The sequence below is a fragment of the Trachurus trachurus genome (assembly GCF_905171665.1).
Source record: "Trachurus trachurus genome assembly, chromosome: 11".
Lineage (NCBI taxonomy): Eukaryota > Metazoa > Chordata > Actinopteri > Carangiformes > Carangidae > Trachurus > Trachurus trachurus.
This window is the reverse complement of record NC_139904.1, coordinates 13,204,439-13,276,527: the sequence shown is the minus strand read 5'-3', so window position 1 is coordinate 13,276,527 and position 72,089 is coordinate 13,204,439. Positions and strand designations below refer to the sequence as shown.

Sequence of the window (72,089 nt, the reverse complement as noted above, 5' to 3'; positions counted from 1 at the left end):
CAATTTATTTTAACCACAAATTGCCCCTGATGATGCGTGTAAAGTGCTTTCCGTGGTCATTAAAACTAGAAAACCATTGCATAAGTGAAGTCCACTTATTATTAACTCAAAATACCAAATGTTATTGTAAATATTGAAATAGTTTTGTGCTTTTACAAAGCAACAAACTGTCAAAAACAACACCACTCTGACCTGTCATCACCTTTTGAATTGATACGCCATCATTATCATGCACTTGGAGACATGTTTGCGGCCACAGGACAAACACACTGACCCTTGAGGAGAATGTTTTCCTCATTAGCTGCAAAATGCCAAACTCAGCCTCGCCGTGGTGGGTTTTTTGAACTTGCGATCGACAAGAGTGAAACAAACCAGTACATTTAGAGGGCCACGAAAAAGAAGGTCAGATCACGAACATAACATTTTAGGTCCATTTACAAAAAGGACAAATAATAATTGTGAGATTTCACCCTTTCTGTTCTGTTGCACATTTAGAAAAACATTATACATTTTTGTAATTAACAAACTTTTATTAAGGAGAGAGAAAGTAGCCTATTTAACATAACAAACAAGGAGTCTACACAGTAAGAGCCTGTAGGACTTTAAAATACTTTTTCTATGAACATTTAATGCAAAACATAATCCTTAGTATGTCCAGTAATGTTTTGTGATGCTATATTGAGGATAGGAGAGAAGGTTGCACTGTTTGCATTGAGGGGAAAATGAATGCAGTGTGTCACATCTGGTGGTTCCATCATGGGCGCAGGTTAACAGCTGGGTGATAACAGGGGTGAGGGGGGCAGGGGGCAGCAGTTTATCAAGGTTGGAGGGGTGGGACAGCAGCGGCGATACAGAGGTGGTGGTGAGATGTGGAGCATGGAGGAAAAAAAATGCAGCATGGAGGCGAAGAAGGAAGGTGAGGGAGCGTGTTGAGATAACGGCGGTGATGGTGGTATACGGTGGGAAGCGGGAGCTGAGCTTATCTGAGCCGCTGAATGTCCTCCATTGTTGGCATCCCAGCCTGCCCGGCCGGTCTCCACGCAGATGTGCTTCAGAGGACAGAGGGGGTTGAGGGGAGGAATTTGACAATCTGCAATGCTATCTCTCAATCTTCACCCGCAGCTGCCATCAACCAACATCCCCCCGCCCCCCCCTCCCTCCACTTCTCCTCCTTTCACCTCCCTCCCTCACTCACTCACTCACTCACTTGCTTGGAGTCTGTGAAGCCATTTGAAGTGTCACTCAGTGGAGGTGGTTAGAACAAAACGCACACAACCATGCAAAGTAAGCAGCAGTACGGGTGCTCAGAGAGGTCAACATCTGTATTTTTTTGGCAGAAAGATTATACAAAGGGTTCACATCTTCAAGACATAGTGATAAATCGGCCTCCTGAAGAGTCATTAATAAAGTGTGTAGTTGTGAATGTTAAAGAAGCGATATGTGGCCAAAACTATTGCTGCAATCAAATTCAAAATACTGCAGCACGTCGTTACCCCTCTATCTCCCCCCCTGACTCAAGGTTGCCAGATAGCCACATAATAACCTCTGCCCTGCTCCAGCTTTGTGGCTATGGTACCCCAAGACTGACTCACACAGTCTCTACGCCACAGGAACCTCAACAATGTAGTGATACTGTAGAAGAAAATTAACAGGATAAAGCTGTACACATGCCAGGAGAAAATGAGCCACTCCGGCATCTGTCCTCAAATTCCTCTCCATCTTTCAAACGCATCTCCTATGCAATTCCTGTTTTTTTTTTCTTCTTTTGCTTTTGTTAATATGTTTTTGAGAGTCATAGCGAGGTCTTTTAATGTTAGTAATGTCAGACATAATCCACAATGCTTGCAGCTGCAGCTCAGTGGTAACTGGCAACCTGGATGCCGAAATGCTAAAAGAGATAGCGGTGGGTGGAGCAACAGGCCAAAACACAACATAAACATGATTTGCGTACTGCAAATAAAATGTTTAAATGTGAATATCCTGTATCCATCCATACATCCATCCATCCATCCATCCTGTACTATTGTTGTCAGTTAGATCAGTATTTCAAATTATTGTTTATTTGATTGAGGACAGTGCACATTCATGAACAGTTAGCGCCGTGGCATCCTGTAAGTGTGCCGGATTTAGCTCAAAGCTAATTTCCATCCGCAGTAACATGATTGGTGGTGGTGATGGTCTCTGGTGACATATTGGGTGATTTTATGACTACTTGCTTTACATTTCTTACATATAGTATAAACTGCTTAACCCAGAGGTTGTTCTATTAGTTCAGAACTAAAACATACAGACAGATCCATTAGTTACAACATAATGAATCTTATCACAATGATGAGCAATTAGTTTAGCATTAGGGAGCAGGAAAACAGTTGAACTGGTTAACTCCAGCGTTCAGTTAGAGCTCAAGATGTCAGGTGTTTAATGAGAAAGCTGAGGTGTTGGTAGCCACGCTTCATGCTAAATTTAGGCCATCACTTATGGGCACATACTATAGACTATGACACATAACAGCAATTAAAACAAGTGGAGAAAAAATAGGAAAGCTATAGCTCAACTACTGTATTTTCATCTAAATACAATTTTACTGCTGCATCATTTGCTTTGTATCAGGGAAGTGATCTGGACGAGGACTTGAGAACAAACACGTGACTCATCCTGTTGAATTTGTGTCAACTCTGTCCATGTTTGTTTACAGTGCGTCAACAAGATTTGGGTTTCTGACACTGTAGCATGTTGAAAACACGACAGTTTGTCAGCTAGGAGCCACCAGTAAACTTGTGGCTTTATACTGTATGAGCTTCATTACCACACAGCTGTACTGATGCAAAGTAGGCCCACGCTCATTGATCATATCTGAAACATCCTGGTTCTGTCACTGTGACTGTGTGTGACTGGTAGAAATAGCTCGTCAGCTGGGAACGAGCGTTTGAGGCCAAAACAATAGTGAAACAGAACAAAAGACAACTTCCTCTCCCTGAAACTGACAACAGGCTTCAACCCACTGACTTCCTTCATGTGCCCGTTTGAAACAGAATATGACAAACCTCATTGTAAACCACCTGCCAGCTGAGCCCGTGTCCTATAATAAGTAACTTATTTTGTCCAGTTGCTATGGACACAGATGGCACCGAGCTAGGCAAGGGCAATGGTAATAGACAGAGGGGAGGCTGGGGTGAACGTGGATCTGTATGTGTGGATAAAGGGCAGCCACTGTGACACTGTGGTCACTGCTCTGATTATAGGCTGGCGGACTGGCAGGTAACAAACAAACACACACAACACATTGTCTGTCAAATGTGTTTTTCCATTTAAATTCCTTATGCAAAATGACAACTACAGCTGCCAGGTGATGTATTTATCTCAGAAACCATGTAGAGTATAAGTCTGAAGCATGAGTGAATCATTCAAATGATCCATTAAAATACAAGGGAGACTGGGGATGGCTGTAACAAAGGGTCAGTTATAACACTTCCAATTTCTGTCATTAGGACTAAATCTCATACCACCTACCTAGATAATTTAGTCATTATTCCACATGTAGCACCATGTGGCAGGAAAAAGAATCATTTTGAGTTAGGAAAGTTTTTTTTTTTTCAATTCTTAATTCATGTCTGAACATACAGTAACTACCTGCTTTGTAGTTAAAGGGATAGTTCACCCTAGAATGATATTTCGCTCATTATCTACTCACCCTCATGTTGACTAAGGGCTGGAAGAATTATCAGAGTCCACCGTCCCTTCTCTGAGTTACAGGGGGTCTCGGCGTAGCAGTGAATTTCAATGCAACGGTTGCAAAGGGACACCGGAGCTCTTCGTAAAAAAACACACACAAAAAAACATCCAAATACCTCCATGATGCTCGTATGTAATGTCCGTCTTGTGCTGAAGCCCCAAATTGCGTAATTGTCCCGAAAAAAATTAAATAAGTCTATATTTTAAGCTTGTTTGTAGCGGAAGCTTCTCGTCTTCTTCTTCTTCTCCTCTTCCTGGTCCGTCCAAATATCGCGTGATTTGCGCCGGCGTCAGTGCGGTTACTGCGAATCACGCGATATTTGGACGGACCAGGAAGAGGAGAAGAAGAAGAAGACGAGAAGCTTCCGCTACAAACAAGCTTAAAATATAGACTTATTTAATTTTTTTCGGGACAATTACGCAATTTGGGGCTTCAGCACAAGACGGACATTACATACGAGCATCATGGAGGTATTTGGATGTTTTTTTGTGTGTGTTTTTTTACGAAGAGCTCCGGTGTCCCTTTGCAACCGTTGCATTGAAATTCACTGCTACGCCGAGACCCCCTGTAACTAAGAGAAGGGACGGTGGACTCTGATAATTCTTCCAGCCCTTAGTCAACATGAGGGTGAGTAGATAATGAGCGAAATATCATTCTAGGGTGAACTATCCCTTTAAAGGGAAATTATCCTTTATACTTGTCAAACTTAATGCTGCTAACTGTGATGGTCAAATTGCTTGTTACAGGGAGAATAGAGGCTCTCTGCCTTCCACCTGTCTCTTGGCTGAAAACCAGCCTGCGTTACAGTGCACCCGCTAATCTGTAATCTCTTGTTAACGTTACCCACCTCAGCAGACATCGATTCACAGATTGCCTTCTCGCCGGCTTTGTTGAAATCAAATGCACATGGGAGGGAGGAGGGTTAGCAGTGAGTTTTTACAACAGTGAAAATATTCACTCAGGAACTGTTGAGGGAGCTGTGTAGAGGAAAACACCCCATCATTTTTAACCTTTTTACACACACCATTTACCCACATATTTATTTACTGTATTGTGTTCATGTATTGCGGCAGTGGCTCAGCTGGTAGAGCGGGTCGTCCAATGATCAGAGGGTTGGCGGTTCGAATCCCGCTCTGTCCCGGTTGCTGCCGTAGTGTCCTTGGGCAAGACACCTTACCCACCTTGCTCCTGATGGGTCGTGGTTCGCGCCTTGCATGGCAGCTTCCGCCGTCAGTGTGTGAATGTGTGTGTGAATGGGTGAATGTGATGTACTGTAAAGCGCTTTGGGTATCGTTACAGGTATAGTAAAGCGCTATATAAATACAGGCCATTTACCATTTTTACCATATTGTGTTCATGTATTTTAGATACTTCTGTGTTTTGTGTTGTTTTTCTCCTTATTGTCATGTATTTTCCCTTCGCTGCTGCCTGTGGCATTTTAAATTTCCCCTTGGGATGGATATAATGTTTTTAACATACTGTCTTCCTATGCTATATAGTAGAGAGTTTATTTGTCACATACAATAATACAAAATCATTGCAGTGAAATGATGTGTGCATACACTCCAATGACTGCAGGTTAAAAAAAAAACATGACAACATTAACTTGACTGAAAAAAAAGCTAAAAACTAAGACACACTGATATATTCTAAACTAAGCAACATACACTTAACAACAAACATTCAACAATTCTTAAAAGGCATAGTGCCAAAGTGACGGTTCTGTGGATGATAATACTGTATGTATGTATATATATATACACAGTACATACAGATATATATATATATTTCCACTGGTGTTTGTGAAGTGAGACCGAAGGAGACAGTTTCCCCTTTGTGCTGAAAATGGAGACAAACTATGGGCTGTAATTTAAAAGTAAAGCAGGAAGCTTCCCTGGTGCTGTGAGCCTGTCACATGGTGAGCACAGTTGTTCCGTTTACATGCTGTGGCCTCAGAACAGGATTAGCTGTACAATAGCAGACCCTGTGTTACATACACATCAACACACACACACGCACACACCGACACATGGACATAGACATATCCCATAATGAGAGGAAAGGACAGATGAATTGTTGCCACCTGTTCCATTCCCCAACCACAGCCTCACTCTCCCATCAGCCCCCTCTTCCTCTCTCTCTTCCTCTCGCTCTCTGTCTCTCTCTTTTCATGGAGCAGGACCAACCATTACTAACTCAGCCTGAGCTCTGACACTTTACCTTGGCTCCCAGCGCTCTGACCTCAGCAGCGCCGCCACCGGCAACCAAACCATGGGCGTGTTTTTGCTGTGGACATACGCTGACAATTGGATAACATCCCCAGCTGTCCCGTCACTTTCACCTTCACAGCTGCTAAGCCCCGGTGTGTACATTACATTAGGCTAAGCCATGTGAAGTGTGCATGAACACATATGCACCAACCACGTGTGTGTGTGTGTGTGTGTGTGTGTGTGTGTGTGTGTGTGTGTGTGTGTGTGTGTTTCACCAGTGGCACATGTTTGTAGTCTTGTCGCCACAGCTATCAAAAGCAGATTTAGCGCTCGCCTTTGACTCCTGCAGTCAGGGGGAAGCTTGTGAGGGGAGATCACTTGCAACACACACACACACACATATGCACGCACAGGCACACACATAGAGTGATAGACTCTGGCCACACACACTAACAGTCCAAACAGAGAAGAAAATAGATGGAAGATATGCAACAAAGAGAGGAGAAGAGCAGATTGGATGCGAGAGCAGAGAGGAGCGGGGCTCGCTAAGCCACGACGCTCGGCTCTTTAAGGGATGTGGAAATGAATATGAGTCTGCCACGTAATCAGCTTATCCCGGGACCTCGCTCGGTGCCTCGCTTACGCAACGCTCACACCATCTGAGAGCCTTTCATTTAGTTTTCATTTAGCAGGGCTGAGAGACTGATACACCACATCCACTGGCTGGCTGGCTGGCTCACCACAGCTGGGCTCAGCCACATACATCCTGCTCTAATCACGCCTGCTGCTGTTAGAACTGTTTGTGTGTGTGAGTGTGTATATGTGGGTGGGTGGGTGGAACTGAACGAGGCAAGAGGTTACAAAAGGTTGTGTGTGTGTGTGAATTTTCGCTCGAGTGTTTTATATTGTTCATCTGCAGATTGTGTGTGTGTGGGATGCATCAGCTGCATGCGACTGCTACACCGAGTACATCTTTCCATCTTCTGGTAATGACAGAAATACACATTCCTTTGACTCCTTGGATGCACGGCTGCCTCTCAGTTTAAATAAGTAAAGAATCGCTCGTGTCCTGATTGTCCCCGCCTCCTGCATTCATGAATGTGTTTACTTTAAAACAATGACATCATCTGCAACAGCTTTTTAAAAAACAGAAAAATTAATTTCCAAACCAAAAAGAAGTGTAAAAAAAAAAAAAAAAAAAAGGCTCATTAGTTGATATGCACAGCAGTAGTCAGAGTTTCCCAGTGGTTTTTTTTAATGTTTTTATAGAACTGCATGAAAGTCACAAGACAGTATAATTCTGGATTTACTGTGTTGTTCCACCTTAATTAGAAGTGGTTAGTTCTTACTTAGTGACTGTCTACCGTCGCTTCCTTTTTGGCAGCAGCACGGGTAAGAGTCAGTCTCTCGGGAGACGATTTATTCTTGGCTCTAACTCCAACTCCCTTTTTTCGCTTTATTTTTTAATGAATTTAACATCACAGATACACGCTTTGCTCCTTAACCCACTGTGCAGCCACGGCGCTTCGCCTTGTGCTGCAGCTGCTCTTTGAAACGACTTAAAACCCTTCTCTCTTTTTTTTTTCCTTCTTCATCTCTCACACACGCATCCAGTGCAGCGTTGTCAACATTGTCAATTCTTGAAGCAAACAGCAGCAGAAGTAAAAAAATCAGCAGAGCTAAAGTTGCTGCCTCGACACCACTGGCTCCTTTTGCTATTTATGTTTAGATTGGCAAAGGAGCCGCAGTACTGAGCGTACTGAAGTCTGAAAGGTTAACGGTAAACATTTTGACTTCGCAGGAACATGTGTGACATTTTAAAAACAGATTTTTTAATTGTCCGCTGCAGCACACATGAGCACATATGCATCTGTGATACAGAAGGAAGAACTAACAGTGAAACGAATCTTGAACTTCTGTGGTGAAGGCTGGAATGGATTGGCAGCGTGCTGACAGGGGGAAAAAAGAACCTCTAACCTGTATTTATCCAGTTAAAATGTCTGAGGACACATGCTCCCTCTTAGCAGTGCCCTGCTGCATCACCGAACGACTGCCTCCTAAAACCACTGTCTTCTCAAGAGATGTAAGTCAAGGTCAGCGTCAAGCTTGGTGGTATTAAAGAACAGCGAGTTTTCTCATGAAAGAGGCAGTAACATCTCATGAAAGTGAAAGATTTGATTGATGACCAATAATTGATGTGTGTACGATCCTTTAAAACAGACTCCAAATGCAAGAAATTGTCAAATTTTAAGGCCTAATACATAACAGTAAGGTCCCAAAGCAACCAAAATTCATCTAAGAATCAACTTATTCTGTCATCTTATGCTCCTACTTGTATCTATTGTGCGTGATTTGGCTTCAGAGCAGCGAAACCTCAACGCCTCCTGACAGAGCTTTCAGTTCCGCAGCCTCTCTGTTGTCACATTAACAGCCTGTCACAGCGGTTGCTTTTCCTCTAAATAATAAAATTAATTAGTTATGTAACTAGAAACTGTCCTAATACTCTCACTACTCAATCTAAGCTTTTGCTTTTCTTCTTTTTATGTTTTTTTTTTTTGTACTGGGCTGTTTTTTTTCTGACAGGTATGTGCAACAGCTGTATATCGCCTCAACTCAACTGAACTCTGATCTGAACATGGAACAATATTTAATACAAAAGTGCTCTCAGCGATATGTCATCAGTTTGTGTGTGTTGCTGAATGTTAAGATACTTTATTTGTAGTTTTAAAGTAATAGATTGTATTGAAAGCTGAATTGACCCTTCCAAAAAACTAATTTGATGCTAATCTGAAAGAAAATAACACATAACAGTGAAGACATTCAAACCTGCAGCCTCTTGGCAACAAGTGTGGGTCTGTGCTGCTGCATCAGCCTCCTGTTAGAGCAACACTCTTTTCTGGTTCACCATTTTTCCCTCAAACTATTTTATCTACATTTACATCAAAGCTGCATTTCCTAGAATGACTGAGTGTGAACCGACTCCATTCAGTCAAACATGAGCATACGAACATTCAGCTTCACTTCCTTCCTCACAATACGAGACCCGTATAGCTGCCCTGTATTGTCTCCTGTGGTCTTGGCTGCTTCTATAGTGTGCATTCTTAAGGATTGGTGGTAAACCGTGGGGCGTGTGTTGTGTTGTGTTGTGTTGTGCTGTCAGGAACTGAAGATATTGCAGTATTTAGTGCAGTATATAGTGCTATAGTAACTTACAATGCAGAGGATGCAGGAGATTTGTCAGCCAAAGAAAAACACAACAGACACACTAAAATGTATTGACAGCAATGATTAAATCACTCAAAGTGCTTTTTTTGTTGTTGTTGTTTTTCCTTCTTCAAAATCAGCTGGACTTAACAAAGATATGTTGAAAAAAAAAAAGGACTTGTATGGACATCCAGTTCGGAAACGTGTGAAGTACAAAAATAACCACACAGATCTGATTTTGCTGATGTCAGACTTCATTAGTCTGTCTCTATTTCCATTTGATCCAAAGCGTCATCACATCCATCCTCATTAGAAAGCGACTCTGTGTGACATAACACACGTCACAAATCTGCCGCCCTCGCCCAGCCTGTCGCACAGCAGTGATTAAAAAAAAAAAAAAAACTGAGAGTCCACACAAATCTGTGTGACTTTCTAAATCAGCATGTACTGTAATTGTGTGTGTGTGTGTGTACTGTGTATGTTTATCTTGATTAATGTGTATCCCTTCCTGGCAAACAGTCATGAATACCAGCGATTTCTCAATTACACACTCGGAGTCTTCCCTTATTAATCGTTTTTGAAGGCACAGCTGTACTTTACACAGACGGATCACACAAACTGGTGTACTGTACCGTCTGACACCCTCACTACCACAAACTAACACCATGCCCCTCTTCCAGGAAATGCAGCTGCAGCACTTACTGTCAGAGGTGTACTGCATGTGCATGTAGCCTACGTACCTCAGCACTTTCCCCCAAACGTGGTGATTTCACACAGGAAGCTTTGATGCAAAGACAGAAGAAAGGAGATTCATTTGAGTGGAATCTCCCTTTCTTAAAATTAGAAACAGAAACTCAGACTCATCCTATACTCTCAGACTCGCACGAGTGTGTCTGAAGCACACCCTCATGGTATGTTGATTGGGTGTAATACAAAACCTGAGAGCTTTATTAGGGTCTGTTGGGTGTGCAGCCCAGACAAGGAGTGTTTCAAGTGATGGCGCACCCACCTCTCTTGTCTAGAGGAGAAACAAAGGAGCCTTTCTGCTTCCTGGGCAGTTTACCCACTCTGGTAACAATAGAACCACGCTCCTCATCTTGTATGTGTGTGTGTGTGTCTATATATGAGGCCTGTTTCTCAGCAGAGAGCCTCAGATAGGTGGTCTGGATCAGAGAAGTAGAGAACTAAATCCTACATACTAATAAATATGCAGTCACATGTTTGATTTGTTATAAAAACCAACATGATCCTGCTGTTTTGTTGGTGCATTAATGCGCGATTGAAGGTTAAAGAGCAGTCACTGGTTTGCTAACAGCAGGGGTCTCTTTGAAAGCAAACACCTGTGAAGGTGGTGTTTGTTTGAGAGATCAAAGTGCTGGAATTTTCTATACCAAAAGAAGACAGGGAAAGAAATATGCATGTCTATGTTTTGGTTCTCCTTGGGTTGCCTTTCATATCAAACATTTCTTTAATTGGCCTGTGTCCACCTGTGAACACTAGCAGTGCTTTGAGCGTAATGCTAATTCAAACCATCATCATTAAACATGTCAGCATCATTCATTCATCTTCTGTGCCGCCTATCCTTACAAGAGTAGGGGAAGGGGAACGGGGAAGCTGGAGCCTATCTCAGCTGACTTAGGGCAAGGGGTCGGCAGTCAACTACAGGGCTAACATATACAGACAGACAACCATTCACACCTATGGACAATTTAGAGTCACCAATTAACCTAACCTGCATCTCTTTGGTGGGGAGAACATACAAACTCCTCACAAATTCACAAAATAAAAATTTGACCTTGCAAAAGTCAAGTTATTGTAGGTCATCTGGAAATTACATGGCAATTTGGCAAACGCTTTTATCCGGACATCATGATACTTCATTAAAAAACACTATTGTCAACCTGATGGAGGCACTGCATGAGTCATTAGGATTCGTCCCCAGGGCACCAGGAATGTGTATTTAAATTACTACTGTACAATAGTTGTAGAGACTCTTAAGTTTGGACCAAATAATAAATGAAAATGACATGTGCCACAATCCAAATAAAAAGACAAATGATAATAAACATCCTGTGGATTTAGCCCACCACACTGTACTGTATGAATAGCTGTGGGCACAGTGCGACCTGCGTAAGCTGGACTGGTGGAGGGTGGACGTCAAGAGACACAGCAGGCTGTAGATGGAGATGAATATCAATTATTCAAAACCAACGGAGATGCTGACAAAAGAGCAAGGAGGATAAAAATAAACAAATATCAGTATAAACAGCACACTGTTCCATTTCAGACATGTATCTGTCTGTAAAGTTTAGTTTGTCTTACTGAAACTAAATTAACACTGGGTAAACGCCTAATTTAGTGCTAATAGGCCACTGTCTGTTTTTATAGGCAGTCGCATGCAACCACGAGAATTTTACAAGGGAGTGGTTTCTTGCCTTTGCAAGAAATGCAATTTTCTCTAAGAAGGGTATAGTTAGATGGGTGTGAGGGCGGTGGGGGTGAGAGGGGTGATTTGGTGCTACAGCTCAGGGTGGAGTCAAGGTCCAAACATAACCACTTTAGCAATTCTTGACTAAAAACAAACTGTAATCTGCGACACGTAGGCCCAAACATAACATTTTGTGAATAAACAGAGAGGTGGAGCTCCAGAGTTTGTCGGAGTGACGTGAACTCAGCACCATGAAATTCTTTGTCTGGGACACAAACACTGGAAAACACTGCATGGCTTGTCCTGTGACCCGTGCGTTACCGCGGCAATAACTGAGCAAATAATGACACAAGAACTGTCGTGCCTCTTGCTCAACCCTGCAATCATAGGGTGGCCATTTTTGGTCATGAGGGCCAGCGGAGACAAGCTAAAGAGCAACATTATGATTCATCTCATTCAGTTGTGTTTTTAAAGTCACGACTGAATGAGATGAGTTCACTGCTCTTTTAGTTTTGTTTGGTCCCAATGGAGCCAGCAACATGTCTTCCTTTACATATCATTTCATCTATTGTTGGAGTAAAATATTTACGAGAGAAGCTGAATTAAAGAAGATGATGGTAGGAAGCAATACTGGAAGATGGATACAGTATGTTACATAGTTCCTTTTGCCCTGACAGCTCAGGATGCCGCTGAAGGATTATGGTAAACCAGTCAGTCAACCATCTGTATTGAACATGGTATCAAAGCCTACTGAGACATGTTTGGTATTTCAATAGGGAAATGCAGCGTTATTGCATTCCTTTACCTGCTAATGGAGGTTGTTCCACAAACATGAGAACTGTATATAACTCATGACAAAATGGGATTCTTGGATTTGTTTCTCTAGTCTACAGTATGATGAGCTGTGCTGCGCAGTAACAGGCTGCCATCACAAGTGAGAGATTCTCTACAGCGGTGACCTTTTCTGACACCTTTGAACAACCCCGCATCCTGATATAGATTCATGTGATGAGTATTAGACTCTGATCTTCTGCCTTGATTTTTACAAGTAGAGAGGGAAGGGACACAGGGAGCAGAGGGGGGAGAGGTGGGATGAGGTGGGGTGGGGAAGGGAAGGGGATGAGCAGAGGGAGTCAGAGCGATAGAAGATTATCTGATGTTCCCGTGGAATGAAAGAAAAATATATTCATATTTTCACGCAAGTAGGGAAATAAAAGATTATTCACATTCACGAACACCCACTCTTTCCAACACTACAAAAGTGATTTACAGTCAGTCATAACCACTAGCTTCGGGTAATCAGAGAACTGGGGGGAACTCAGAAATGCATTATCATAAATGGAGGAGCGCTCTGTACCTGAAAACACAGGGAAGTGCCATTAAAGAGCATGTGAACTCTATCACATATCTGAATAACTAGCGATAGTGAAGCCAGGAGCACATTCGACTCTCATTCCTCTTCTTTATTAAACGTGTCATTGTGCTGCAACTGCTGCTCGTCAAAGTAATTGTGGGGGGGAAAAAAAGAAAAAGTAATACACTCCGATGAGAGGAGAAATGTACAGAGCCCATCTTCAGCTCTCTGGATTATTAGCAGTCTGAGTCTTGCGTAAGAGGTGGACATATTTATTTTTCATGATGTTTTGCAGGTGAAAAGTGCAGAGTAAAGCAATAAGTCAAAACAGGAAAACAGCAGTGCCTGTGAGTGTGTGGATATGTGTGTGTGTCTTTTAAGGTGACGTTGCTCAGTTCCCTGCTCTGCATCAGTGTCATCATTTCCTTCCTTTTCTTCGCGCTGCTTTTCTGAAAGAGAGCGCCTGTTCCCTAAAAGGCGTCTTATGGCCATATGACGATCGGCTTCCCTGAAGGCATCGTAACGTAAAAAATGGCGCTCTTAAAAATGATCACAGAATAATAAGTGCCTCCTTCTCCCTCGTAGGAGGTGAAGAGTTTCTTAGGAAGCTTCAGATCCTGTAGGAGAGACTGAAAATGACATTTACCGATAGAAACTGCAATGTTTTTGTCAAATTTTATAGGTCCCATATAGTTATACAAGTAGTGTACACACATCCCATATGCAGTTTATCAAATGAGGTCATAATGTTGAAGGTTACCAATGCCACTTCCCTAGTGTTGAGCACCACATATGGAAAACTGTAATGGTAAACAACTCTCAGCAGTATGTGCACATGTTTGGAGAAACACATGTAAAATAGTTTACAAAAGAGTCATGACGCAAACCAGCTATAAACCACAATCAGTGTTTAGAGAGGAGAGGTTCACTGACCTTCCCTCTTACACGAATCATCAATCCCACATTGCAGCGTAAAACCTCTGACATGGAGAAAATCTAAGTTTAAAAGACACACAAAGGACTGTTTCACCTTAATGTAAAATGTAACACCTGTCTTTTTCAGAGTCTATTTGAGGCTTAAACAAGAACCTCCCTTTCTATATCATGAATCCTCCCCCAAGACATCCATTCAGTGTGACTGGATGGCTTTACTTTGTCTTACAGGTCTTCACATGTCAGCGGTGTGTGCATGTATGTGAAGCAGGTAATTGTGTTGTTTGTGCTTTAAGTCCTGTCTTTGACGACTGACTCCAGTGTGGTCCATAGCTCTGGTGACAGGTACATTAGTGCCCACATACTGGCTCCAGGGTGGGAAAATAAACAAGGAGCAGTTCAATCATTTGGTCCTTTGTGTGGGGCTTTGGAGAAATGGTGTTTTTCAAGTTGTCTTACCTTTGTAGATTTGTCCCATAAATTGCCCATTTTTCTGCTGTTTTTTTTTTTTTTTTAAGAAAAGCTAGAAAGTGCAGTCAAGGCTAAGCCGCATTAGAAAAAAAAAAAAAAACTTGTCAAAAAAAGTAAAGTAAAAACTAATTATGTTCAAATAAGCTAAAATGAGCCTCTAAGATAACTTCCATATCCAGCATACTCTGTAAAAGTTGAAGTTTTTGTTTGTTTGTTTGAACAATAGTGTTGGTTATAACATTAAAGGGATAGTTCAACATTTTGGCAAATTGGCCCATTGCCATAATCACTATAGTCATAGCAGTAGGTTTGTTACCTTTATTTGTCAGTGCAAGCTATTTTTACAACCACCGAGCCGAGCAGCAAACTGACAGAGTTGTTTTCAAGGTAAATACAGAGACTGCTTGCCGAAAAACTGTCCCTGAAGGCAACGCGCATCAGCGGTTTTGCAACTTGTCCACAAGAGCGTTTTGGAGTTGTTGGATTGTGTATTTGATGACTTTGATGAGGGAAACCAAGAAATCCCATTAGCCTCTGTAGCGTAGCTCTGAGCAGCTCGCTGACGCCGCTCGGCTCGGCGGTTCTAAAAATAGCTTCCACCGACAATTAAAGGTAACAAACCTACTGCTATGACTATAGCGATTATGGCAATGGGCCAATTTGCCAAAATGTTGAACTATCCCTTTAACAGTGTAGTCCCTTTTCAAAATTCAGCATTTAGAAGGACACATTAAACTGCTGTATCCTACTTGAAAAGTGAAAGCTAGATAGGCAAACTAACCTCTAGCCTACTTGGAAAGTGTTATCTAACATTAATATTAAAATCCCCCCTCATATTATTCCTTTTCATTTATTTTAACACCTGTTGAGACAATTATAACTCAATATGTTCTGTGTTCATCCCACAAGGAAGTAGTTAAAAGTGAAAGCTAATTGGAAGAATTGTAAGGCTAGCTACTGTTAATACCAACATCTCCTCTACAAAGCCTTTTATTAACACCTGCTGACACACTCAGTTTTGTGTTCAGTAGAAAATTAAACAAAAGTTAAAGCAGAAGTAGCCTAAGCGATCCGGTCGTTTTGGCTAATGCTGCGTTCCAGGCAGGCTTTTGAAGTTACAGCTTCAAGTCACGACTTAGCACTTTGTGGCGTTCCAGGCAACCCGTAACTCGTGTTTCTCCGACCTGTTGCCTGTGAAAGTGCACTATAACGGCCACTCGTAACTTCTGACCCGTGAAGTCGTACCAGATCGAACTGGTACGACTTCACAGGTCGGAAAAACACGAGTTACGGGTTGCCTTGAACGCACCATAACTTCTTGTCAGCCGATGGAGTTAGCAGCCCCCGCCCTCGACATGGATCTATTGGTCCTCGTCCCTACGTCACCACATTCACGCGCATCCCTTGGCTGCACACACAGCCCTTCATGCCGTTCTCTCTCCTCATTGGATAAAGGTTGTAGGATACAAGAAAAGTTTTTTCCTCGGCTTACAGCAGAGCAGAGTGACTGACAGACCCGTGTTTCAGACCAAACACTCTATGTAAGTGATTGCCGTCGGAAGATATAACTATTTAAGACTTATATTAACACAAAAATTCTGCTTACTTCTGCTTTAAAAGTGGAAGCAAGGTGAAGCCTCTGACTGGAAAGTGTTAACCAACTAATGGAGATGGTAATGACCAGACAGCCGGCAGTGACTAATCCCATAACCTCAGCACTTTTAATGATGACATAGTCATGTGCAAAGTTACAGGGAAACGTATGGAGTTCCTGAATCACAGATGGACGGCTACTAAGCAACATTTAACAACATAAGTTTCCCCAGCTGGTTAAGTGTCTGCATGGCAGTTCACATTAAGTGATACTGCAAAAATATTTTTTGTGCTTTTTAGGTCTCAAAAACCAAAACTTCACCTCCCCTGGAGAGCAGAAAAAGACTAAAAAGAAAAAGAAAAACAAATACATAGTTCAACAAAATGTAGCTATGAACCAGAAATCAATAGACAACAACATTTTCTCTCATTCAAGTTCCATATTTTAAAACTTCCTGCTTTTAAAAGGATTAGAAACCCACCAAACCAAGGCAGTAAAATAAATATTTTAGAGCATTTTAAAACACCCAAAGTTAAATCTCACTGGCTGACATATTCATGCCAACTCAAATATGCACACAAACTGAACAGCTCACTTGATAAATACATCATTCAAAATGGCTCCAGCCTAAAAATATGACTCAGTGAATCATTTATGGGTTAACAATCCAAGTTGTTCTGCAGGCATGAGGCAGCACGGTGGGATTCAAAACCTCAGACAACTGCTTTGATGAGCATCTGACAGAAGAGAAAACACTGAACAGAAAGAGATAAGGGCCTTTTAAAAATATTTTTGCATCAATCTGATACAAAATAAGATAATAGCCTGATGGTTTGCAGCAAGTATTTGCTCCCTGAGGTGTTTTTACAATTAGGGACTGACTGACCTGTGGCGTCTTGTGATCCAACACATTTGATGTAACGATTACGCAAATTATAGCCCTCCCAAATTATACCTCACACTGGTGTTATTTTCCAATGGTGTTGTGTGTTTTCTGTTGCATGATATGCAAGAAACAGATTTTTTTTGTTGTTTTGACTTGATTGACTTATGCAAAAGTTTCGTTTTTCATGGAAAATTCCAGTCGAGTAGTATATAGTATTGCTGCACCAAGCTCCATGGCAGATGTGAATAAGATGTCTTTCAAAGATCTCCCTCACACCACAACACATGCGGTGTTTTCTTAACTTGGTGCAGAAGAAGGATGGAGAGAGAGAGGGGAGAAAAGTGTGAGGGCGGCACACTCAAACAGGCAGAAGCAGAGAGGTGAGCATGAACCATAGCGCTGCGCTAATGTTTTCTTTCAACCCATTAATCTCTTGCTGGCCACGCCGCAAAAACAGGACCTGGATGAGAAGGGGGCTGTAATCACACAGACTAAGCTTGCCAATGGCTGACTGACCGTCCCTGGCCTTGTGTCCGCTCCATGAAATCCTGAGTTAAATTCACGCATGCCAGACCCAGCCCCGACAAACAGAAGAGCACATGACTGCACGGACATAAAGAAATAAGAGATAGTATGGTCGGTTGAACAATAAACCTTTCTCTGCCTTTAATTTGTAGCTTTGTTCTGCTGCAAGATATTCATAACAAGCTATAAGTGAGGTTGCATCCTGAACTAAAGACATGGACTAAAGATGTCTTTAAAAACGTTGATACATTATATTTTAAAGGCCCCCAGTGTTGTCTTCTTGTAAACAAACACATGTTAAAGTGTCATAAAATAATGCAAATCATGACTTGTTTACATCCATGTTGGCAGGCTAAGCAATGCCATTTGTAAGTTTTGGCCTATTAGCCTACAGTATAGTGTTAGCATTACCATCCAGCTGTTTCCTTATAGTCTATCTTCTCAGCAGTTGGAAGGCATCTCTGTTAATTGCCTCTATTACGTCTTTTCAGGCCTACTATTGCAGTTAGCATGCTAACTAGCTATCCCTGGCCCCTCTTGACCCTTTCTGAACTCACTGCAGCCCCCAGTCTACCCTGGAGACCAGCACTCAGAGAGCATATTACTATAGCTTCATCTTACCACCACCCACTGCCAACGATAAATCACTATTTTCAACTCTTAAATAGCTCCTTCATGTAATTTAAAAGGTTATAGTGGTGTGTTTATAAGTTGTATCTATCTTCTAATTAGGCTTTACATTGTGCAGATCTTTTTCACTAATCAAAGCACACTGTTGTCTAAAATATAATCACTTGCCGATGCATTAAGAGTCTGTACCGAGAGAGCCATCCCTAAACACTACATTATGTATACAGGGTTTACCACATACTACTAGCCATATACCGGTTTGTTTCTTAGTAGCTAAATGTGATAACACATGGGAGAGGTATACTAGTGTGGGCCAGTAGATGGCTGCTGTGATAGAATAATAGTTTCAGCTCACACTCAGAACATATTGCAATTTGAAGTTCACTTCCCCTCAGTTCAAATTCAAACCATGTGCAGCGCAGTATACATTCCCTTTGATAACACATGGCCTTAATAGATCGCTTCAGGCAGGAGTCATACACTGTATATGGCAGGAGTCCACCACGGTGGACTATGGATCAGTTAGCTGGGGGAGGGGTAAATGGAGAGCCACTGCAACAGAGACAGAGAGAGAAAAGGAGGACCTGCAGGAAGAGGAAGAGCGTAGGAGTGTTGGACTGATGGATCCCTTTGTTGAGATAACAGAGTGGTATCAGTGCCAGAGGATGATGGGAGGGGAATCACTATCTCTTCCTCAGTGCTGGGGGCAGGCATGTGCATTTCTGAACGTACTTCTTTGATACATATAGATACATGAACCTAGGCGACTGAGGCGAAACACCCACACACACACACACACACACACTTCTTCATTCCATACATCCCATTCCGTCCTGTAGTCATGGGCATCAAAGTCCTGAAGCTAACGAGATGGGACCACCACGGTTAGTTAAGTAGAGACATGATCCATGTCCTGATCACAGACAGGAGGCGAAGGGCTGGGGAGGGAAGTGGGGGTGGGGGGGGTTGGTGAAGAGGAGCCAGTTGGAGAAAGAGGAGGTGAAGATCTCACATGGAATTGACAGAGACAAAGGGAGGCAAATCAAGAGGGAGAGGTGGAAAAATGGGAAGGGAGATGAAACGACGGCATGTCTTCGGAGAGATGTTGGTCCCTTTTGAAGAGGACACGGGTGCTGCTCAATCACAGCAAACTTCAAAGGCTGTTCATTAAAGCCTTGCCTGGAGACGGGAGCCCTCCTTCCCTTACCCTCTCCTCTCTCTCTCTCTCTCTCTTCCCTCAGTCCTCATCCCTCTTTTCTTCACTGTCACTCTCTCTTTCTGCCCCTGCATCCACTCTCAGCTATAAAAAACAGCAGGTAGAGAAGAGAGTGAAGGAGAGAAAGAGCGACGGAAAAACAAAAGGACACAAAGGGCAAAAGATCAGCCATGCAGGGGACAGAGAAGCCAAACGTCTGTTGAGTTGAATGGGCGACGTCGTTTCCTAGAATCCATCGTCTTTTGTCGTTGCTCAGGCTCGATCTGCGATGTTGTCTCGCTCTCCTTCTTTGTGGCTTGAATGGATGAGTCAGAGACGGATGAAAAGGTGTGCACAGGCTTGAGTGAAGAATCAGAATAGAAACAGAGGCGAACGCTTCGCAGTGTTTGAAGCCCGCTGTGCCAGGGCGACGTGTCACATAACTTATCAGCTGTCACATGAAAACACGGTGTTCCCAAAAAGTCAATCTCAGGATTTAAGAATTTGCAAAATTTTCTGAATTTGTTTGGCATAAAAACTTAATCCACAGAAGAAGTGCTGCGTATAGAGTTAAACCCCATCTTTTTAAAAATTCTTACAAAATTTCCAATGCTGCTGTCAATTAATAATAACCTGTTTTTGATTTGATTTTGCAAACACAACCAGCTTGAAATGATGATGTGATATGTGTTTGATGCTGCTGATGTGTTTGATCACTACTTTTAGACATGGATTGAGCACGTCAGGTCCAATCAATGTCATGATTAAATATAAACCACGCTGAGGAAAAAACTTCAGGGAGCAACACAGCTGATCATTAGCAGGAAGAAGACTGCACGCACAGTGCATCCTCCTGAGAACACACACATGCACACACACAAACTTCAGTCCAAACATTGCAAATCAAAGAAAAAGAACAAGTGTCATTTGGCTCAGGTTGGACACTCAGGCGTGAACACCTGTCAGGTGGATCACTTCGGAGACAGAGACCCTGTTCGTGCTCCTGCACATGATGAAAATGCACCAGTAGCCATGATGTGAGCAGCGATGGAGAGATAAACAATAATGAGAGAATGATATAACTGAATTGCCAGGAGCCAATTTTTGCATCAGTGCCTGGATGTTTGCTCAGGCTGTCACATCTGTAGCATTTTGGCTACATAATTGTCAGGACTGTCTGCTCCACTTATCAGAAGTACAGCGGCGCGGGCATCAAAGCTATTGTCAACATATATTATTGATGTAATGCATTACAGTTGCTCCAGGTAAGAATTTTGATCAAAAGATGTTCCCTATACCGACCTGTATTTTCTGCTCAGGGCTACAAATGGAGCCTCTCAGTAGTTCAGGCAGGTGCACAAGTTGGTTTAAAGTCACATGTTTCATTTACTATCTAATCAAATATGACTGCAAACTCTCCCTCACACCAGGTTGGTTATATAAAAGTATATGGCAATCATTCTGTCTGCATATTCACATGCTAATCCGTGCATCCTTGTATTTTAATGAGAACATTTTTAATTCTGTCCACTTGCTGGCATTGAGGTCGATGCAAATTTTGAATGATTCCTTCAATATGTTGCTGTTTTCACCTCAGTTTGTAGATCTCAGGCCGCTGCCAAAGAGTTTGTTTCCTCAGTCTGTGGCTCCTAAGCATAACACTGACAGCATAAGGTGCTGACAATGTCAATTAAACACATATATTATATGTATTCTATATAATATTTTCTAATTAGCACTGAGGCTGATGAGACTGGCTGCAGATATCAGGGGATACATAGAAGTACAGGATAGATTGAAACTTCTGATGGATGAAATGAAGCGTCTGCAAGTCACTGAGATTCATCTTCCAGCCAGAGACTACATTTTATGACAACATGTCCAATATTTCAGTCTGGACTGAGATGATGCACCACTGGTGGGTTGAAGGATTTCCATCCCTAGGGCTGTGCCAGTGTGGATAATAAAAATCACAGATTTGCAGGTGTTTACCGTCAGAGGTACTGTATGAAAACAAAACAAAAAAAACATTTTCTTGGCCAAAGAACTCAGAATGAGTTCAGGACAAAGGACTGGTTACAGTGCTGAAAGTGCAGGGACTGCTTCACTTTCACAGGTTGAACTAAGCCCAAACGTGGCTGATGATCCTGGACATAGACACCAAAGCTAAGGTGGTGGTCCAGATCTGCACGTGACATCGGCTGAGGTCATTTGAAAGCCCGAGACGTGGACGACCTTTAGAGAGTAGGACATCTCCGAGGCCCAGGGGCTCCGGGGGTTGTGAGCAGCAGGGAGGACTGGTCAGGTCATTAACAGTCAGGGGTGAGACCTCGCTGTTAAATGATCTGTCCAGTCGGTCCTCACCAAAAACATCCTGCGGATGCCTCAGACACGCACCAGCACATCCATCACCAGCAGATTAATGTGACGGGACTCCTCCGGAGCCCAGCTGCCAAAGGCTGCTGTCGCCATGACGGTTCGTCCGCATCACTACAGATCAGTGATGAAGCATTAACGAATATTTAGCGGCGCTACAACACTGCGACACCCTCCGCTTTCCTCCATCCGGATTTGACTTCAAAGATGCATCCCTCTTCTCGCTCCCTGGCTTTAACGTCCTGGAGAGATTATTTATTTTGAGATAATGAGGCTTTCATCATACAGCACTGCCATGACTGTGAGTACAAAGGCATCAATGCAAAGCCAGGTCTTTGGAAAAGGTCTGGCAGAGTTCAGCAGATGAAAAGTTGCCTCTTTCTGTGATGAAAATATAATCCAACAATTTAAAACCCAAAAGAAAGATGTGATCAGCATGTTGTGACTTTATTGAGCCGTCTCCCTGAGACATTTACAGGATTTATTCTAAACTTAATTATACAACTACCAACATCAAATCTCAGCTTTTCTCCTCTCGATTGATCTGTACAGCACATACTTTACTAGAAAACTCAATGTAGCAAAAAGTGAACGAGTTCAGATGCTGTCTATGTCACAGAGCCTTAACGCCACTAAGAACCATCATTTAAAGCATCACCAAAATACATATTCCAGACCCAGAGAACGGAGTGTTCCCATGGGCTGCGAGCACAAATCCATATGACGTTTCCTCCCTGTAGCTTCAGATCTAATTAGTATATAATGGTTATAAACGTTCCCATCAGAGGCAGCCTAATCAAAAACAAAACTTCCATTTTCCCTCAATGGACCTCCAATGAGCAGCCTTCATTTAAATGAAATGATGGTAATATCATGTTGCAGGCTAAGCCTGGGGAAGATGAGAAGTCTAGCAATGAGAAGTGAATGTGTGTGTGTGTGTGTGTGTGTGTGTGTGTGTGTGTGTGTGTGTGTGTGTGTGTGTGTGTGTGTGTGTGTGTGTGTGTGTGTGTGTGTGTGTGTGTGTGTGTGTGTGTGTGTGTGTGTGTGTGTGTGTGTGTGTGTGTGTGTGTGTGTGTGTGTGAGAGAGAGAGTTTATAGGAATTAAATGATTTCCAAATCCTATCAAGAGGAAGCAAGGTGGCACATTGGCATTCATTATCAGTCAGCATTTAATCAAGAAACTTGGCGATTAAATGGCAAAGTGAGCAGCTTGTCGTTTTTCTAAATTGAGTTTGTCATGTGTGTGGAAGGTTATATTAACCATTTCTGAATTGTATTAGACAGAGAGCACTGTAACTGCACTATCCCACCAGCAGTGCTGCAGTTTCCTAATGACCACTCTTGGTTTAAGAGCCGATCTAGTCAGACAAGCTAGTGGCTAAATGACTACATGACTGCAGCAGTCAGTCTGTTGTTTGGACCACGACTTTGGTCTTTTGGACTTTGTTTAAAACCATCATGGTGTGACCAGTCACTGAAGCCTAATGGTTTTGTTGACTTTTTTTCTGGTGCCACCATGATGGTTGACATTTATGGTTTTTAATGAACCACACAGCCAACAGCTATTGGATGGTTTGACAGGAGATTCTCTGCAGACATTTGTGGTCTCAGGAGGATTTTGGTGTGGAGGCTGACTATTTTTCGGAAATGGTTGCTTCTCTGTCTCTATGTATGCAGTTCTAATATGGATGAATGTAAAATTCAAACATAACACCAGTCTTTCTGTCCCTCCTCTCCGACTGGTGCACTCCATCTGTGGTTTGAGGCAGATACTATATGTGGCAATCCTGGGGATCCTTGATCATCTGAGCAATCACTGATAGCTCATGCCTCTGCCATTGTCAAGAGATTTTTAGCTTGGTGCGTTAAAGGGATACTTGCCAATTTTCTACTCACTGTCATGGCAAGGAAGGGTTTGGAGAACTTTTGTAGTTATCAAAATGCTTTTGGAGTTCCAGGGGGGGTCCGGCTGGCAACGGATTTTCATATGGTGGTGGATTGTGTTCTGTTGATGTTTGTGTGCATGTGTGAGATTTGCTGCGAGATGTCCGTTCATCGTTGTACACCATTGGATGTATGATGTAAACACGGAAGAATATCTCGCAGCAAATGTCGCGCAGCCACTGGGAGCTTCTACTACAACAAGGCTAAAAACAGAGATCAAATTCATTTTTTCTGAACAACTTTTCCATGCGGCGGCTTCAGGACACTTGGGTCAGTACGGACGAGCAGTATGGAGGTATCTGGATGTTTCATAGTGTGTGTTTTGGATGATTCAAAAGTGAACTATATCCACCGCCATTACTGTATATGAAAATCTGTTGCCAGCCGGACCCCCCCTGGAACTCCAAAAGCATTTTGATAACTCCGAAAGTTCTCCAAACCCTTCCTTGGCATGACGGTGAGTAGAAAATTGGTGATTTGTCGATTTTGGGTGAAGTATCCCTTTAATAACCTATTCTATACATGGTCTCTCTATTATTGGATGGTTTTTCATGAGATTTTGTACAGTCCTTTAACATTTCATCTGGCACTTGCAGCAGGTAAATAAATTCACCTGTCCGCAGCCATATCTGCTGCAGGGATCAGTACATGGTCCCTGTGTATCATGCGTTGTGATGACTTTGCTGTTTCATCCTGCACAAAGAATAGGAGCTGACTTTCTGTTCAGGGCTTTGAAACATTCAACACTGCACCTCTGATGGAGGCCTGTAGCTGTAAATCATGCCAGGAAAAAAATAACTGGGACAGCTGGAGTTTTTGGAGCAGTATGTGTAGATTTTATTAGCTGATAATCTGTAAGGACATAGATGAAACTGATACTTGAGCTTTGTTTCAAGTAACCACACAGAGCATAGTTTGTATGGGAGCGGCCATCCTTTCCTTTGGGGCAAAATATATTGTTTCATACACAGAATCTGCTCTGTGTGCTCACAAGATGTAAAACTATTAGGTTTACCTTGATTAATAGTTCTTGATAACCTCATTACTCCTTATCAAGGGGGGTGAGTCGGTGTCTTGAGTCAACAAAATATGAGGTTATTAAAATAAATCAGCGCAGTCGCAAAATTTAATTGAGTCTGACAGTGGGTGAAATCTGTTTTAATCTCACTGAATAAGCTCAGAGGAAGATACAGCATAAAGAGAGGGAATGAGACCAATCTTGTGAGCTCACCGTACCATCTTGTTCCCCTTGCCCTTTATCCCGTCTGTTAAATTACACTGACCTACATGAAAGTGAACCAGAAATTGGACCTACTGTAATTCTGCTCTTTGAAAACATGATTAAGTCATCTATGTTCTATTACAAAGTTGTAGAGAGAAATCTCTTATCAGATTCCTGCTCTCATGTGTAATTTTTTTTGATTTAAGAAAAGGCTTTTTTCTTGGGCAGAATCCATCAGCACATCTACACACAGTGTGTTTCCTTAAACAAAAGTACACGAGGGAGTCTCAAACGCAGATGTTCTGTTGCCTTTGATTGATTCCTGCGCCACGTTAGATTCTGTTTTTCGCCAACACACGAGCTGGGAAACCACTTTTCTCATCATCGGAAATATGTTAGCCGTCATCATTACACTCCTCTTCTCTCCCAAATGTGTTGCTCTTTATGCGGCGGCGATGGCTTCATTTGCTAAATGTCTGAAACACACTCGGCAACCGGCTCGTAAAAAAGCAGCCAGAACTCCTAACCTGGTTCAGCTCTGTGTTTTTTAATACTTTCAGCCAAGGAATTAAAATTGTTGAAATTCCCCGGTGGATCATCCAAACTAAGCAAAAATTGTTGCATAATCAGTTCATGCTTCCCTGCCTAATGTAAAAAGCATCATTAAGCTTTAAAAACGACCTAAATTACCTTTTTTTTTAATACATGACTCAGAGCTTTTAAAAAGTGGAGCAATAATAAAAGAGATAGCGATTAAGCCCACACAAAACTGCTGCTAATTCAGTGCATTGTAGCAGTTTCACAACATTCAGACATGATTTACCTCCTAAGCATCTTTGAGCAGTAAAACCTCCGCCCTGAGTCGCACTCAGCTGAGCTCACCTCCTTCACAGGGATGAATTACACCGGCTCTGAGGCTGCTTTGCTCTCGTGGGTTTTATCTCTTTGCCTCCTCTTTGACCAGTCGAACCTTAAATCCAGGAAAAGAGCGTTCAGCAAAAGGACAGGTTGGTTTGACTCGGTCAGGACGGGGACGCGGGGTCACCAGAGCCAAGTGTCTTCACAGCTGAGACAACTAAATAGAGCTGCTGCCTTCACATACAACAAGCTCACATTATAACATTTCCTCATGTTTTGACTAATGGTGATTTATGACTTCCTGTCCCACTGCAGCAAATGTTTCCTGCTCTTTGTTGTATAAGTCTAGTAGTGTGACTTCTCTTCCACCTTTACACAAATCTGTACTTGTAATCTTATTTTGTCTTCATCATATTAGTGACTGAACATTAGCTTGCATCATGACTGAAGCAATTTGACAACTACGTAAAGAGTTTTGTCACTTTGCACACTCACACACACAGACAAGTAGGCTATGGCAGCATGCAGGGAACAAATGGCCATTTTGCACTACACAGTTACAGCCCTGATTGGCTCCACTCGGTTTGGGCCATTTTCCATGACAATGGAGTACTTCATAGTACCTCTGCTACGGTCACACCGCCTAGCTCTATTTTTTCGATTCTCTCGTCAGCTCCAAACACAGTCGTCTGCACCTCGATTATGGACCACAAAGTGTTTTTCTGCACAGCAGCCATATAACTCGCATGGAAGAAAAACAACAGTCGCAGTACATATCAGTGGTCGCCGTTGCCTGTGTGTTATTTTTTTAAAAGCGGGTTTGATTCTCTTGTCGGATGTCGCTCTTGCGACACTGACGACACTCTGGCCAATCAGTGGCCAGCAGTTGGTTGACGTCAGTATCGGCTCGGCTCACTTGGAACCTCGCCTGAGGCAGTACCAAAAAAAGTACCAAGTACCAAGTAGTATCCCTCGTGGAAAATAAGTGGAGTTGAGCCGAGTAATGTAGTGGAAAAGGGCCAAAAGAATACCCTACCCAGATATGAGTCCTAAACAGTGGACGGTTGCCATCTTGGCTGTGTTGAATGGGAGGTGACTTTACAAACTTAGAAAACTACAAAGAAGTTGGCCACAACCAATGGCTATATAACTTTGATGCGATCGGTGGTGCGGGGGTGAGCACTGGCACCTCTGGGTGGAGTTAGCATGTCCTCCTTGTGCCTTTGTAGGTTCTCTCCAGGTTCTCCAGCTTCCTCCCACAGTCCAAAGACATGCACATGCGGTTAATTGGTGAATATAAATTGACATGGCCGGGAGTGCTCTTCTTTCAGCCTTTGTTAGCCGTGATTGGCTCCAGCCCCCAACAACCCTGCATGGATTAGGCATAGACGATGTTATGATCCTCATTTCTAATAAAGGATGTTCAGAAATCTGCATTGTTTGATTTGGGATAACACCACCCAATTAAAACGTCCTCTGGACTGTGGTATCAGATTTGAGACACTGTGCAATGGTCTCCACATAGCCTTGGCTTGCTTATAATGTATTCCGCTTAAATTCTTTTGGTTTGCTGGTCTTTTCGTCAGTTTCTCTTTATTCCTTTTTTTTGTGAGTTTGAGCTTAGAAGTGAAACTGGAGACAAAATAAAAATACATTCTTGATGTCAACGTCCCAAATCGGGTGTGCGTAAATCACCGAGCAGCGGTGGCTTCAGCGGTGGCTGAGACTGAGACGTGTGGCAGTGACGACTGTGAGGCAGGAATATAAAGCTGAGGTTGGAGCTTGGACGGACACATGCACTTTCTTCTTACTATAATTATCACAGTTTTATTTTGTGAGGCGTTGGTTTGGACTGGTGCGTTGGCCCAATCCAGAGCAGTGTTGTGTCTGCTTGCTATGCTGCTGTACTCATGTGTTTGGGTCAGCAAGGTCCTACGTGTCCACCCTGCTCAGGCCCAGGCTTAGTCTCCAGCCATGAGCTCTTATGAGGCCTGACAGCCTGTTTACCTTGGACGCCATTTCCTTAACGTTTCTGCATGGCTTGGCGCTGACTACCAGTTGAAGTCTGACAGCTTTATTGAATCAGCTCTGCAGCTACAAAGGGAGAGAAAGAAAGAAAGAAGAAAAGACACAAAGGAAAAAGACAGAAAATGAGAAAAAAAAGAGTGTGAAAGAAAGAAGTGAAGGTTATGGAGCAATCGAAAAGCCATCCACAGAGTGGTTTACATTCATGCTCTCCCTCTGGACATAAATACACACTGACCCTTTACATTAACCGGAGCACAACACAAACAGCTCATAAGTCCTAGTTGCACTTTGACACCAACTTTCAACAAAAAAAAGGCAAACACATGCAACGTACTGTAGCTGCACCGAGAGGAAAAGGACAGATTGGGAAACGTCTGTTACTGCAACAGCTTCAATATGTTACAGCTTTTCCCATTGGCTCTCTGCTTCACCACCCCCGTAAATGGGTCCTACTCTGGTGGGATGTCTTATACAAACCACCCCTGGGCAAATATCACATACCATATCGGAACATAGTGACCCGATTCCTTAGAAGAGAGCAGAAAGAGGTGTGTTCACTTAAAACAACAAATCGAGAGCCTGAGGTGGCTTTATCCTGTGCCCTGATGATCTACCTCCCCTCAGGGAGATGGATACAAGAGGAGAGAGGAAAATACACGCACCAATAACCTAGTCAGTTTGACATGGAAACACACACACATGTAAATACACACATTTTTTTTGAATATGCACTGATGCGTGTTCAGTTCCCCTTCCCCTGTTTCGTCTTCAAAGGGAACATCACAAGGTGGTTTTGGCACAATGCAGGTCTTTCAGGGCTCTTTGGTATAAATAACCCCATTGTGATGAAACAGCCTGTGAAATCACCAGCTAGTATAGATCAAATGTCAAGACAGAGCTGATGTTCTGTAGCCAAATTTTCTTTTTTTCTGGGAATTGATTTTAATGACAATACCTGCTGCCCGCCGCTTCGGTCATTTTCATACTCGCTGCAGTTATTTGAATAGTGAATATAAAGTGAAAGGGAGAAATGTTACCTTCTCTTAATGAGCTGTTACGCCAACTGTGGATAATCACAATTACTTTGCTAGAACACAGGACACAGGCCGTGATGTTTTTTCAGGTGATAACTCCGAATAAATACCGGTTAATGAGTGTAAAGTCGCCGCCCCTCAGAGGTTTGTCTGAGCTCGGTCTCTCTTTCCACTCAAGATGTGCAATCCTGTGCGAGATTAATCCCCACCGTTACTCTAATCTCACTCTGTAACAGGGTGAGATTAGGGCACTAAAATGATATGGTGGAGCACATAACCACATGAAGATTACTCATCTGCACATTGATAATCCCTTTAGACTTTAAGTAACGTTCAGAGAGCCAACGTGCTGCACGGTTTCAACAGCGGCCCGAACATTTTAAATCTATTTATAGGCACAGGGAGGGCAGTGTTGAGTGGGGTACTTTAGGGCTTTGGGGTAACCAGTAAGAAAAAGGCTTACCTTTGAATAAATAATTTTTTTAAGTAGTTAATGAGCTGTATAAAGCATTCTGCACTCAACTTTTCAGACAAAAACACTTGGTAACAGATCCCAGGAGGAATCTTTGCTCAGAGGTATTTATGTAGAGAACACGATTTAAAAGCCTCAACATTCGCAATTATTACAGAACAGCATGACTGACACACTAATTCATAGTAGCACAAGTATGAAATTGTATTTTCACATGTTATTTTTTGGGAGGAAACATGCTCATTGGAGAAGATTGATCCCATTTTCATACCTGTATGTTAAGCACACAGCTGGTGACTATTAGCCTAGCTTACAATAAGGCATAGAAACAAGCAGCAGCAGCCAGACTGGCTCTGTCCACACAATTCAGATTATCAACCTGCCAGCATCTTGAGCGTAATTAAAAAAGTTGTTTTGCATTTGTTTAACTCGTACACAAGCAGAAAAGTAACAAAAAAGTTATTAATGAACAACTAATGGATCAATGTTTTACACAAAAACACTAACAGTTCCCTTGGCTCAGAGGGATTTTTTTTTTTTTTTTTTAACAAAACGACCCTCTGGAAAACAGCGATCCAATCCAAAGATATAAAAATAACAATTATTTGAGCCGTAATTTGGCAAAGTTTCCCATTTTAGCAGCTGCAGTGTTTGATGAATGACTTAATCCACTGCAGAAGCTGCCATTAATTCTCACCTGGATCCCTTAAATCACACTGCTGACCCTGACGAGAGACCCCGAATCAATATCGTCTGCTACAGACTTAAAGCTCAGTGCGGAATTGCACTGATTGACATTTAATTGGTAGAATGAACACAATCAGGCAAAAACAAGTGTAATTTGAAAACAAAGATGGCACGAGGCAGTTGGATATTAGGCCACAATGTTTATTCAGTAGTGTTGTTTCAACTTATAGGTACAATACTGTCAGCTTTTGTAAGACTAAAAAAAAGTTACCATTACAGTCATCCATGCTCACAGAATGCCAGTCAAGTCGTTTACACCCCTCTTTTTGTGTACACACCCGCCACATGCTCACCTCGAGCAAGTACATTTCCAAATGGTAGGCACTTTGAAGGTTTAAAACATTTGTGAATATACATTTATATATATTTATATATCTTTTCATATACTAATAAGCAATTGGACTCAAAGGTCAGGTCTCTAATAGAGAGAGGAAATAATAAAAATAAAAAAAACTACAAGAGTGAAGAGAAAGAGAAAGAGGAAACGACATGATGTGGCCATGGCGGAGGGGGAGTGGGTCTGAGGAGACGGTGGGAGTAGAAATACTGTGAGTCTTTGGGTTTTTCAGTATAGTTCAGTACCTTAGGTCCTACGACAAGAGAGGACAGCGCAGACGAGAGGAGGAGGGGGCGGACGAGTAAAGGATCAGAGAAAGAAGAGAGGGACAGGAGGGATGGAGAGGTAGAGGGATGAACAGCTGCATGTGGGTGGTGTTAGGAGTTTAGACGATGTGACAGCATCTACTGCACTGACTTCACATTACTGTACAGCTGAAAAAGGCAACTTCACAAACCTGCCGGACAAAACACGCGTGTCTCTTCTGAGCAAGTTAATGTAGAGGTTCAAAAAAAAAAAAGAAAAAAAGGAAAAGACGTAACCTGTTGTCATTTGACTTTAATCTTTGTTTTCGTCGTTGTCGCCGCTATTCTGTGGCCTTTTATTCAGTTTAGCTCATTTGGGGATGCAAAATAGCACCCGAACGAACACCTCGTGTGCGGGCTGACAAACAACCTCGCATTTTGAGACGCCTCCTCGCATTTAAAACCATCAACAGCCCTCAATGTGAGTCGCACAAACTATTCAAACTTTAGCACTTTTGTGTGCAGCCGCATCTATCAACCCCTCTGAGAAACTCGGTTTCTAGAGGGGGAGGAAGGAAACGAGGGAGGGTGAGGGAGTTGTTGCTGCAGAGGTATGTGCTCTGCATGTTGGGGATTCAGCCCCGGCCTGGTTTGTTTGTGTCCAGGCAGTCGCAGGCCTTCACTGAGCAGGTCTTTGGGCCCAAAGCATCAACACTGGGACAATGACCACCAGGCTGCTCCATACAGCTGAGTGAGAAACAGAGAATGATGGAGGAGGAGGTGGTGTTGGTGGTGTTGGGGTGGGGGTGGTGGGGGTATTGACAGCCCAACTGGCCCTGCTCCAATCTGATTAAAAAGAAGGTGGGAGAGAGGGAGGTTAGGGTAAACAGAGAGAAAGAGGGAGGGCGGGGAGAGAGATGTTAGCAGACTTTGGGTGCAGTCAGTAAACTTGAGGGACACACTGGGGAGGTAGGTGGCTTCGGGCCAAGCCACGGAGAAGAGAACTTCACCCCAAAAAACACTACACACACGCAAAGCTGCACGAGAGCAGTGGGAAGCGAAAGCAGTGAATGTGCAATGTGAGAGAGAGACAGAGAGAGACAGACAGAGAAAGAGAGAGAGAGAGAATGCATTTAAATAGAAAAGTCCAGCGCGACGGACAACAGAAGCGAGATCTGTGACGTTTCTCGAGCCCTGACACACTTGTTTGTTTCTTTTTAAAGACCGATTCCTGGTGTGAAGATTAAACGCTGTTGACAAGAATAATAATAATAAAAAAGAAAAGGCTACACTGAGAAGAGACAAACAAATCAACAAGACATAATGAAACGCTCACGTTTGACCAAAAAAAAAAAAAAAAAAAATTGGATGTGAGAGCAAATAATAAACATTGTAACCTGAAGGGAACATTTACATTGACTGTTAACAGCGTTAATATGAAGACCAAAGAGCTTTCAAAACTACAAAGGCATTTTTTTTTAACATCAGAGAAAAGATAAATTAATGTAATACACCTTTAAAGATCAACATCAGACATGCTAGGACAAAATAAAAAGAAAAAAAATGAACGTAGGATTGATACAGAATAATTATATTCAATTATTTCCACTTTAAATTTTTTTTCTTTACAAATAACATACTGCTACAGTTAAAAGTAGTCAGCGACTAAAAACAGCTCCTTTGACAGAAGACAGATGCGATCAGTTTACTCGCCTTTACAGATCCTGTTTTTTATTTTTTTCAGCCTTTTCAAATAATACACAAAATGTTTAAATACATTGAGATTTGCCATAAAATGAGAAATGCTTGGTTTTCATTTTAAAAAAACAAAAAGAAGAAAGAAAAGGTCTTAATTACAATACTCTATGCAAAAGCTTTCCTTTATGCTATTTTTCCTTAATCGACTTGAAAACATTTTGTACTTGTTTCTTGTTGTGTTTGAACAGATTTGCTGTAGTCGTGGACTGTGTTTTTTCTTTTTTTCTTTTTTTTTTCCAACAGTCACTCGAGATTTTTGTCAATCGGGTTGTGAGAGGGCGGGACTTTATGCATAAAACTCCTTGGTCGGGGCCTTCTGATAGGCTGCGCCGGAGGGTTTCCTCTCCCCTAAGTCGTAGCTGCCCTCATCCTTCTTCCTCATGCGGTAAACCAGCAGCAGGATGAGGAAGATGGCGAACAGGAAGCCGATCACGCCACCTGCGATAACGGCTGAGAGAGAGAGAGGCAGAGAAGGAAGAGGGAAGTCAGTTATCAATTTTAAAATCAATTAAACCTTAAATTTTTTTTATCCCAAAAGCGATCAGGCCTCTGGACACTGAGCTGTCTCCCCTGTGCTCGAACATGTGTCCTCTGTGTTGTGCAATCAGTTACACCACAGGTTCTGCTGCTGTTCCTGGAACAGATTTGAATACCAATGCAATACAACAGTATATTATCAAAACTGGGAGATTAAATGTGGTGAAACCAAACTGCAATCATCGCCGCTGGATGTTGAAACCAGCGCTGTTACTAAATGTCAGTGGGGAAAACCCTCAATTTGTCTCAGGAGATACAGAGCAGATCATTTGCTCTGGTTCATTTCACATCGAGTTTTAAAAGTTAGTGGTCCGTTCAGGGGGTATTAACACGCCGCTCCTTGATTGGTGTACAGAGCCCTGTTGTTGCCCCGAGTGTGTTTGATTGGACACGGTGTGTATTCAAATCAGTGCCTGCAGTGGCCGGGGACGTCGGAGGAGGAGGAGGAGGAGGAAGCTTGTGGCTTTGGCTCCGTCTTTAACAGCTGGGCAAATAAATCCAGCGAGGACAAAACAAACAGCCACCAGTTCAGTGTGGCCTGGACCTGAACGGGTCCTGTCCCTGAACTCGCTGATAAATGTCCCCGCGAGACTAAAGTATTGACCGCTGGTTTCAGACTGACGCCAAGCCAGAAAACACTGGGTCGTACACTTCCCACAATGCAACTCGCGCCCTCATTTGTTGTACATCTATCAAATTCCACATATCAGTATCTAAGGTACGTAACAAGCCCAAATTAAAATAACTCTGGTGGCATTGCTGTGACATCGTCAGGGTTAGCAGCAGACAGCTACCTGTCCTCCTCCGTCTGTTGCAGACATGGGCAGCCGATTCCTCAAAGTGCCGGTGTGGCTGCAGGTTTTTGTTCCAACCAACCAAGAGCACACAGTTTGACCAATCAACTGTCTGAAGACTGAGATCAGTTGATTAAATGAGTCAAGTCACTGGATGGCAGGAAATCATCTCAGCTCATTTGAAAAAGTCTCCTCCATTTAAATCAATCGAGGCAGCATGTTGGATTTAACATGGCTCCTTGTTACTGTTTTGTTTTGTTTTTTTTCAACCTTGTAAGTCACTAAGAAGGCTGAATTTAAAATGTAATACGTTTTAAAAGTTATATGAGTGGATCTGTGACTAAAACGTCCAAAGAGTCTATCTATACAGGTTCCTGAAATGTCGTATACAGTCCAGAATCAGGGCTTGACAGATGCCAGTGATACAGAAGCACATGATGTCTGAGGTTAACCTTACAGAACAGGACATGTTGTAAAGCAGCAGGCCAACAGTGGGCTAACATCAAGAGAAATCTGAATTAAATCCACCAAGGCTGTATGAAGAACCCCCCCCCCCCCCCCCCTCTCTCTAGTTTTGACCCTGACTCTCCTCACTAATGCTCCTACCTCTCCACATGGGCTTATTTCACCCTCCCTCCCAATTATGCCTGTATGAGGTTCTTTATAGCTTCCTAATCTGTTTAAGGTCTCTCCTGGTGCTACAATCTGCCCTCTGCTCCACTTTAGGTTTCCACATGTTGACTGGCCCCATGGGTAAAAGACCCTGGCACAGAGCCAGCTGCTGAGCTCTGAGAAGCAGAAACGCAATGCAGAGTGAATAAATGAAAATTAGATCACGGGCAATTATTTTTATAGAAGTCATGCAGGAGATGAAGCGTAATAATGGTTATGATCCAGAGGAAAGGTAAAGTGAAGGAGGTAGGGGAGGAAAGGCAGGTTGGAGGTGACCGAGCTATACACATATTTCCACTTCCAAAGCCCTATCTAAAGCTTTTATATAGGTGATCCAATTTTGTTTTCTATCACAATCCAAGCACAATATGCAAACAATGCAATGTGCCTATCTATAGGAGAGAGATGGAGGAGAGAGTCTGTCCTGATTTCTCCTTGTTGATGTTGTTTCAGCACCCAGTGTTGGATATCACAACAAAGTGAAAGCGAGGTGCCAATCAATTTTTTCCTCAGACACGCAGGGACAGAGAGACGGCATCAGAGAGCACAGTGCTTTCCAGTCAGATAATTTCTTTTCCACCCTCTTTCATGTGTTCAGGGGGGGAGAAAGAAAAAGGCAGCGCACACTTGAAACGCCCACAATGCAGTGAACTCTACAAGGTCCCACAGAGGGACACAGACGGAGTTTATTAAAAGTGATTATTTTGAGAGGTAGATTAGGTTGGAGACTGTAGGGAAAATATTACAGCAAATTCCAGGATTTTGTCGTGTAGAAGAAATATGGTGACACATTGTAACACTTAAGAATCTGAGAGAAATTAGACGGCAAGCAAAACACTCTGCTTTAGAGAATCAAACTGATGGGCTCAAGCAAAAGAAAGATCCTCACTTGAAACACAAACTTGAGTTAGATGTAAGTAAGATGCACATGTTTGTCTTTGAGGTGATTTTACTGGGACACATACCTGCCAACACCTCCGTCCTCTGGAAGAGGTTTTCAGTGCGGACCTCGACGGCCTCCTGGGGTGAACCGGGGGTACTAGTTGTACTAGTCAACTGGTTCCTCTGCATGTCCTCTGTACCTGGCACTGGTGCCTGGGAGAGGAGGAAGAGGAGGCAAGGAGAGAAGAAAGAAAGGGGTTAATTTCACATTTTATTTATTGACAAATACTCAGTCCTCCCTAGTACGACCATGATTGTAAATATGAATAAAGTGATTAGCTAATTATGTATCTTGTTATGTGCTTGACTCGTCTTTGGACCACACAAAAAAAACATAAAACATATACTAAGTGTTAATTATTGATCTCTACAGGTGCTGGTAGCTGCTTTTCTTTCTTTTGTCTCACTGGTTCCAGTCTTGTTGCCAACAGGCTCTTGGCTCTAGTGTCATATTCAACACACAGACACGTGACAGGTAACAACCCCCCTGGCAACAAGAAAAAAAGGGGTTTTCCAAATGTTTAACTATTCCTTTAAGGAAAAAGGAGAGAATTTCTCTGGGCCATGAAAGCAAAACCTGTCCAATGGGTCAGGACTCATGTATGCAACACTTTTTTTTTCCAATAACAACAAAAGAGGGTGCACAGGAGGACCAGAATGGAAATGAAGCGGGGCAGCTGGCCAAGAGAGTAGTGACAGAGGAAAGAGGAAAATAAATGGGAAAGGGCCAGGTAGGCTCAGGCTTAGGGGGTTGAAACCTTGACGACTAATCCCAAACAGATGCAGTATCCAGTACAGTACAGTAGGAGTGCAACACAGACGTGAGATCTAGGCTGGTTCCAGAATATGTGATTATGTCCGAGAGAGATGTAATCCCCCACAATTTGCAATGGAGCAAAAAACATTGAGAATTGACGTGAGCACTTGATCTTTATCCTGAAAGCAACCTCACGGCTTCTGGTATTACAGGGGATTTAATGACATATACTGGGTCAGCTAAAGACACACTGACGTGCTGTGCCACTCTCTGTTGACTCAGGGTAGTTACAAGTGAGTCACTATGATTGTTACTGACATCAGGTTGCATCATGTCAAAAAAAAAAAACCTGCTCAATATGAAACACATAGTGTTTTTCCCCCTCAAGGTTGAATTACTTTAATAGTTTAATATTCCTATAAAAATGGTGATTGTGAACCAGCAGCAGCAGCACATATAATATTAAGTGCAGAGTGTCTATTTATTTGAAGTTCAAGTTTTGGGAATTACATTTTAGAGTAAGATCGACTCTGCTGTCATGTCTGGATGCTAAGCATGAAGCTACAACCATGAGACAGTTAGCTTAGCTTAGCATCAACAGTCTGATGTGGAATGTGGAATTAAAGGTGTTTTGTTATGATTTTTTTTTTTTACAGTGCAAGCTAAGCTATCTCCTGATTTCATTTCCTGGACATACGCGTTTGAGAGTGGTGTCAATCGTGTAATCCAACTCGCTCCTATTGGAATCTATATTTGAATGCATTTCTTATCTATGTCTCATCTTTTCTTTCAGGGGACATCTTACCTCTGTTCTGAATGGTTTCCTTGTCGTGCTGTCCTTTGCCTTTTCTCTGACCGTGGCTGTGTCCACCCTGGGGGTGAAATCTTTGGTGGAGTCCTGGGTGGGTTGCGCTGCATTGGGCTCGAAATAAACCGTACTGATAGTCACCGTCTCCTCCACCACTTCCTCACCCCCACCTGGAAGAAAGAGGGTGACAGGTAAGTAATGTCTCTGTGATTAAAATGAATACTTGGTGAGATGCAAGCTGATTTACTTGCACAGGGAACTGGCTTCGCTGCATATAAACATGTGGTAAAGATTATGATGGGTGTATGTATACAAACAGATAAAATATGTGCATGCATGTTATCAATATTTAATATCTGTAGCATCTATGCACTTAATCTCTCTTAATTCACACTCTGTGGATTTAATCATCATCTATTATTTACAGCTTGAATCTCCCAGAATACAGAATATAGCTACAGTGTGGCAGAGCAGAGTAATAGGGTTTATATACAATATTGGAGGGGCTATTGATCACTGTCCTGTCTCCTTTCACCTGGCTTGACCTTCTTCCTACTGCAGCGATGCAACTCTCTCAGAAAGCGATAGAGTTACTTCTGACCAATGAATGAGTGTTGTAAAGGTGCTTAAAGCAAGTAGAGCAGAGGAGCTAATAAAAAAGACATGTGAAATTTGCACACTTGCCGGCGGCAGTCTGGGTGACAAGGCAATCTCAATTCAAATCGAGTGAGAGAAAGAGAGGTGGTGAAAGAAACAGGAGACAAAGAGAGGAGGAGAAAAGACGGAGATAAAGAGAAAGTGATGGCACAACTTTAGTTTGAGAGAAAAAAAGGAGAAGAAAAAAACTTGGGGTTCATAAAACTTACCTGCAGCAGGCTCGAAAATGAATGTCATCATGCCTCTGGGTAATTGCCTGCTGAGCTCGCAAAGTAAGTGTGCCTCTGTGTGTGTGTGTGTGTGTGTGTGTGTGTGTGTGTGTGTGTGTGTGTGTGTGTGTGTGTGTGTGTGTGTGTGTGTGTGTGTGTGTGTGTGTGTGTGTGTGTGTGTGTGTGTGTGTGTGTGTGTGTGTGTGTGTGTGTGTGTGTGCGTGTACAGTATGAGTGTGTGTCTCTTGGCCAAGCCTGTGAGTGAGAGAGAATGTGCGTGCGTAAATGTGTCTTACCTGAGCCAGACCCTGAGTTAAAGTCATCATCATCTTCAGGGTAATAACCTCCTGAGCCTGTATCATCCAGGTACAAGTCATCAGTCTGAGAGGACGTCTTGGCTGCTTCTGCTATCTGCAAAGCAACAAGATAACATGTGTCGCCATTATTACTCGTCTCAATTTGCACAGGTCCATGACAAACTTTTCATTCTGCACTGCGTCACATCAACAAGGTGAAGACCTCCGCTGTCTCCACACAGCACACATTCTCTTCATATGAATAAATACAAAAAAGAATCCGGAAGTTTTATGGCCAAGATTTTATTCTCGCCCTTAAGTCATTAATCACAACCTCTCCTGCTCTGAGACCAACACTCCAGCCAGTGATTATTTCTTTTAATTGGCAAGCAGGAAACCCCTCTGGGAGTAGCAATTCAAAGCTTAACTCATTAGTGCAGTTTGAGCAGCGCAAATCTTTGCTAAATTTGCAATTTCTGCAATCTAAAAAGGCGGCTAAGTGCAGCCAAAACAGTGTGAATGCAAATCTGTCTTGTTCACTCATCTGTAAAGTAGGAAATACAAACGTAAATTTGAATCACTGCTAACTTTAGCATGCTAATAGGGACTGCAGATGTACATTAGCTTTAAGATAACTCTGGTACAATGCATCACATGGAAACATTTATGTTTATTATTTTTCAGGATCCCTTTAATGCTCATAATGATAATACAACCGTGGTCAGCTTCTTAGTTGAGCTCATTACTATGCAAATGTTTGCCAGTTTGCTCTAGTCACAAAGTAGGTTACAGCTGAGGCTGCTGGGAATGTCATTACATTGGCAGATGTTTGATCATTAAATTTTTGACCCGATGATGACCCTGATGATTAAAGGTGAGGGGATCACCAAAAGTTATTACAATTCATCCTGAGGTGGAAATGAATGTCTGCAGAAAACCTCACGGCAATCCATTTAGCGGTTGTCGAGACTGCACGGCAACATGTAATAATCATTTTCATTATTGATTATCCTGCTGATTATTGTCATGATTAATTTATCAAAGGTCAGATCTATAAATGTGGGGGAGAAATAATGTATCACCAACAGCCCAGAGCCGAAAGACATTCAGATTGCTGCCACATGAGATAAAGAAAAGCGGCACCTTCACTTCACCATCAGTATTGATTCTGATGATTGACCGATTATTTCAGCACAAGTCCAAAGATTTCACTCAAAACCACAGATATTGATCCTATGGTGGAGCTACAAGAAAAATCTGCAGGATTCCTCATCTGGACACGTTGAATATCTATTCTGTACTAGGACTCTTGTCAGTTCATTCATCAGCTGGTGAGTTATTTCATTCTGGTCCAGAGCTGTGGTCAGTCCGTCACATGGACACAACGCCAGCATGGCTAACAACAACAACACACGTGTCCCCGTTTTATGATCAAATGAAGCGCAGCAGCACAGGTGACGGTCCAATCACAACAACATCTACTCCCTCTCACACACTATCGTCGCCTGGACAACCCGCCTGACTAGTGGGAATGTTTGTGTTCCGGCTTAATGGAGTGACGGGCTGAAAAGACCACAGTTTAACAGAGGCTGTTTGTTTAAAAAGCAGCTGCTCACGTGGTGAGTAAAGTTGAGATTTCCATGAGAAATAAGAACAGGGGATGAGAGTTTTCACTGTCAGTGGTTTACTCAATCACATACACTGTATGAAGGATATGTCAAAATAACAACAACCCTTTTTGTACAAATATGTGTGTGCCCATGGTACACAACATGTAACTACTGTATTAAAAGTGTTGTGTTCAGTGTGTGTGACTGGAATAGCTATAAACGCATCCATGGCAACATCCATTCAACTTCTATTCACCAATCTGTGGTTGGCTGTACTGCCCCTTCTATACTGATAGTCCTGCTTTGGAAGAAAAGAACACAAAAGAGAAACCTCACAATATATCATCCCTGTGTGTTTGTGTGTGTGTGTGTGTGTGTGTGTGTGTGTGTGTGTGTGTGTGTGGCACCCATTAAGCTGGTTGCTACAGCTCCAGTTTTGCTTGGAGGATGTTGAGCTGATAAACCTGGGGCTGAATGAGGCTCACTTGGAGGAAATAATCAATTGGCTTGACAGGAAATAAGTTTTTATTATTATTATTATTATTATTATTATTATTATTATTATTATTATTATTATTATTATTATTATTATTATTATTATTATTATTATAATTATTATTATTATTATTAACACAAAGAATAGGAAAGCTGAGAAACAGGGCAAAGAGAAATCTTTGCGTTTTTGTATCTGTTTTAGATACTCCTGAGTCCTGCACATAAAAAAGTGAGCAGAGCTCTAACTTTGCAACATTTTCATTATTAAATAGTCTGTCAGTTCATTTCTTCTCCTTTAGTGGTTTAGTCTGATGTTTTACATTGAGTTTCAATGGTTTTTTAAATCATGTTTTATGTGCCTTATGGTAAAGTGTTTATGTTCCATGTTTCTTCTGGCTGCAGTTTTCCCTTTGGGCCCAATAGAATAAAAGTGAAAGTATCTAAAAAAGCAGAGCATAAAACTTCCATCACAAGTTGCTTGTCTCGTTCACATGGCAGTCCAAAATTCAAATGTATCCAATTTATGTTGCACGACAGCAGCAAATTCTCACAGTTTAGAAGCTGGAACACATTTTCTTTGGCCTTTTTTGCTGGATCAGTGAATTCAATGATGGACCCCCCCCCCCCCAATCTCCATTTCAGCATTTCCAATTAGGCTCAGTGTTGTAATGTGAGTGTGTTCAATGCTTTTAAGTCACTGTGTGTGCATACGTGTGCTTTTGTGCAGGTCATGAAAGAAAGGCCCGGCACTCTCCATAACAAAGAGGCAGGGAGTACACACAGTAACAACAGAGAGAGGAGAAAGACAGAGGCCAGATTAAACAGAACAATGTGTATCTCCATCTCTCCTCTCTCAACTGCCTCTGACTTCTGGAAGAAAGGCCTTTCACCGCTGAGCCGCCTGATCAAAGAGAGAATTTGTTCAAAGCAACTTTATCTTAACCTTTCTTGCCTTCTTTCCCTCCAAACACCCCCCCCAACCACCACCCCACCCCCCTCTGCTGCAACAGCCTGGCAAATCAATTCACCGGTCCATGCGGACCACAGGTCTTTATGCACTGGTGATATGAGCACAATGGACCATAAGGAGGCAGGCCACAGATCAAATGCTGACAAAGGGACACTAATGAGATAGAGGCCACACACACACACACACACACACACACACACATCCGCATGCATGACTAGACATGTTTTACAAATGTATGCAAGCATTCATTGATTCATTGATTATACATACACACATTAGAGCGGGCAATTGAGCATATAACTCTACAGCACACACGCACATGAAAGCAAATGTGTGAACAAATGAATAGTAATAACAGTGTAGCTTTAACTCCCTCCGGGTCTATTAAATGTAGATTTCAAAGACATTATAAATATGATGAAAACACTTTCACCTGACTTGTTAAATGAACAAATGGATGAATAATGTGCATAGTTAAGTACAAGGAGGAAGCTTATTATAGTTGTATTGTTCTCTTGCCAGAAAGTTAGCGAATATACAATGTCAATGATTCAGTTAATTATTAGATTTCCTGCTTTTTCAGAGTTGCATTGTATAGAATGAATATCTGCATTTAGTCTATTAGTCTATAAGCTCATAGAGTGTGTTTGCAATTATCTTGTTTTATCACAGTGGCTGTAACCAAGTAACTTGTTTACAATAACACAAATTCAATCTCCTCATCCACCGCTCTGCTAGAATGGGAAAAAAAAGTATATTTCTCAAAATAAACTTCTCTTTTAACAAGGAGGCCAAACCCAACCGAGAGCTGTGCTACCTTTTGTGCACCGACTGAGTATACAGAGGGCTGATTTATTTCAAGCTGGAGGTTGCACGAGTCGTCCGTCTCCTCTGTAATCCTCGTGTTTCCACAGTTTGAACAAAGTATTTGGATTAGAGACAGTACAAGTCACACGGCAGCAAATCAGTGCAGATCTGAGCGGAAGACGTTGTCTGTTTGACCTTCATAAACTTCACTGACCTCATCTGACACACTGGGCCAGGCTACAAACGTGTGTGTGTGCTTGGGAGTATAGACAACATAAACTTGATAAAGGAGACTGCCTCTATCGCTAGTGCACTGCACACATGCATGTGCACAGTCGCAGCAGCCCCGATAAACTTTTGCTCTTTTTATCAATCCAGTGACATTTACAGGTAGTCTCTGCTTTCTGTTCTTATCACAGCCTCTAGCGGACATCAATCCACCACCAAGTACAGCAGAGTGAACACTGAAAACCATTTACAACCATTTTGATTGTAGCACGGCTGCTCTACTCTACAGAGTAATTATAAGAGAAATCCTGCAGTGTCACTTACAAGATTGATTCGGGGACAGGCAAATTGATCCAGATGGAAATGTCTAATTTAGCCACGTATTTCTTTTTTTTTTTTGGCAATCAGCGTTAGGTTTGCCATGACGGTGAACAATTTCTGAATCCCATCTATTATTCAGCGAATCTACTGACTCATCCCTCCTTAGGAACCAAAACAGTGCTCCTTCCTTCCCTCACCGTCTCTATGTTGTCATTCACTAAATCTGAAAGCTAATGTGATATTAAAGTTTCATGAACCTGCGAAAAATAAAAAAAACTTTAAGACTTGCAGTAAATCTGCATCGAATCCAAACGTAGGAAACCATTTCACAGCAGCTCACATTCGACTGGCTCTCTGAGGCCATACTGTGTTTTGTATTGATCGTTACAGTTAGCCACTGCTGTGTACAGTTAAGAGAGGAGGGGATGTTCTTGTGTAACATATTATACCAATATCACAGTATGCTCTCTTCTGATAAATACTTCCATAACCTCACACAGAAATCAGCAGTATCCAAGGAGTTGGATTTCCACTGCAGTGCCTCTGTGTTAAATCATCCTTAAACCCCACCGCAGAGCAAATAAAGCAAGTACACAGATGAGACTTTACACTTCCATTCTTCGAGCTCAGTCTTTGCACGTCTTGTAGTGGATTTTAAAAAGGAGGAGAAAGATGAGGCCTTGGAGGACACAGAGAAGGAGATGGAAAGCATCAGAGTGATACTTAAGAGAGGACAGTATCGTCCACACACAAAGACTACACATTCTCAAAGCAGCATGTCGCCTTTGTGCACAAGAAAAGTGAGCAAGAAACGAGGGCAGAGGTTCACGCTTATAGAAATCCACATGCAGCCTCCGACACTCGTGCGCGCTGCCTTCATCACGCACATCCTCTATCTGAGGTTCTCCATTTGGTGAAAAATGAATAACAGCATCTGAAGCACAGGACGGACACCGACTGTCTGGTTTGTTGGGTCACGTTCACACTGACATTAGGTGCAGTATGAGTAAACACAACATATGAATGATGTCGCTGGCTTGATACAGTACCAAAAAGATCACCCATCACAAGATGAGTCTTTGCTTATCTTTTGATCAATCAAATTCAGGAAAGCTGCAGCATGGATGACTGGTGGACTTCTTTGTAGTGTAAAGGCCATATTTCTTTAGTTTACCTTGAGCCTGTGTGAACACCTGGGTTGTGTTACGTCAAGCGCACATTAGGTTGAATCGTGTCCTGCCTTAAACATTTACTTGTCCCTGTATGACTGAAAAGCTTTGGTAGCTGCTGCTATTTTTTCTATTTTTATGACTCTCCTTTACTTTATGATCATGAATTTGGTTGCACTTGTGATGAAAGCCTATATCACAGACTAAACCACACGTTTCCTGACATTTCAAATGTAATTTTTTAAATGTTTATTAAAGCTGCAGTCGACTCTGGCGCGTTTCTTTTCATCATTAAGGAGAATAACTGGTAGAGCCTTGCGCCCTGTCAAGCACAGTCACACAGGAGGACATGTGAGTTTGCACACACACACATCGACACACACACACAGACAGGCTCATTTAGCCACCTTAACAAGTGGATACTACACAGTCTGATCATGCTTACAGACAGTGAAGGGGAAAAAAAGAGGGGACAGGCACGGAGAGAGCGAGTGAAAGCCAGGAGGGAGGAGGGCGAAGTGCCATAATGAGCCAGTAGCTACTGTAGCGATGAGCGCGCTCTATTAGTTGTGAGAACCTGCCGCTGCCGTTGCTGGCATCTCTGCCCGCTAATGAACTAATAAGGCAACAGGAGAGCGGCTTCCACGCCGTCTCTGCGTGTGTCTGCCTGTCACCCAGCTGTCTGTTTGACCTGTGAATTCGAAGGAGACGTGAAGAGCTGCGGAACTGCGAGACTTGAACAAAATGCAGATGACAGAGAAGGAGGGACTGAAGAGAGGAGAGTGTGAGATAAAAGAGAGAGTGGGGGGGTGGACAAAAGGGGAGAGGGAGGATGAGAAAAGAGAAGGGGGGAAGAAGGGAGGGAGGGGGGGGGAAACAACCCATTGCTGCAGACAATCCCGTGGCCTGGAGGTTGCTCTGCTAAAAGCCTGTCAAAATCAGCATGTCCATGCCTAGCGGGGCTTGAAAGGCACTGGGTCTGTATGAGCTTACAGTATCTGTGTGTGTGTGTGTCTGTGTGTGTGACTGTGTGAGTCAGTGTTATGTTTGCATCCCTCGCTCCTTCCTATAAGAGATGGATGAGGGGATACGTATGGAGTCATCTGAAGTAACCCTGGGCTCCCGACTCTCTGCTGTTGACACACTGCTCTCACTTCTAACACAACAAATATTAGCTCAACTCCAAGTCAGGCCAGGGAAAATAGTGTTCCTCAAAGGAATGCACACACACACACACACACACAAAGATACACACACTTGAACATCTGTGTGCATGAAAAGCACCCATGGGACACACATATGTGCCAACACAGACACACACACAGACCCTTATCCAGCTCTCACATCTCCAAAGGCGTGAGACGAATGCACAGACACACTCGCGCACACACACACACACACACACACACACACTATAACACTGACTTCAGACGGAAGGAAAAAGTGGAAAACAAGTGCACGGGGGCCGGCAGACAGACAGACAGACAACGTCTCAGATCCTCCTTCATCGGTCTGCTGCTCTCTCTGCTTCTTAACTGTTTCTGTAAATCTACTTCAGGAGCTCAGAGAGAACCACAGCAGAGGAAAACAACATCCGTCTCGGCTTTCCAGGCACAGTCATTACAGCATGTATAAAGGCATTGTGCCTCACAACTGTAACTTTTCCATATTTCATGGCAGCGTCTACGGTGTATGGCGCTACATCAGCTGCTGCCTCCTCTGCTTTTCCTATATTTAATTGAACACGCTTGCTTTAGCTCGTTCATTTAAAATGTTCTTCAAAGGCAGCAGGTGGAGCTAAATAAAATATCATAAGTCATAAAGAGAATTTTGTCTTTATCCTCATTAAGCTAATCGTCTTATTATTATTTTTTTAGGAGAAGCGTGTATTTCCTTGTTGAGGATTAAGCGGAGAAGATTGATAGCCTACCATTCGCACATCTGGCCGTTAAATATGGAGCAGTTAGCTTAGCTCGGCGTGACGCCTGAAATTATTCATTATTATTAATAGTCAACAGATTAATCAGTCATGAAACTCGTGACTTTGTGAGTATTCACTCTCAAAATCTCATCAGTCTTCATATGATAGCTTTACTGTTGACTGTCGGCTTTGTTCTGAGTCACTTCTCTTTGTCACAGCCGGCCCCACAAATATCTACATCTGTGAGGGGAGTCGATAATATGCGAGAGGGGAGGGTCTCTGTGTGTGTGTGTGTGTGTGTGTGTGAGAGGGAGAGAGCGTGAGAGAGAGAGAGAGAGAGAGAGAGAGAGAGAGAGAGAGGGAGGGCAGAGTGTGATAATCCCTAATTAACAAAGTAAAGGTGGCAGATCGGCCTGCTGGCTTTCACTTTATCTGTTCTACTTGGGCTGCCACAGATCCATACAGAAGGTCAATACAGTAACACAGTGTGGCAGGCAGCAACTGCACTCTGCCCACCCCCCAACACCCCACAGTGCCCCCCCTCTCCCCCTCTTCCCCCTCCTCCTCCTCCTCCATGACTTGGGCTTTATCACAGCACAGACAGGACACTCAAGAAACAGAGGAAAAGAGGAGTGGGTGCAAGTGAAGAGCTGATAATACGTTCAGCAGGTTCAATCAATTACATACATGTTGGACTTGGATGAATTTAGCAACTACAGTGTGGTATTTTGTCCTTTAAAAAAAATCTTCTTATTCCATCATAGCTGTGATTTTTGCACTTTTGACTTATTGACTTATAATTATAGAGTAGCTCAGGCTCCCTGTATGATATTTAGCAATCCACAATTTAAAAAAAAAGTCCTATATTTTCTCAGAAATGGTCATAAAGCAAAACCACAGTGTCACTTGAAAAACACAGAGGATATGTCATCAGCAGGAAAAGAGAAAAAAAAAAACTTCCTTCTGCTCTGCAATTCTTCAGTGTCTGTGAGGAGGAGAGGAAGTGAACAATAGCCTCCCCGGTGTTTGGAGAGGTGGACAGCGGGAGAGGGGCTGACAGAAGAAGATGAGTCAAGGGGAGTCTGGTGGCTATACAGGGTGACAAATTGGCTTCAGTGGATTCGAGCAGCATCAGCCATCGCCAGAGCAGGCAGCTGCTGCTCGGTAGAGGAAGTAGTATGAATCACAGCTGGATCTGGTGTGGTGTTGTTATTAGAGATGGAGAAAAAAAAAGAAAAAGAAATAACAGGACAGGACAGGACAGGAGAGGAGTTGGCGACATCCAAACATTCAATTTGTCCCACAAACACCTGCTGATGAGTGAGCAAACTACCGGCAAGACAGAGAGAATGAACTTCTCTGTGAGTCATGTGTGTGTGTGGGTGCTGAGCATTGTTTGGAAAAGAGCAGAGGAGAGGAGAGGATGCCCCAACTGGAACTCTTACAGGCCAAAAAAGGTTAGTGTGTATGTGTGTGTGTGTGTGCGCCTTTGTGCTCTTTGAACCCACTCTAACTTTTATTGCCCTCCCAGGGATCATAATAAGGAACTAATTGATAGTCTTTGAGCTGTGGGTTGAGGAGAGGGGGAGTTCCTGCCGGAAGTCAACACAAATCAAACTCTCTCTGAGCCCTTAAGGTCTGGAGCTATTCCAGCTGAGTCGCGGTGAGTTTGTGTGTGTGTGTGTGTGTGGGTGGGCGGGTTGGTGGGAGAGAGACACAGACAAAGAGCAGAGAGAGGAAATGCAAAAGAGCAAGAGTGCGCCTGAGATAAAGAGCGAGAGCAACTAGTGACATTTGCAGTTTGCACATCTCTCGACTCCCCTCACTTTAATGCACAAGCTTCCACTTTTGACCAAATAACTCCAGACTGTTGGAATAATGTGTTCCAGCCATGTGAGATATGATACATATCAACATCTGTAACATCTTGCAGCCGTCGCTCTCTGATGTGGCTGAAACAGAGAGGTCGTAGAGTCAACACAACACAGCAGCTTTACATAGATACATTACAGAGTGATGTCTCTGAGCTGCATTTATTTCAAGAAGCTTCACACTGTACAGTAACCTTTGGAAAAAAATCCCCCCCCCCCCCTCCCAACTCTTTTCATTTTTCTCCCTGCTCTGAAAAAGATTAGATCACGTCTCTGTAGGTGAAAGCCCCTCCCACCTCCACAACCTGAGCACAAGCTGAGCATGTGGGTGCTTTCAGCTCAGATTCATATCGGCTCCTATTCCAAAACAAACGGCCGTCTGACATAGGAAGGCATACACCACATTCCACAGGGCTCAAGCCCCTCCATAAGGGTGGGGGGTGGGCAGGAGCAGGAGCGGGAGCAGGAGGGGTTTCCAGCTCAGACTGCCAAGGGTGTCTGCACTGAGCGAAGCTTGTGGCTTGTACCAAGAGCTGAAGGTGGGACACTGTGAGGCACTCCAATGATAAATGAATCTTAATTCTGTGAAAAGACAAAAATCAAATCATCCTAAACCCAGTGTGGATTCATCCTCATCTGAAAATAGTTCCCAACAAAAACAACAAACGTGGAAAAAGGTCAGTTTTATTCACTTTCGGGTCAAATACAAGGCTACATGTCTCAATGTCTCCACCAGATACTCAATCACTTCTCTCTATTGCTTCGTGCACAGAAGCCTTCATTTCATATATCAAGTAATCGGCACAAAATCTGTATTCGTGGCCACAGCACATCTTTTTTTTCCCGACTTGTTAAATCATTTCAAATGTTTTCTATACAACCCAAACGAGATGCTCGGCTCACGACGAGAGGCTAAAAAAGGATTTTATGAGAATGCAGATGAAAAGATGACGAGTTACCCTTTCAATCCTCCGACGCTGCCCTTCACACTGTTATTTGAAAAAGGTTGAGACCGGCCTTTAACGGGTGCATTAGCCCAACTTTATGTCCCCATAAAGATTAAATAAACGACTATGACTGTAGGACAATCAAATGCAGCAGGCTCGTCTAGTGGTCTGTGAGTGCTGCTGCTCGATGGACATCACTGTCGGCCCGGCCGGCTCAGCCTGACACTGCTGAGCAAATACACTGACTTTCTGAAATATATAACAGATCAGCTGCCTCTTCACTGCACAGCCAGAACATTTTCAGCCCACAGAGGCGGCGGCAGCAGCAGCAGCAGCAGCAGCAGCAGCAGCAGCAGCACAGGAGTGAAACCAGTGGTCGTTTGGAGGACGGGGTAGATTGTTGACATGATGAACCATTCACATCATGGCTTGTGGTGTGGTTGTGACGATGACACAGCCGGTAGCCGAGTCCACAACTTTGGATGGATCTCTATGAAATATTATTAATATTAAGATGACAGATGAAAGGATGGGTCCTAATGACTTGGGCGATCTCCTGGCTCTTCGTCTACGGTTTGCATTTGTGGTTTTCCAAGGAGATGTCTCCTCTACTGGACTCTACACATCATTATGTCAGCATGATCACTGAGAGCACTCATGATGTATTACAACAGCTGGATGCGGTACCACCACTCAGCTCCACTGCCAATTTGTCCCAGTGTCAGCACAGTTAAAAGTGGCATATTTTCCTGATATCATCCCAGTGTTAAGTCTGTGGCCTGAGCAAAGGAACGTGCAGGCGGCGCCAGTGGGCAGAGCGCTAATGTGCACGTGCAGAGGGGGCCGCACAGCGTGGACGCCAACCAGGGAAAGGGCTAGAAAACTTTTTTTGGCGAACTCCCTGGGAGAGCAATTTTCATCCAAGTGAGTGGCCGCCATCTCTAAAAAAGTCCAGTATCCAGTTCCAATAATAATCCATGCAAAAGCCTCGCTAACATGGCGGTGGTTTTGTTTTTCCGTCTTTCCAAAAACAAAAAGTCCACTCCGACATCTCAAACTGAATCCATATGTGAGGCGAAACGCTTTTCTGGCATCTCAAAGTTGGACTGGGGATTTAATTGTTACTCCCAAGCTAACAAACATGAACAAAAAAACACTGACGGCCTCATCTCCAGTTGTGTATATTGGTCTAACTCATACCATGCAAACGGCAAACGTGGGTGGAATTGTAACCTTGCCTACCATAACCTGCTGCTTTTGAACCGGCCCCACATGATCCTCTATTTTCCCTTCCCACAGACCAGTGAGACACAACATTGAGTGGCTATGATTTCCTCCCTCGCAGTATTGCTTCCCAACAGGAAGAAAGTCAATTTCATGGCTTCCAAGAAAAACAGACACACGCTGACAGACCACCCCAACGCAACCGGCAACAGAGGAAAAAAGAAAGAAATGGCGTCCGCCTCGCCGTCACCCCCACCTGTCCGGTAGTGATGGTAACAAAGGAAGAGGCGACTCCAGCAGCGAGTGCATCATTCGTATCTCGCTGCAGCTTTATATTAAAGTGCGTCTGTTTCACCGTATATGAATATGGATTTTTCTCACATGCCGCAACGCGTTACAGCCAATTTACTTCTTCTCAGACCACTAAATATTTCACCACTGTAATTAAAGGCCGTCTCATTCTGTCAAGTGGCTCTTCGGAGGCCCCCGATCGGATTTAATGTAAACTTAATGTAAACCTTCTCACTGTGAAATTTCTCCCTCAGTTGCTGCCAGAGCTCATAAAGACGAGGGGGGAACAATGTGGAACTCATGAGGCTTCAACATGGCCCTATTTAGAGAATACCTCAGTGCTGTGGTATCCAGCCTCATGGACCGTAACTGGCTTTCTTTCTGCCTCCTGCACAAGAAGGAGCTCTGCAGATTCCCAGGCCTGGCGAGCGCTGCCGCCGCTGCTGCTGCTGCTGCTGCTGCTGCTGCTGCTCAGTGCCTGATCACGCCCTCCTCCTCGCCTCTCTCCTCTAATCACCCCCCCCTTCCCCAACTTTTGCCGATCCACGGGCTTCTGATATGCACGTGAAAGCCTAGATTCTTTGTCAGCTGTGAAACTCTAGACACTGGGAAATAGGCTTCACCTTGCAGTCATCTCTGATGCTGAGGAGGGGGGAAGAGGAGGAGTAGGAGGAAGGGGGAACAGTAAAGATTTGCTGCAGCACAGCAGCTTTCTTCCCTCCAGACAGGAGAGAAATATGAAGCTTAACAGAAAAAGCTCGAGCTGTGTAGAGAAGAGCAAACACAGTAAGAGAGAGAGAGAGAGAAAAAAGATTTAAGTGTCTTATATAAAACAGGTTTCATATTCTGTATCTCAAAGACTCCAGTAACCCGAAAGCACTAAGGCGCAGCATGGGAACAATCTGGAGTTTCTCCATTTAGCTGGGAGTGATAGCGCAGCCCCGTATCATGCCACATGCCACAATATCAGAGGTTCAAACCGCTCGCAGGGACTCAAAATGGAGTCGAGCCGTGTACACACACAAATGTGAGCAGCTGTATGGAGCTTGTTTAACCAGAGCTGATAGAGGGGGATAGACGTTTTACAAACAGTTCAATCTTCGACTGGAGGTGAAGAAGACCGCTCACCAGCTGAATGTTGAGTGATACCACCTCAAGTCCCAGCTCTTCTTCTCCTTACATTTAAACCATCTGTCTGGGTTACACACAGAATTAAATGAGGTTTGTATTCCTCTAAACCAAGGTAGTGTTTCTACCAAGACTTGTTATAAAATTGATTTTGAGGATTTGAATTGGTTAAGTAAAAAAAAACAACTCAAAGTTGGTATTTTTCATGTAAGATTTGACATTGATGACAACAGGACATCAATAAAATGTCCCAAAAAGTCCCAGATAACCCGGCCTCCAAATTGCAGATTTTGTCCAAACTAATCGTTTCAAAGGTTCGAAACTAAGCGATACTCACTTCAGGGTTTTTAATGATCCATTAATCTGCTGAACATGCTTTTGATTCATTCTTTTAATTAACAGTCAAAAATACCCAAAGCTCAATTTAACACGAGGTTACTGATTATTTTTCTAGTTTTTTATTTCAGCCAACATACTGATAATTTGAACTCTTTATGTCTCTATGCTCTTAATTAAAAAAAACTTTTTGGCCATCCACTCAAATTTCCAAGGACTTTCACAGCCCACAGTGAATGTGTTGTCTGTTTGTGTAACCGTCCTTCTTCAAAAGCAGCTCACAGACAGTGATGAAAAGCAAGCCAACAACAGAGGATGTCTGAAAGCCCCCGGTAAAAGTTTACAGCCGACACAAACACACAAACACACTGAACTTTCATGGACGTCATCAGTTTCCTGCTTTAATTAATAATAATATACCACCTCTGGCTCTGCTTGGCAACCTTTAGCTGGACTGAACGTGGCTGGATATGAGTAACTCTGCGGTGTGTCCACTCAACCTGCGCAGAACATTAGCATCGTGGACAAAGGCTTTTTTTCCTCTCTGAAAGGTCTCAGTGACCCCCTCGTCCATTCACTCAGCCTTAAAATAAAACAAAACTAATCAGGCGTCCGGCCCTCTGTGGCTGCAGCCGTCTCGTTTCCCTCTGGCCTGAAAGCAGCAGATTTTCAGCCCCTCACCTGCATCACATTAAAACTTACTGAGCTTTTACTTTTAGCCCACAGGTGCACACTATATGAGCCCCCAGCCTTTCGTCTATGTACGAGCAGGAAATTAATAGTTGTGCTGCTAACTTAGCAGGTATTCTCCCAGGAGCTGTGGTGTATAATAGAATAGAGGAGAATACAGAGCCTGTATAACATCCCCCATCAATGCCTGTACAAGAATTCTCATCTGTCATGGCTGCTATGTAATACTCAGCTCAGTGGGCAGGAATGCATGCATATGCATCCGCCTCCTATTTAAATGTACTGTATGTGTGGCTCTTATCTGCTGCTGCTGCGCCAACAGGCTCTCTGCGAGGCCTACAGGGTTAAGTTGAGTAGCATGTGGCCCAGAACTGGAGCTGTGCTGTGCTGTGCTGTGCTCAGCTGCTGTCAGCAGACGGACAGACGGAGAGACTCTCCTGGTTTAAAATCTTGGGAAGGAGTAATACTTAGAGAGGGTGCCAAGACCATCTGTAAGGGAGAGCAGGAGAGAAAACAGGTCTCTCTTTATCTCATGTCCTTGGATGCAGCCTGCTAAGAGGACAGGGGGGCGGGCGGATGGAAAATGTTTCTACAATTATTTGTGGGAGCTTAACATTAAGCCCATGGTACACTGTATTTATTGTTGGGATAGTGAGTCATCCCAGATTTGCTTCATCACCAATAATCACTGATCGTTTCAGAAAAAAACATGTGCTGCATCTTTTCAAACACAGGGATTTGCTGCTTCTCCCTGGTTTATATCTTTGTGAACTGAATAAGCACTTTGAACAAACAGCAGTGTCATATTAGGCTGGAGCTATATTTATACACTTTTTTTTTCTTTCTAAAATTGAAAAGCGGACACTGAAATGCATGTAAATAAATAGAGTTCTTCAGTCGCTGCGTCTCCTGCTCCAATTATAGAAGCAAGACGCTCATGTCCTCTGACCCCCCACCGGTGACGCTTTGCTGGTACACACTCATTCTTGACTCTGACATCCCACCACTTGTTTTTTTTTAATTATTATTATTCTGAGCTGGAAGCACAAACTACGACTGCGGGAGTGTGAAAAATCTGACTGGTTGTACGTGTGCGATGTCTCAGGTCCGTGCTTTTTTAACCTTTTTATATAAACCAGGGCAGCGTGTGGATAGACAGATGAGTGGAGTTGTACTTTATTTGCATTAGAAAACATATTCCTAAGTAAATATAGCCCACCATTATTCAACAGCGGTAAAAGACTTCAAAAGCTTCACGGGGCTCCCAGCTGAGATCAATCACCATGTTGGTTATATAAACCTCTGCTGTGCATACACACACACCTGTGCCACAGGCAAAGATACACACAGTCAGTGCCTTGGATACAAAAACACACACAGACATGGACACACACACACTCAGACATGTATGTACACATTAACACGTGAGCTGCCACATGTTCATGAACACACACACACACACGCTATAAACTGTCTTGCTTTGGCCTGTGCAATGACCTGTGCTCATACAGTATGCACACGCATTGCCTTCTCTCATTCTACTTTACACACACACACTCACACACACCATCGGGTCGTCAGTGTGTCAGTCAGTGCTCTGGAAAGCGATGAATGCAGCCTTTGAATCCGCGGCAGGCCAACAATATCAACCATTCCTGCACTAACACAGGTGCTGCTGCTGCTGCTGCTGCTGGACAAGTCAACTGAAATGAATATTTGTGTGTACATGCAAATATCTGTAGGTGTGTGTGAGTGTGTGTAACTATGTCTATACTACACATGACCACATGACACACACACACACACATGCAGTAAACAAGTATCATAATCACCTGAGCAGCTCATGGGGTCAGTCAGAAGCCTGTGATCTGCACCACTGACTGCCTGCTCTTTGTCAACAAAAGCACACACACACAATGGAATGTGTTTTGTTTGAACCCTATCACTATAATTAGTCTTTGTGTATGTGCATGCATTTGTTTCATGATGCCTTTGCATGCTTTGTACTTGCACTCTTTGTTCTTGAGCTGAACAGTTGTTTGAGTTTTACCAAATGCTGTTCATGAAAATTTCATGCTGAAAACAACACACACCCCGAATGTCTTGGTGCTCTAGAGTTCAATCTGGCAACACACACACACACACACACACACACACACACACACACACACACACACACACACACACACACACACACACACACACACACACACACACACACACACACACACACACACAGTGGCACTAATGACATTCTGCCCTCAGCCTCCTATTAGCTGTTATACTTCTGGCGTACACTTAATGTCAAACAGAAAGGGGGAGCTGCTAAGTGTTTTAAACTATGTACCTTTAATCTCTGAAACAATGGAATGCACATAGTTTCTGGCTCGAAGAAGGGGGTCAATGTCATTAATCACTGATCATGTGCTCCCGACTTGGAGCTAAGCTTATCAACTTGTCTTATAACAATTAAGGTGCAGGGTCAATCCGCTTCCAGCTGCCAAATGAGAGCATGAATTAAAAAAAATATATATAAGATGGGTTAGTTAGTCGGTCACTTTTCAGGAGGCTGAATAAGCACAGAGCTGGGTTAGATATCTTACTATTTCTTTTGAATTCATTGATTGCTGTTAGTGGCTGCTGCCAACTCCACAGTCCTCTATAGTGCTGCATGTCACAAAACACGTCTCACACACCTCAGGCAGTCTGGTTTTCTCTGTCACTTTGTCAATGAAGGGGTATGGTTTCCATCAACTCTGCCTTTTAAAAGCTTGTGTGGTTCACTAGTGTTTAAAAAAAAAAAAGGTGTGCATGATTGCATCTTTAGTTTTTCAGGGTTTTTTTGTGCTCACATATTGTATGTACGCACACTAGCAAAGTGTGTGTGAATGTGTTTGGATACAGATGGATAACCAGTTCCAACTCTAACAGAGTCCAGTTTTTTCCACCCTATTTAATATCTCTATGTCTCAGTGTAGCCAATCTGTCGCCAAAAAAAACTATGGACCCTTCATTGCCAGGTCATTAACACCGCAACATGAAAGCTCTCTCAAGAACTCTAGGGGTCAAAGTTTGCCCCCCGTCTTCCTCACCACATAAAATAGAAAACAGTGGATGGGAGGGGAAAGGGTGGCGGAGGATGTGGGTTTGGGAGTTCTATTTTGCTCTGATTATATTTAACCAAGATGTTGCAGTTAGTTGCAAGATGACATGAGTAAGAAGGTGCAATACAAATATGTGGCTAGAAAAGTAGGAAGTCCACATTGAAAGAAAAAAAAAGCCAACCAAATGCACCAAATTTCCATCCCTGTTAATACATATGGGCATTTATGGACTTATCAGTGTGCAGAGGGAAAAAAATGATGATGTGCCACATTCCTCCATCCAGGACACCAATCTCTCACCGCTGCCAGCTCTGCCTTTATCACCTGAGATGAAAGCCGGAGGGGGTGGGGGGGGAGAAAGAGAGAGAGAGGGGCAGATGGGGCAGAGGCATGCGAGGAGGAAGGAGGGGAGGGGAGAACGATTTTGCCGCTTTGTTGGCTGATCTGGTTCAATCCTTGTGGTGCAGCGATTGAATTCCCATCCAAGCCTTTTCCTTAAGAGGATTTGGACTCAAGGGAGTCGGCAGGGCCACAGGCCGACAGTGCGAGGGGAGGAACCCGTAATGGGATGATGGGAGCGATGGAGGAGAAAGGCATGGGTGCAGGAAGGGAGGAAAAGACTAAGGAGAGGGGGGGATTGCTGAAAAATAAATAAGATCCACGGGATGGTTAAAAAGGTCAAGGAGAAATTGTGCCACAACTTCCAGCTGGGACAATGTGTTAGCTATGCAGAGACAGAAACGATGCAAAGGTTGTGAGAGAGGTTAATGAAGGAAGTCGCACACGTTTCAGTTGTCAGAGAGAGATAAAGAGAGAAAGAGAGACGGGACGTGGAAGAGAAAGGGGACAGTAATGATTTAAGGAGTGGATAAACAGGAGGAATAAAGAGGCAAAGGAGGGATGAGAGGAACAGCAGGTGGTGATCTCTGATCCCATTATCCAGGGTAATCCTGACCAACGGTGAGCGTGTTTGTATGTGTACTGCCATACGCGTGAGTGTGCGAGTGTGTGTTTTTGTTGCTGGCGTGACACTCGCTGAGGCATCAGGCCTATCAGTCCACCTGTCAGACAAATCTGAAGAAATAAAAAAAGAAAAACCTGAGATGTGTTCAAATCTCACTGCACTGCAGGGACAGGGGTTAATTAAGAAAATGTGTGACATAGCAACATCTTATTAAAAAAACTTCAATGTGTCTCTTCAAAGACAATGCAACATGCTCATAATTCATCCAACAGTTAAAGATATCAATTAAATAGGATGAAACATATTAAAATGAATCGAGAAAATGAACAGTTGCGTCAGGCCATTGTGGTGGTTGTATAATTAAAAGTTGCAATCTATGCCATCTCTTCAGTGAGACACATTAGTGATACTACAGTATGTTGACAAAAAAAGTTTGGCTGTCATTTAAAAAAAAAAATTCAACAGCATCAATTTGTCTAATGTTTTAACAAGCTGTTTCTTTGTCACTGGTTTCCTCCTTCGTCTGTCCGCTCTCAGCCTCAGTCACTGAGCTGCAGACTCCTGACAGCTCGCTGCCTGTCAGATGAGAACAATGCACGCCTCAGCTCCCGTCCACAACATAATATAACTCAGGTGTACACTTTCCAGCGGAGTCTGAGACACAGCAGGTAACAGTGTGGGTTTGGCTGACACTGACGTTAAGTGCATGAGAGCTGGCAGCCTTCGGCACAAATCTGATGCGCCGTCACCTACGGTATATGGCATTGCACTGGGTTTTTTATTAATAGTCAGCTATAGCCAAAGAGTCTGGGTTGAGCACATACTGTTCAAATTAGAGTTGCATGAAGACATCACAGATAATCTTAAACAGTTTCCAGGATTTATAATCGCACAAATGCAGTCTGAAAACTTTAAATTAGACAGAATGGCTGCTTTCCTGTTTCCCAGAAAATAACACGTATTTTCTACAACTTGAAAATACATTAGGTCGTGGATCCGTTCAGTCAAAACAGTGTGTGTTATTGCTTTAATGATCCAGTGAGCGAGAGCCCTTGCCATCGGTGCATTGTTGTGTTTGAAGAGGATTTCATCCTCTGGCTCTAATCCAGTCTGGGCCACCATGTTGCATGATAATGTTGGATAGATGACTGCTGCAGATGTAGATGCGCAGGTCTCCACTGTGTTAAGCCTTAGGAGAAAAAAAAAGTCTGTCCAAAGACACTGTAATCCTCCTTTATTCAAACCAAAGGCAAAATCTGATACCAACCACTGACAATTATAATATTTTAAAAACTGCAAAGTGTGTTTATTAAAAGTCAAGAGCTCCGCTCATCTTAGTTCATTTCACAAGTGAACTTTTATCTGCAGTTATTCTTCGTCTGAAGCGCCCTGGGTGTTAAAAAACAGGCTTTGAATCCACCCGTGAGGTGACGCTGTGAATCTAACAGTGGTGTAATGTCTTGCCAAATGCTAGAAGTGCTAAATAATGTTACAGCCCAGACTCACTTTGTATGTCCGTGATAATCCCCCTAACACCCACACAGACCTCGAACCCGGAGGTATAATTTTCTTATTTCAGGACCCGCAATTACTTTCAGGTGCCCATATGTTCATTCACTTACATTAAAAAATTATGGAAACAGGTCTATTAAGAGCTAATGTTAGCAAGAGGAATGATTGCTGCAAGCATAACAGGAGGGAAGGGGAGGAGAGGAGAGGAGAGGAGAGGAGAGGAGAGGAGAGGAGAGGAGAGGAGAGGAGAGGAGAGGAGAGGAGAGGAGAGGAGAGGAGAGTGAAACCACAGAAAATAAATAAATGAATAAAAGTGAGCTCTCAATGGGCTCCTGCATTGTCAGTGACAGTCACTGGATCTAACGTGGGCTTAGCATGACTCATGTAATTGCACATTAATGGCACTGTCTAATTATGGGCGCATGAGCTGAGCTGTGTGCCAGACTCAGTGTAGGGTCCACAACCACACAGGTTTTTTAATCTCCAGTCTGCATCGATAGCTACTAAAAAAAAAAAACTTTGAACTGAAATATCTGATGCTGCATGGAAGTCCTTTCAACATACAGTTGAATGTTTTTTTGGCATTATTACTGAGGTGCAGGTTTAATTCCCGCAGGATGTTTCATGTACTGTAAAGCCCACCAACATAGAGCTCTGAAGTTGATTATTGCTCTGTTAATGTGGACCCATAAACATGCTGAACCCTGTGAAACCAGGTTTGAACACAGTATCATCTCTGTCAAACTAAGAGGTATTCATAAATTCTGAAGCTCCTGCAGGAAGCCACTAGGCCACGGTTCCACTGTCACACTGTTACCTGTGTGGATTAACAGTGTTAGGAAGTCACCTGAGGTTAAGTGAGCACATGCTGAAGATTAGCCCGCTGCAGCTTGAGAGCAAATCTCAGCAGTGCAGCCCAAACTAAATCAAACTTGGCGTGCAAACATCGGCACACTTGCTGCAGCTCAAGGTCTGTTCAGTTAACGGTGTCAATGGGAGTGTGAGTCGCTCGGTAGAAACAGGGCACAGCACTGGAAGGACTATCTGATTGATTAAACTGAAAGTTGATCTACCAAACAGAGAAAAGCATTAGGAATAACTTTGATCATTTCATTTCAGTCATTTTACAAGCAAAAAGCGCCAAACATTCGCCGGTTTCAGCTTCTCAAATGTGAAGATTTTCAGCTTTTCTTCAATATTGTGAATTGAATACAGCTTTGGTTTGGACTTTAGATCAGATCAAATACACAATCTGAAGACAAAATGCGAAGCCCATTTTTCCCACAATTGGGATTTACATGCCATAGACTTAACAATAGGATAACTAATCCATAAAAAATGTAGGCAATCACCAAATTATCAAAATAATAATCACGCTGATTGCAAATGTTTCAACATAAGAGCAGTGAGGTATTAACAATTTCAAGCACATCATCTACCAGACAGTTGAAAACATATTTAAATAACTTGGTAGGCATCAAGAGCACAAGTTGCAGAGCTTAGCTGCTGTACCACTTTTTGGAGTTCATGGCTTTGTATAGCGCTAAAATTGGAGAGACTGATAGCAGTATGGCACTGTGGAGTAGTATAGTAGTGAGTTGCACCAGTACACAAAGCCACAATATTGTTTCTAATATTGGCAACTTTGAGATTGAAATAAGCAGCAAATTTATTGCATTTTTTCTGAGGAGTAAAGTTCAGGAGGTATTGGTCTGGGGGGATTCACTGATGTTGACGGGTTGGAGATTGGTGTTTACATGCAGCAGTAACCTCAGCAAAACTTCCTTTGGTTCACAAAACCTGCCATTTCACCACTGTCAAACAACAACTGTGATTCTGTTTGGAGAAACACACAGGGCCGCCTGAGGGATCAAACACCAATCGCACAAAGAGGAAGCCCTTGTTGTGCACATCTGTGCGCTCCTCGGTGTACATGAGTGATGTTTGACAGAAACACCGCAGCCCCCGTCCGCTCGGTTCCGGCACAAAACAAAACTGCTCCACAACAAAAGAAAAATGCTTCAATGTTTTCCATATGCAGAGCAGCTGCTTGATGCCAGATACATTCTTTTCTTATCACCCAAACAACAGAGAGCCCATAAGTTAGCCTGGGTATATGAGTAAACAACTCACATGGTTCTGGACGATATCCTCCAGGGTCGGTTATATGATGGAGTTCAGGAAGGACTCAATGTGGTCGGCCTGGTTGTTATATTCTGTTTAAATAAAGAGAGATCACACTCTCCTACTTGAGGTCTTCATCAACTAATCATTTCGTCTTGCTTTTTCTTAGCGACAGTTTCTCCATCTTTTTCTTTCTTTCTTTTTTAAATGCAATGTTGCCTCTGGCTTTTATTTGGAGACGATGAGGTGAAATTCTTATTCATGAACCATCCTATGTAAATAATTGAATTCTGGCAACCAAAATAGGCCCAGTACTTCTGCCACAGCTCCACCGCTTTTTCAATCTTTAATGACTTTGTGGAAGAATGAGACGGGACTTTGAAAGCGTGCCAGTTTATCAAGACAGAAAACACACTTTCAACTGAGAGAACACACAATTAGCAACAGCCCAATCTTTCACAGAGGAGAGGTTTTTTGGGGGAGTTTTTTTCTTATGCACTGTATTTTGGCTGCAGGACAGAGATCACTAACAAAACTCCTGCAGCTAAAAATGGCTTTTAATGTGTGTGCCAAACCTCTGCTCCTTTGCTCACTACATGGCCTTTTCTCAATTCTTTCCCCTTGCTGTAATTCTGCAAGAATGTGTGGTTTCTGAATCCTGCTCTCCTGCTTTCCCTGAAAGGTCCTGAAACAACACAAGATGCTGGCTATAACTGACACTCCACCCTGTGCTCTGGTGTCTTACTTCTCCAACTTGCTACTGATGAGCTGAGGATGCTGAGGTCTCGAGAGAGACATCGTGAGTGGTTGTATGGGAGAAGAAGAAAAAAAATCTGAAGTCAAGTTAAGATACAGCATTTGGACAGAACAGGGAACCTTTTCTGAAAATGAAAAAGAGATGAAACGCTCAGCTGCAATCGATGGTATCTGCACGCAAAAAAAATTTGGAGACTGATCTCTCAAGTAAAAACAGACAGAGACACGCTGTGAAAGCAGGGAGGGGGGGAGGGTTTGTGGCGGTACTTCCCACAAAAAAGAGACACTATCAAAAACCCACCAGACAACAGATGTTTTCAGCAGCATTTGCGCTGCAGGTCTAAGAAAACTTGTCATAAAGACTCCTGTGGTCACAGAGTCGCTAAACGAAAGCAGAGGCCACAACAGCAAACAGTCGTCTTCAAACTCTCCAAGAGAGCTGTGTGTGTGCTGCTGCGGCGACTGTGGAGGCAGCTCTGCAACATAATGCTGTGGATGTGTTCAAGTCAGTAGTTGCACATTATAAATGCTGGATGCTCAATATCGAAAATGGGGTCTCAAAAGCAGAACAAAGTCAAAGTAACTGTGGTTATTGATATTTAAATAAATCCCCTGTCGTTTGATAAAAGAATTCATTATGACCTATCATATTGTGGGATGTGAGACCTTTAAATATTCAGATGTCAAAGCCAAACAGACGTAATGAAACTACTTTTACAAGTTGAGTGGTTCTCTCTATGACTAGTGAAAGTGGGTTTTGATGTGTAAGGTCAAAGTGTATGATGATTCTGAAACTAAGAGTGAAACTGTGATACAAACGTCCCATATCTTACTGTTTTTGTGAAACTGGCAGTGGCAGGTCTTGTTTTGGGAAAACCCCAAACACTTTCTAAGCAAAAGAGCCAAATGTCACATCTTTTTATAGCTGCAGGAATGATAAAAGTAATCATCAGTTGAAGCCTTGATATTAATCAGATTATTAACACATGAAAAATGAAGAAAGTTTCCCTCCCTTTAAAGCCGCCCTTAGGCACTACCACACTTTAGTTGGGTTGGCTGATTCTTCCATTGACAGTTGTGTTATGGTGCAAATATATGTGGCATTGCCTGTGCTGCTGCGTGTGCATTTCTGACACTGCGATAATGAAGAATCACTACTTCAGTTTTTTTTTGCTAAAATGCTGTTTATAGGCTTAAGTGAAGAGCGCTGCTGGTAAAGGAGACAATCACTTCAGTTAGCCAAAAAAAAAAAAAAAAAAAACGTTATACGGCCTAAAGCTGCTTAAAGCTTCTGTAGATCCCTCATTCTCTTTATATCCGCCATTTATTTATTTTATTTTTTTGTGATGAATCTAAAAAAAAAACCCACACACAGACGGCGTTAGAAAGCCAGTTGGCTGTAGCGTCTGCCGGCTGCCCGGACAGAAAGGATATCCTGCTGAGGCTACAGGGTAGCGCTCACGCAGCCATCCACTCAGCCACCCAATCACTTGATTAAACAAATTATCATCATCAAAGTAATCAAGCTTTGCGCTCTGCCTGCCTGCCTGCCTGCCTCCATTACACCATGAAAACCGGTTTAGCCATAGCATGAAAACGATACGGATTAAAAGTGAAGCGGTGACCTTGGCTGATGTCACTGTCAAAGGGGCTTAAGTTTTGGGAAGGAAGGGTGGAAATAAGTAAGACGGAGGGAGAGGGAAAACTAAAAGGAGTGAGACAACGTGTCAGCGAGGATAACGTAAAAAGCCGTTTCACAGTTTGTCCTTAAAAAGTGCATTGGTTGAAGTTTTTCAACATTTAAGTAACAACATGCTAACAGAATATTTGTTTGTATTCAGTTTCAAGCCGGGCACGGTCATGCCTGCCACCCTCAGCGCTGTCGACCATGCAAAAATAGATTTCCAGTAAAGGGGGTCAAAAGGTCAACCGTGACCCTGACTGCGGACATGACACATTTTGACTAGCAGCCTCTGTTTGTTTAGGGATCTCTCCCTGAAATTTTCCACCCATGGAGAGTGTGCTGTGTGGTCGCGCCCAAAAGGAGAGCGCCGGCAATGAGCGTGTCAGCGGTATTTGCATTTAAAATCAAAATGGATTCCATCTGACACGGTTCCTCTGGTCTAAAGCCTCTCTGGGGCTGAATAATAAACCCAATCCCTCGGCGTAATGGAGGACTGACTGCTGGGGTGCTGAATGCTGCGTGGTGCCCTGCTGAAAGGGTTTACAGTCAGTGCTGAGAACACAGATGGCTGTTAACAGAATGCATTAGTAAAGATTAACTCGCCTGGTAGAATCGCCACATTAGTGCCTCTGATCATGTTAACAACCACGGCAGAGGGACGGCGTGTGGTCTGATAAGATCCATTGTACAGTATGTGTCATATTTAATATATGAAATTTTAAGATATCATCAGAATATCATAATATGGGATATCCACAAGCTGCAGCCAAGATGTTGACAAAGAGCTTTAAGATTAGGAAAAATACATTTGATGGTTTAAGCTCATGTAATGTGAAGATTTGCTGATTCTCTTTATCTTACATGATATTACACTTCATATTTTGGGGTGTTGGTCAGCCAGTAAGGACGCGTGGAGTTGTCAACTTTGGCCCTTTAATGCTATTTTATGCTTTAAAAACATGGCTAATGTTAGCTCGTAAGTATGATGGATGCTATTGAGTAAATGATATGTGATGTGTGATAATCATATAAATGTATGTAAATGCTTTTCATATGATCTTTCCAAAGCAGGATGGCAGATTCAGAGTCAGATTCCAGTTAAAACACATGGTAGCAAATGACCCCAAAAAATAAACCCAAAAATACAAGGAATCGCTGCTGATAAACATGTCACTCTTGTTGAGTTCAGCCGTCCAAACATTTGTTTTGCACAGCATGTGATTTAAAGTTTGTTGAAAATCTCCACAGTATTTAGAGCAAGGGAAAGCAGGCGGCAGAAAAGAATAGAGGAGTAGAAACAACAGTGAGGCCATAGAGATTATGGTTTCATTCACAGGAAGAGCCACATTCACAGGTGCTACTTTTTCCACTGCAAATTGTTTTTTTGGGGGGGGAAAAAGATGAATGCAGCTCAAACTCGCCCCTGTTTTCTCAGATTAAGCTCTATAAATTGGTTTCAGCCTTGGTGCTTGGTGTGACAAGGGCCCTCAGTGTGATCCTCAGTAGCAGATGAAACTCAACTCCCAAGTATTTTCTTTTTCCTTTTTTTTTTTTTGTATTTGCACTCCTGTTTAGCTCATTCAGTCTTACAGTGTGAGTCACTGTCTGGACTGGTTTGATGATGCGGTCACAGTTCAGACTCTCAAACATCGGACGTCTGCCACAACAGTACACAGGAACATCTGGATGCAGATCTGGGGTCTTGACATGAAGGTTCCTCCAAATCAAAATAAGGAAATGAGGCAAACCTCAGCAAAGTCAGCAGGAAACATTGACTCTGAAATTAAACAGGGATTAAAAACTAGGATATGAAGAAAAAAAAAAAGGAGCTAGGACTTGAATGTTTGCTTTTGCCAAGAAAAAAGGAGTGTTGGAGACGGATGCACATTTTTCTAGGCATGGAAAAAAAACGGGCTTATTATTAAATTACAGGTTATGTGCTCATGAGGAAATTATTAAAAGCTGGAAGTGCTGAGGAGTCGGCTGAGACCACCACATGGAGACGGGAAAGGAAACACATCTACCGCCTGTTTTTTTTTTGTTTTTTTTGGGTCACGCATCTCAATAATGAATATTCATGAACACATAATTGGAGCCTTTTAAAGTCACTAAAATGAGATGAGTTTACACACCAGTATGCATTTTGGAGGAGAAAGTGCTAGTGCCATGTGGGGGGAGTTCACTAATGAATTTCCCACTGCTGCTCATCCGCGGTTCCCAAACACCCTCTGGAATCTCTCTGAGTTTTTTCTCATGAAAACAGCTCGAAATTAAACGACTGCGTGGAGTGTAATTTGCAGTTGGTGATACACCCCGCGCAGAAAGCGTGATTTACACACTTTAGCTCATTCGGAGCCGTCTTGACTCAAGATGAGGGGGAAATAATGGAAACAACAGACATCAGAAGTACATTTCTCCGCTTGGAGGAGCGCCAGTGCAGATATCAATTTGGCGCCTTTTAGAGACGATAAAGCGCGCTCGTAAACATGAGTGAGCACAGATGTGCTAAATGTGCCTTGCCATTTTCCACACAGCAATCTTTGGGAGTTAGATGAGTGGGGAAAAAGAAAAAACCTAAATAACGTCATGGCTTCAAATATCCACAATTTTTTGGATAGCGCACAGAAGGAACAAATTTGGTCTCTCAAGTCATTGTCTATTCAGCGGAACAAAGATACTTTCACAAGGAAGGAGCATTTGATTTCACTTCAGTCTTTAACGAGCAAACCAACCAAACCTGAACCAACCACAATCTATGCTAATGACATTCAATCCAGCTATAAAGGGAAATACACAGTCGCTATCAGAATTTCACATTCACAATAACTCAGTCACAGATTTTTATGCACTTTGACTTTTCTAAAAACTATAAACTGCAGCTAAAAGCAACACAATGTTTCCAAAAAATGATTATACCACACACATAATAAAAGAAGGTGAACTAATTAACATGGTTTAGCGACAGTACACTCAGCTGAACTACTACGTACAACACGTCTGCCATCATACAAATTACTCCAATTTGTATCATTGCATTCATTTTCACACGATCTTTCACTCAAGGGTCACTCACTGGAGGATCAAGCATTACCCTCATCGGCAGACACAGTGACTGGCAGAGGTAGAGGCATGAATATGAAACAAAGACTAACGTGTGAAAGAGTCAATTTCACATCTGCATACTGGTCGACCTCCTTGTGAAAAGGGGATTTTCAGAAGGTAACACAAAAATGTTTAGAAAATTCCTCTAATTGCTAAATATGTGAGGGAGGAAGGGAGGGGGTGGGGTTTCTTGACTCATCTGGGCCACACTGACATCTTCATTCTGTATCTGTATCCCTGTATCCCTGCCCCAGATTTTGAGTTTATGATAAAAGCATCACCACAGTGGGATTGAGTGATTATTGTTGCAACATGTACATAATGAGAAAAGTGTATAGATACTTTACAGATAACACAACCTCTCTGCAGAGGATATTCAGTCCTTCCACCACAAAATTCTACTGTTTAGACCTTTTACACTTTACAGAATAAAATGTGATCATCACCAAATGATTATCCTGGTACCAGCTTTTCAAATGTAACTTTTTGCTGCTGCTTGTCTTTGTCTTTCAAGATAAGACGTTGAATACATTGCACTGTTTTTGACAGCTGGTCTGAAAAACCAATTATTTGAAGACTAATCTGAGAAACTATCCGTATAGGACTGATTGATAACGGCCAAAAAGTGGCAATAGTTTGATAACAGCACGCAACCTTAATTCAAAAGACCTGCCCCTTCTTTTTAAATCACAGAAAGAAAAATGTGAAAGTTCAAAGCATCTCTCAGTGTAATTGAAAAGATAACGAAAAGATAATATAGGCCGACTCCTGAAACTCTCGCAAAAGCAGAGCATAGCCTAGCAGTCACACACCATCGCCATTACTGCCCCTCTTGTTTACCACTCGGGCCTGTCTCTGTCATTTCACCCCCCACCAAGTTAGACACTTTTCACACCTCGCACAGCAGAGCTCCAGGCCGATCGTGCCTGGCCTGCCCTGGGAAAACTTGAGCACCAAAAGGGAGGAAGGGTTCACACTCTTCCCCCCACTCGTTTCCCTTCATCTCCCTCTTCTTTTTTTTTTCTTCCTATACCGTCTCAAACTGGAAGGCAGCAGGCAGTTAGAAAATAGAAAGAGAGAAAGAAAGGAAGAAAACAGACGTCCTGACACAGGGTTTTCCCCATTTCTCTTTGTCACAACCACAATCCCCTCCGTTGCAGCGCTGCCAAGGAAGTTTCCATTTGCTAAGCTAATTAAATAGAAGAAAAACGGGAAGAAAGAGGGTGGGAACAGAGGAAGAAAGAGAAAGAGAGTAATGTTCCAGCTCTACTGTGTCTAAATATTTTCATCCAGATTGCCACATGCACATGCGGGTTTTGTTGTCTACTGATAACAGCTTCTGATAAGTCTGCTATAGCGAAGGTGGCTGTCGCCCAACATAAACCAGCGCTGGTTTCACTGCAGCCGCATCTCCCTAATGTGTTTTCCCTATGACTCGGTGGCCGGGACGACTGTGTATTTTAAACATGTGGCTATAAACTCGTATGCACACATACCCACAGGAACGTAGAAGAGAAGAAAAAAAAGGCAACACATGCACAGTCAACAGTTTGACTATTTGTGAGTCTTTACTAGTATGCACAAGTCCCTGCCAAAGTACGAGCCTCTTCTAACTCGTCAACAAAAGAAAGGAGGAGGAGGAGGAAGGGGGAGAAGAAGGCTGCTTCTTTTAAACACACATACGTCCTGCAGATGTTCGCAAATTCAATGAAAAGTGCTCGCGACTTAAGGGAAGGGGAAAAAATGGGGTGTATCCTAAAAAAGAAAAAAGAAAAAATGAAAAAAAAATCATCCCTTCCCTTCATTCCTTCCAGTTGCCTGAGAGGAAATATTGTGCTGCTGTTCTCAGCCTAATCCACTGTGGTAATGACAGGCAGCATCTTGACCGTGCTGGCAGAGAGATGTGGCAAGAGGGGGGGAGGGGGCAGCAAATCAACACGGTGGAAGCATGAGACTGCGTGTTTGTCTGCTTGTATGCGTGTGCCTGCGTGCGTGGCAACAAAACATGAGTTCATGCGTGGACACAGATGGATTCAGGGGGGGGGAAAGAGAGAGAGGAGGGGTGGGGGGGGGGGGGGGGGTTGTTGTGCTTTCAGTGGTCCAACAGCCCCTACCTCCTGCCTTCTGTGGAGTCCATTAGCGATTGCATAATGCTAGACAGACAGGGACAGAGTGAATGCAGCCCCCTGAAGGGACGGACAGTAGCATGGAGGTAGGTGGCTCCGCAGAGTAAGAAACTCAGTGTTCCTGTGTGTGCGTATGAGGTGGATTTGTTAGAAGAAAGAAAGAAAGAAATGAATGAATAAGGGGAAAGAAAGCAGCAGCTCTTTGACAGTCAGACACACCACAAGCGGTTGCATGCAGGGGACCTGCCTGTGTCCTCAGTTTGAGGGATTCTAGGTTAATGCAAAATAAAAGAGCATCATTAAATATACAGCAGCAGAAGCTGCAGCCACAGCACAGCATATGGTCTCTGCCTCTGTGTGGTGGCACTACATAGCTTCATTTTTTCTGCTCCATCGTTACCCTTTTATACTTTCATCACAATCACAATTTGGACATTTCAATCCTCGTGTATTATCCACTGCTGCCCTTATTCCTGTGGATTTCATCTCTTGAATAAAGGATGATAGAAAAGAGGGAAGATGTTTTGTCCACTCACCGTAGACGGGGCGTTTTTACTTATTCATCATGAAGTACATTGCAAATCAAGTGTTTCGAGATGAAACATATTGCTTTTCATCACTGGAGAAATAAGAGAAAATGTCCAACGTATACACACACCTCATTCAGGCTCTGAAAGCTCAGCGCTGTGCAGCGAAACCAGCCAAGTGTTGCATTCAGTTTAGAAGCCTTGAAGAGGGTGTCAAGAGGATTAAAAAAAAAAACCACCAAGAGCAGTGGAAAATAACATGCGTTCAGAATATATACGACCTTCATATCAATCTATCCAACTAGAATTAGTGGAGTGGATTATTTATTCTCAGTGCATCTTGGAGTGAATGATGTGTGTAGATGTGTGCATGTGTGGAGTTGTCAAGAAAAACACACAAGACGGTTTTAAGTTGAGGCGAAGGTCAGCGTGCGTGTCGGTGCTGTTCATTTCATTAACACTAAATCGGAAGATACAAAACCTGCATTCAAGCCAGAAAATGAAACTGGAACGCCACTGTGGGACTGAGATTAAAAAAGAAAAAACATCCCTGACAATACACAGCCTACACCTTTTCTCCTCCTTCCAAAAGCCATCAAAGGCTTCAAGTTGACGTCTTGCATTTGGCGCTTTGGCCTCTTAACCTTTGGAACAATATAGGCTTAGCGTGCCTTTGCTTTTCGACCATTTGAGGGCAGTTTATCATAGCCATCTGACCTCACTTGCCCTTTCGAGGAAAGACTGAGACAGCCTTCACCCTGTATCATCCTCACATACGGGGTCAGGGCCGTGACAAATGCCTGCGAGAAAAATATAAACAGATTTGTGAAATATTTCTCCGACAGAGATAGTCCATGTAATTCTTGAATCTCTGACTCCTCCGACCTCCTATCTCTCTCTCTCTCTCTCTCTCTCTCTCTCTCTCTCTCTCTCTCTCTCTCTCTCTCTCTCTCCCTCCTTCTTCCATGATGCTCCTCAGTTTTTCCTCAGCCATCCTTAGAAGCTCATAGCGAATCCAGCCCTCCTCCTCCTCCTCCTCCTCCCTTCTGATGTGATTCCTTTGAGTCCAGCATCAGAGTGCTAGACGGCACACAGAACCCCCCTGTAAATCACAGATGTAAAGGGAGGTGAACAACACCCACGCTTCCCACCAAAACATGACACAAATTACAGACCACAACATCTGGTGAGTGGCGTGCACCGAATACACGGCGGGGCGGGCCAAGCCGAGCGCGCGCAGCCTTAGCTTAGCCCCGGCCAGAGCCAATTCCTTCTTTCCTTCCTCCATCACTAAAAAAAAGTTCTTGGAAGTGGACGAGTGGAAAACGTTACAAAGTCTGTCTGTGGGCTGCTGGACGGAGCAGCTCCAATGTTCAACTGCACTCTGACCTCATCTAATGAGAGATAACAACACGGCGGCAAGCATGGCTCCAAGGCGCTTTGCAGTCTACGAAACACTGTACAAACAACAAGCGGGTTGGTGATGAAACTTTTTCCAAAGCCAGATGGAGCAGCTAGTTTTTCCTCCACCTTTTTCCAAAGCCACTGGGTATTACACTGTACCCCTGTGATGTGATGTGATGGGGTAATTAAAACACAGCCAGATGTGCCTGGAGCAGGTTATCAACCGCTTGTCAGCACCAGCGCCAATATTGAGAATCAATGTCACGTGTCAGGTTCCACTGAGGCCTTCAGGGGACATAGATAAAGGGGAGGAAGATATTGATCAGGTTGAAGTGTGAGTGTGTATGTGTGTGTGGTTATGGACTGTCCATGTAAAACTCATGATGATGGGTCAAGCATGCCAAACCTCCCATGACCCTGTAAAGAACATCTCCATTTTCTGTGAAAATAAGTTGAAAGCCATACTACATCATACTTAAAAGTGACCATAAACACACCACTCTGTAAACTGAACTGCAGTCTAATGTAATATTGCCATGCAGAGATGGCACATTTGGGAAACTTTTAGCTGTTGTGGATACTGTGTCAGACACTATGAGGCTGATAACTGTAGTAAGGGGATCCACTCGATGTGTTGGCTCACTGAAGAGCTCAAGTGTTGTCCACACATTACACAGCCTGGGTGAAGGTTTAAAAAAAAACATAGTTGAAAACAAGTAAAAAAAAAAGAAATGTACACAGGGTGACCTCATGCAAAACAATGAGTCATTAAAACAACAGTGTCTGAATCAGCTAATTGGACAAGCGGCTCTAGCAGAGGAGGAGGCACTGCGCCAAGCGACAAGTCACAACCCACAGAGAAACAACAGGAGGGGACAATAATGACAGAGGCTGCACATGAAAGTGCCAAAATCTGTCATTCCAAACAAGCCGGCCAATTTGCAAGGGTGGTGACGCATACTCAGTTAGAGGGCACCACACTGACTGAACCTCAACAGCAACACTGATGTACAATATGAACTGTTGCTATCGGTCAAGCCTGGATACTCCTCGGGGGGAGCCATATTCATTTCATTCAATCATTCAACACAGAAAACAAAGATGAGTTTATCTAGTAGCTAAGCTGGATTGATGTTTACTCAATACTACATCAATCTGTACAGCTGTCACAGGAACCCATGTTATCTTTTTTAATAACAAATCATCATTATTCAGCTTTCCTCCCAAGTGTCCATCATACCCTTCCTCTCAGATGCTATTAAGTCTATAAAGGTCCTATTCCATGTGATCTTTCCCTCTGCTTGCTGTTAATTCATAGTCTAGCTCTCAAAGAGATGATAAAGGAACAAAAACATGCATGTCGAGTCAACTTTATGTGTCCCTTTAAAGTGGAGCTCCAGAAAACCGAAGGTCCAGGGCTTGGGAGAAGCACGTCGACCTCTGCAGGCTCTGAGTGGATTTCAGTGTCTTGAATTACTACTCCAGAAAGAAATGTGCTGTAGCAGTTTCTCGTGCAAAAGTGGCAGCGTTTAGGCTGGTTAGGGCTCACACATACACACAAGAGATTCAATGGGATTCAAGCACCAAAGACTCACAGCGTCCAAACAAACTATACTGTTGTTGTCACCATCGGATAAAAGTAGCGTCTTTTACGCAAAACAAATGGAGACAAAACACATGTGAAAATCTGCAAATGCTCCGAGGGGGGTTCTCAAACACTCACACAAATACACGCACACACACATACAACAGTGAGTGGGTTATACGTGGACCCAAGTTGCCGTCCTCCCCTTCCACCACCACTAGCACCACCACCACCGCCGCCGCTACAGTAGCTGTTTAAGTTTGCTTTCCAAAAACTCACCCTTTCCCCGGAGAGGACGACGGTCAGGCCCAGGGTCAATATTATCCAAACGTTCCTCATTATTCCTCTTTTATTTATTAAGACGCGTTGTTACGGGCGAAATGTCAAATCTTTCCCCTCTTCTTCTTCTGCTTCTTCGTCTTCTTCTGTCTCCCTCTCGCTCTCCTTCACCCCTCGCTCCAACTCCTGCCGCTTCTCTCTCTCAGGAGTGGGATCCCACCGGATACGTGTTGCGTTTTGGTTATTCCTCCCCCCTCTCTCTCTCTCTCTCTCTCTCTCTCTCTTTCTTTCTCTCTCTCCCTCTCTCTCTCTCCGGGCACTTCTTTTTCTTTCTTTATTCTGTCTTTATCTGCGTTAATTTGACACAACTGTGAACACAAACGAGCACAGGTTTAATAATTGCAAAGTCCTCCGCGCGCCTGATCTCAGTGAAATCCGCACGAGACACCTAAGCGCTCTCTCTCTCTCTCTCTCTCTCTCTCTCTCTCTCTCTCTCTCTCTCTCTCTCTCTCTCTCTCTCACTCACTCACTCACTTGAAGTAACGAGGACAAAGTGAGGCACGCGCACGAGGCTGACGCTCCGGTGAGTGCGTGCGTGCGCTCTTTTTTGCGAGCGAGTCACCGCGAGACAGACTGAGAACTCAGTGCAAAGTCACCAAAAACACAAGGATAATGATATCAATATATTAATTATACATATTCTATAAAATAAAATAAAAACTATTGTGCTGTTTATCGACAAGCTGCGATTTCTTATTAGCCTACTATTGATTATTGTTTTCCACCGGGGGGCGGTCGATAACAGACTGTGAGTGAAAGCCTCAAAGCTAATTGAACCATTTATCTCCACGTTGAGATAACGATCATTAATTGCACTATAATGAGGATTCCCACAATTCCACTCAGTCGCTGCTCTATATCACAATCAAGTCGTATTGTGTTGTCTTATTGTGATGCAGCAGTGATGTAATGAACGCATAAGCTACGATTAGTCGTTTATTGCAGCATGTAATTAAATAAATACACCATAAGACCCACAGCAGAGAGGAGTTCACATC

The 72,089-nt window shown here is 43.1% G+C and overlaps 1 protein-coding gene across 1 annotated transcript; it reads right to left on the bottom strand.

Moving 5' to 3' along the window:
- Positions 1–29,969: 29,969 nt before the first annotated feature.
- Positions 29,970–71,502, bottom strand: sdc2 (syndecan 2). The gene is made up of 5 exons (XM_083981746.1): positions 71,032–71,502; positions 37,857–37,971; positions 36,692–36,864; positions 35,153–35,282; positions 29,970–32,634 (listed from the first exon to the last, which is right to left on the bottom strand). Exons 1-5 carry the CDS (start codon positions 71,089–71,091, stop codon positions 32,471–32,473), a joined length of 642 nt encoding a protein of 213 aa, XP_083837872.1. The 5' UTR covers positions 71,092–71,502; the 3' UTR covers positions 29,970–32,470.
- Positions 71,503–72,089: the final 587 nt, after the last annotated feature.

Coding starts and splice junctions, on each gene's coding strand:
- sdc2 (XM_083981746.1), bottom strand. CDS start 71,091: ATGAGGAACGTTTGGATAATATTGACCCTGGGCCTGACCGTCGTCCTC. Junction 36,865..37,856: donor TAACTCAGGGTCTGGCTCAG/GTAAGACACATT, acceptor TCTTTCTTCCAG/GTGGGGGTGAGGAAGTGGTG. Junction 32,635..35,152: donor GAGGACGGAGGTGTTGGCAG/GTATGTGTCCCA, acceptor TCTCTCTCTCAG/CCGTTATCGCAGGTGGCGTG.